Raw genomic sequence first — 72,089 nt, forward strand, 5'->3', positions numbered from 1 at the left:
TCATTAATAGGAGGAGAGGACCTCTGCCCTGTGAAGGTTCTGTGCTCCAGTGTAGGGGAATGCCAGGGCCAATGAGTGGGAGAGGGTGGGGTGGCAGGTATGGGGACAGGGGAGGCAACAGGGGTTTGTTCTTGTTGTTTTTGTTTGTTTGTTTTTTGGAGGGGAAACTGGGAAAGAAGATATTTACATGTAAATAAAGAAAATATCTAATAAAAAAAAAAAAGAAAAGAAAAAAATAACATTTGTAATCTAGTGAACTAGTGCTCATCTGTTGTCCCAGAGCTTGGGAGACAAAGGCAGATGGATCTCTGTGATTTCAAGGCTAGTTCAACTCTGTTTGTCTGCACAGGAGATACAGGGATACATAATAGAAAGACATTCTTTCAAATATAAATGAAGAAGAAATAGAGAAAGAGAAAGAGGAAGTTAAAGTGAGAAACTGGAGTGGCAGGATGAGAAGGAGAAAGAGAAGAAGGAAGCAGGAGTGAGGAGAGCTGTCATTTAGTAAGAACAAGATCTTGGATGCTTGTGCCTTAATCCTTAGTATTTTTAAAAGCTTTGCTTAAATAAACATATAGGAAGTAAATGAACAAGGTGAAAGATTCTACTACAAAGATGTTCAAATAAAAGTAAGATCACTTTCTGGTAAATTATCTATTTTTCAAAAGCATGCCAACTTTTGCCAACAAAATATTTTTATTGTTTTTATCTCAAATTTCACTTTTTTTTTCTGAATCCAAAAGCCAAAATTCTGAATTCGTAATCCAAAAGCTTTCATCATTTTAAATTTATCCTGAATGGAGAGATAGTTGCGGTAAGAGGTTTGAGAGAAGATGGAAGCTTTAGAATGAGCTCTGTATTTATTTATTTTTTATTTTCACAAGTATATATTCCCATATTTTAGATAGAAATAGACAACAATTCATCAAGACTGTTAAGCCAGCTACAAGCAGATCTCAGACTTACAGTGTCTTGTTTTGCTTTTAATTTACATTTGGAGTGCATCTCATTGTAAGTGTTATATAGAACTCTCACATGAATACAAGAAATAGCAAACAGTTTATACCTCTGAAGCTACTGTATGCTGGTCTTACTTTATGTTTTGAATACCCTGAAGTAAGGAAATTTAATAAATATATTCATTTTTGAGTTTGTTTGAACTAATTGAATTATGTATTGTTTAGGATAATTCTTTTTTTTTTTTATTTTTTTTTTCCAAAACAGGGTTTCTCTGTGTAGCCTTGGATATCCTGGAACTCACTCTGTAGACCAGGCTGGCCTCGAACTCAGAAATCCTCCTGCCTCTGCCTCCCAAGTGCTGGGATTAAAGGCGTGTGCTAGCACCGCCTCTCTTAGGATAATTCTTGAGTTGGAAATATCTGGATTGTTTATTTACATTAGAATATTACAGTTACGATGACTATATAGGTAGTTATAGTAGTGGGAACACTCAGTGGCATTTTTACTCTAGATAAATATTGAATTTGGTCTTTAAGATAAGTGCTGGATCTTTTATGATAAGACATTAATTTACTACCTGATTTCTACCACACACTGTGACGTATTTGGTTGTTATGGAAGGTCTGTGACAATTACTTTCTGAAATATTTATTTATTTATTTATTTATTTTGGTTTTTCAAGACAGGGTTTCTCTGTGTAGTCCTGGCTGTCCTGGAACTCACTCTACAGACCAGGCTGGCCTCGAACTCAGAAATCCACCCACTTTTGCCTCCCAAGTGCTGGAATTAAAGGCTTGTGCCATCACTGACTGGCTACTTTCTGAAAATTAAGAACATGACAGAATAACAAATATAAGGACAATAATATACAAATTTATATAATTTATTAACTAATATAAACAGCAAAATAGAATTTTAAAAGATATTAGTAAAACAATATAAACCTTGAATTATGAAATATTTTATTATCATTTTCTTAATCTGAACTACTCTTAGTTGCTCAAATGCTCCTCATCTTAAGAGTTTCCTTAAGAAACATCATTCCTGGGGGCTCTAAAAGTGGCTAAATAATGTATTCTAAGGAATTTAATAGTAGCTCTCAGTCATCTTTGCCTAAACCAACTATAAACAGCCATTAGTGCAATTAAACGTGTCCTTCTCCAGGTCCATCACAAGGATCTTGTAGATGCATTATTCTTATTTATTTGTATTTACTTTTTTAAACTCCAGATTTTATTTCCTCCCCATGCCTCTCTCTCCACCTTCCAATTGTTCCACATCCCATACCTCCTCGCCAGCCCCCCCCATTAACCCCACCCGCACCCTACCTGGCCTCTAAACTCCCTGGGGCCTCCAGTCTCTTGAGGGTTAGGTGCATCTATGCACCCGTGGTTTCAACAACACATTTTCTCACAAAAAATCTTCCCTGAATATCTTACTAATGAGGTGAGACTGTAACAATAATGTATTGTGTGTATGTATGTGAATAATTTGGAACAAATCTTATGAGTGATCCTGGATAATTGCAGTTGGAAAACATATGTCTATTTATTTACCAGTGTGATGTTTTATAAAGATTTTCCATACATTCAGGCGCTGACCTTCGACTGCTCTGCCTTTTTTTTTTTCAAAATTCAATAACCAGCATCATATCCATGTCACTATTTAAAGTATCATTTAAGACTGAAGTTGAAATTCTAAGATATGCTCCTTTCCTTCTCTGAATGTATCTTTTACTTTCATTTTGCTTCTTTTTTTATTGGATTTTTCTTTATTTATATTTGAAATGATACCCAATTTCTCGATTACTCCCCTAGTCCATTCCCACTCTCCTTGCTTCTATGAGGATGCTCCCCCACCCACACACTCATTCCTGTCTTCCCGTCCTGGCATTCCCCTATACTGGGGAAATGAGCCTTCACAGAACCAAAGGCCTCTCCTGCACTGATACCCAACAAGGCCATCCGCTACTACATATGTGGCTGGAGCCATGGGTCCCTCCATGTGTATTCTTTGGTTGGTGGTTTAGTCCCTGGGAGCTCTGACGGTACTGGTTGGTTGATATTGTTGTTCATCCAATGGGGCTGCAAACCTCTTCAGCTCCTCAAGTCCTTTCTCTAACTCCTCCATTGGGGACCCCGTGCCCACGTCCAATGGTTGTCTATGAGCATCCACCTGTGTATTAGTGAGGCTCCAGGATAGCCTTTAAGGAGACAGCTATATCTATCAGCAAGCACTTCTTGGCACAATAGTGTTTGGATTTAGTGACTTTATGAGACGGATCCCTAGGTAGGGCAGTCTATGGATGGACTTTTCTTTCATTCTCTGATATTCTTTGTCTCCATATTTCCTCCCATGAGTATTTCCATTTTGCTTTTAAATACTAGTGACCACCCAGTCCATACTACAAGTTCCTGTCAATCTACTGCATTCTATTGTAGGATTGTATCAGTCCCTTCCTCAACACCAAACATATTATTATTTTATTTTTATGTCTACCTTTGGTGTTAGTATTTTTTTAACTATCAAAATCTAGGGGACATGATTTTTTTTCTCCATTATTTACTTAGTGCAAAACTCAGTCAATAGAAGCTGCCCTCATTTTTGTTTAAAAAATAAAGGCAGGTCCCACTAGAGATAAGAGAGACATGATAAGATAATCAGAATTATGTCTGAGGAATAATCAAAAACAGCCCATGATGTAAACTCCATGAGGTAAGGACAGTTTGTTCTTGATGACAGCTACACTCTGTTGTGCTAAGTGCCTCTTAACACCTTGAATAACTTCAATATGTTTTCATTGAATATAAGCTAACGTTTGAATGACATTTCTTACAGAACTCTGAGTAACAGTGTGAATACTAGAATCACTTTCAAATAATAAAAAAAAAGATAAATTTTCTCTTCCATTTATATTACACATGGATATCCTTTATTTTCTAAAGAAAGGACAAAAGGAAAATAAGAAGAAAAAGAAAAGAAAAGCTTCTAAATATATGCACTGCCTTATAAGTCAAATAATGAAAGGGATACACAAGTTTCCTTTGGGTCGCTGTATAAGATAATGCAATCAGGGTAATGAAGAAGCCTGAAATAACTGAAAAATCAGGGAACACTGCAATAAATTACCCAACATTGAGTGACTTTCACTGAGGAGAAACAAAGAAAAGTACTTCCATTTTGGACTAATGTCTAACAAAAACTTTGTAAATAAGCAAAATGGAAACAGAAGTTTAAAATATGAAACGTATCTGGCATTAAATTATGTCACTTTTTTTTTTTTTGGTTTGGTTTTGTTTTGTTTTTTTGAGACAGGGTTTCTCTGTATAGTCCTGGCTGTCCTGGAACTCACTTTGTAGACCAGGCTGGCCTTGAACTCAGAAATCCACCTGCCTCTGCCTCCCAATTGCTGGGATCAAAGGCCTGCACCACCACTGCCCGGCTTCATGTTACTATATTAATGTACAGATACTATATTCTTTTGTGTTTCCACAAAGCAAATTTAGTTGAAAGTTTAGATATAACAAAAATAAAAGAATACTAAAATGTCTTTAAAGCACAATTGGTGATTCTGCTACTACATGATTGTAAAACATAATATTTTTTGTAAAACTGTACCTTTATGATTTTTAATAATGTGTGTGTGTGCAGATGGGTGTAATGTTCGTGAATAATAGAGGAGTCAATTCCTACAGACATGTGGTTACATGCAAGTGTAAACTGGTGGATTTGGGGTCTGGAAACTATACTCAGGTCCCCTGTAAGAGCAGTTCTCACTCCTAACAACCCAGTCTTCATATGATTCTTGAAACAGGGATTAATATGACAATGTTTGCATTTGTTTCCTTACAAAACCTGCTACTAGCTTTCCATAAACGTTTATATGTCTTTCTACTCTCTCCATGAAATTATGGAAGATGCCATTGACTATTGGATAATTTACTGTGAAAGAAAAAAAAAGTCACTAGCAATAAAAGTTAATTTAGCTGAACCTGAGTGATAATTCTCATTCTAATTCTGATTTAAAATAAAACAGGGTGGGCAGTGGTGGCGTACACCTTTAATCCCAGCACTTGGGAGGCAGAAGCAGTCAGACTTCTGAGGACAGCCTGGTCTAACAGGTGAGTTCCAGGACAGCCAGGGCTACACAAAGAAACCCTGTCTTGAAAAACACAAAATAAATAAATAAATAAATAAAATAAAAAATAAAAATAAAAATCCAAAGAAATAGAACTTATAATTTTTGAATAATCAAATATCATTCCATCTTTTCTTTTACAAATGTAAAATAAATAGCTTTAAAGGCATGAATATACCATTATGATTTAAGTCAAATATTTGAAAAAGATCAAATGTAAGTTACTTTAGCTCTACATAGTTGTACATAACACAGTGAGGAATACAGAAAATAGATTACTTTAAGCTGTCTTAAAGTGTAGAGCACTTTTATTTTTATAGTACTTTTATCTAAGATCCTATGAATTACACATAAAATTCTTTCTCTCTCCAAAGCATTTGTCAATTACCACTTTATGTTAAGTTTTTTTCTTTTTTCACTCGTACCCTAGGCTTTTTGCAGGTTACATTATCATATGACCAATGGTTATACCTCAACTACATAAAATAAAATTGTTCCATATGAAATTAAAATTAATGAAGTCTGGAGAAATGTCCCCAGGACAGTTGCTGATCTTTTGGGGATCCAAGTTCAGTTCCAAGCACCCATGTCAAGTTGGATGAGACATACCACTTGTTTGTGCAGCCCTACAAGCGATCTATCCCCTGAGATATTCTAGAATATGCATTTTCTAACTTTCAGTGTTCCATAAATCTCCTGAATTAATTCCCTTATCTGAAATGCATTATCACTTAATTTTTTTCCAAACTTTTTCTTTCCCAGTACATGGTAACTTTGACTCTGCTCTCTAAATTAGCTTTTCCGAATTCTAAATATACAGTCATTTCTGTTCCTGATGAATACCTTCAGCACTGTGGTGGAAATAAGGTAAATTTAAAGGCAGCCTGAGATATATCATGAAACTTTCTCAAAAATTAATACACTCCCCACAACACACGTAGCATTACTAAATTAACTTAATTTGGCCTAAAAAGAAAAAAAAATGAACACTTTCAACAATGTCAATTATAATTTTAATAAGTAATTTAAGACAACTCAGAACATCAACTGTTTAATGGCACTTGCCCTTTTTAACTTTCTTTTACTCAGCACTGAATACAAATGATGATTTGGGTTACTAGGCAATTAGTAAAGTACTTTGTATTATTTTTGAAATAATAAAGAAAACCTTCCTTGTAAAATTTCAAAGAAAAGAATATACAAAGAGAAGGAAAATGATTGTTGAAAAGAAAGAAATGTTGCAATAGAAGTATTTTAAGACAACCAACAAAAATATTTGTACAAGCATAATAAAGAATTCTCACCATTTTTAATGGTAGTCATATTATCACTTAGGCCACATTACTAAGGTTAAAAATATTAAATTTATCTTAAATACAGTATATATGCTGTATGATGTACCGTCTGTTTTTTTTTTTTTTTTTTTTTTTTTTTTTTTTTTTTTTGCATGTAGAATTCCTTAGAGTATTAGAGCTATTTAATTGAATTAAAAGTTTCAGGTAGCATTGGAATACAAGTTGCTATAACAGTTAAGTGTTTCAAATATTCTCAAGGACTAAAAACAATTTTTCAAATATAGTTTTAACATACTGATTTATAAAACAGCAGGAGTTATTAACCCATATTAAATTAATGTGTCATGAAATATGGAATTATTAATACAGCTCAACTTAAGCATCTGTGGTTCACAGAAATTATGTGGAATTATTTATTGGGGCTCTTTCCCCTTTCCAACTTCCCTAACTGCCTTTGATGAATGAGGCTGCCATATCTTTGTCTTGACTAAGGAATAGAGTCTGTGCCAACACATATGGCTCTATGTTTAAAAGTTAAATTATGTGCATTTTTATGACAATGTCTAATATATAAATATTCTAAAAGTTCTGACCAGTGGAGATTTAGTGTGCAGTTTCACATAGTGTGGAAAGGTGGCTTTAAATTTGAAATGTAATTATTTATTATTTCTTTTATCTTTGGAATTATAATACAACTGTATCATTGCTCTCTTCCATATGGTCTCTCCAAGCCTTCCCATATATCCATCCTTGGCCTCTTTCAAATTCATGCCATCTACTTTTACTAATTGTTGTTATATGCATATATATGTATATATATGCATATAACAACAATGTAACATTTGGAAATACATACATAAAAAACCTGCTCAGTCTGTATAATGCTACTTCAGTGTTTGCTTTGGTGAGTGATCATTTGATATTGGATAACCAATTGTACTCTTCTCTGGGAATGACTTTCTTCCACTCCCATTCTTTTGTTGTCTAGAGTCCTTCATGTAGGGTTGAAGCCTCCTGGGGTTTCTCCTGTCAACTTTAACACCTCTATTGTTCTCTTTCTTGGGTAGTTCAAATGTAGCTCTGGGTTTAAAAATTAAAGTATGTGCACTTTTATGACAATGTTTAATATATAAATATTCTAAAAGTTCTGACCAGTGGAGACTTAGTGTCCGATTTCAAGTAGTGTGGAAAGGTGGCTTTAAATTTGAAATGTAATTATTATTTCTTTTATCTTACCAGCAGTAAGATCTCATGAATGTAGCTTCTAACATAGTCCAAGATATGCTCTCACAGTAAACTCCCTAACCCTCTGTCACTTATATCTTTCTACCTCATCTTCTACAATGTTCTTTGGGCTTGAATTATGAGATCTATTTACCCTTCCTTGATTAATAATCATTATGTCACTATGTGCTGTGCTAATACAACTGACTCCTACATTCGATTGAACTGTTTATTCCATGTAAGACTGCCAAGTACCACCTAAGTTTATATTGTTAGACTATGTGTTAATGCTAACATATAGGGAACTAAGTGAGGGACACTCATGACTCAGGAGAAAGTAAACTGAATTAATTTTTATGGTGAAAAATCAGGATATTTGTTCATCTGTATATACAACATTTCTTGGCTTCTTGGGAATGTATCAGAATGAGATAATTTGTTCCCAATTATAGGAACTATGATAGACAGATGTAAAAAATATGGGACCTTTATGTCTAGCAATGAGAATAAGCTGTATACTCTGCAGTGGTCAGATTTTCAATCACCCCTACCCTAGTGTTATGCTAACAACATGCACACAATCTCATTTTGTAGACTAGATATTTTTGTGGAAATTGACATGGAACAAGACTGCTAATATAGGCAAATTAGAGAAAGTAGTAAAACTGGCCATGTTTGACTGTTGGGATGAGATTGACTAAGCTGTACTTGACTATTTGTTTTGATTTCAGTCTCTTTGTAGCACTCTTTAACATAATATTAAAACCATTTATGCCCTTCTCATCTTTTCTAGCTGTGTAGCCTCTTCATGGCAAATTTTATTATTTTCTCTTATTTTTCTATATTAGCAATTGAGTCCCATATCAATTTCTGCAAAAATATCTAGTATATAAAATGAGTATGCATGTGTGGTTATTGTTGTTGTTGTTGCTAAATAGGGATGTGAAATAACAGAGTTAGAACTGTAGATCATTAGTTTTATCCTTAAAAATGAAAATGATTCTCTACATAAATATCAATAAAAATCAAAACTAGAGAGAGGAAATGTTCACTTACAAATTGCTAATACACAAAAAATTATTTCTATTATCTAGAATTCTTTATGGTTTTATTAAACTTTCATACCATGCATAGTTTTATTTTAAAGTCATAATAGATATTGTTATAGCTCAACTTGATCCCATACATTTTTATTGTTGTGGGCCTATATGTTTTGTGGTCTGCTTTGAAAAAGTATATAATAATTATATTAAATAACAGATTTTAGCATGCCTTTTTCCTACAAATATATAATGGAATTCTAGTGTATTCAAACCAATTGCCCCCATCTGAGTTACTGTGATTTATTTCTCTTATTTTTTCCAACTATTCTTCATTCTACATGGTTTTGTATTTTAATTAATTTCATAGGGTTTTTCACAAGAACATGAGTTAAGTGTTGTTCACACAAACTGGGCATCTCACCAAATTCTGTAACACTTAAGAAATTCCCTACCTTTCTTCATTCAACCATTCAACTGTAAAAACCTCCAACCATTAATGTAAATCATGAGAAGGCTAGAACTTCATGATCCTCTCCCCCTTACATGGATGTTGTTTGAATGCTCAATCTCATACCAATTTTGTGCAGGTGATCATAGCCCTATAAGTCCATGAGGAAAAGAGTACAGTGACAGGGGATAAGGGAGAAATGTATAGAATCCAGACTTTTGGGATGACTTGGATGTTGTATTCTAAGACCAAATTGTAAGGGCCAGTGTTTATACCCAATTGTCCCACACATGGCTCTCAAGCCTAATATTCAACAGCTTGTCTTTCCTGAGAGAAAATGGCAAAATAAACTTTACATCAATTTCTCCAGTTTTCAGAGTCAAAGGAATGTGATGATTGACATTTTTTTCTCCATCATGCTTTTCCTTTAAATGAGGAACTTGTTCTAAAACCTGTTGAAATCCAAACTTAGACCTAAACCTTTTCCTATGCTTCTAAGTTATTTCATTACTTTCTTCAGTTCAGAGGAAGGCCCCAAGTCCTTACACTATGACTGATACTATGGTTTGCTTACAAACAGGGGGACAATCATGACTGCCCCCAAGCAGCGGCTGAAAGAGTCAGATGTAGATATTTACATCCAACCAATATACAGAAGCCAATGACCCCTGTGATTGAATTAGGAAAAATCTGGAGTAAGCTGAGGAGGATAGTGACCCTATAGAAAAACCAGCAGTCTCAACTAACCTGGAACCCTGGGATTCTTCAGATACAGAACCAGCAACCAGACAACATACATCCGCTAATAAGAGGCTCCCAACACATATACAGCAGACAACTGCCAGGTCTAGACTCAGAGAAGATGCACCTAACCCTCCAGAGACTTGAGACCACAGAAAATGAGGACGTCTGGTGGGGGAGGCATCCTCTTGGAGACTAGGGGAAGGGATGTGGGATGTGGAACAGTCAGAGGGTGGACTGGGAATGGGATAAAGTCTGGACTGTAAAAAAAAGATTAATTGATAAATTAAAAAATTAAAATATTTGACACTCTTAATTTTTCATGTGTTTGGTGAAATCATGTGTTTCCCATTCCTTTCAATATTTGCTTACTAATATTCCCATAATTTTACAGAGTTAACACTATGTAATGTTTCAATCTAGATAATAGATGCTTATTTCCTCTCACAGCTTTCTACAAATGTACTGAAATGTCATGTCTCTTCTACTTCTTGTAGGCATTCATAGCTAGTTTAACGTGAATCTTTGATATAAATAGCATTTATACTTCATACATTTGAACCAATACCCCATTCTTATTTTCTGATTTTTCTTCCATGAATTAGTCCTGTTATTTCTGCTTTTCTATCTCCTGTGGCAATCATATCCCTCATAAGAATTATTCCAGTGGTCCATGTGGGGCTTTCTGTTTTCTTTGTATGACACATACATATAAAACCCATATTTTTATGTTTGGATTAGCTAGCTTATTTGATACTAACTGATACCAACTGTAATCTCATCCTACAGATGCCAACAATTGAATTTTAATGAGGTTTTCCAGTGAATAAGCCGGAAGAAATTATTACTTCTTAGGTTACTGCTTCATAATTCACCAAACTATCAAAAATCAAAGATAAAAGACCTTTAGATCACCTGATGATAAGGTGTATTTGAGCAATTTAAAACAGCATTCTTCTTTCTAAATATATCACTGATCCTCATGTCATCCTAACAATTTTGCCAGTTGTCAAGTCTCTTATATTAGTATTCTTATTTTAAAGGGCACCATATGATAAAATAACTGCATATTTATATTATATTGCTCTTGTTTTCATCCAAATAAATTTGCTTTCATTTAACATTTTCTGTCTATCCTTAATATGCCTGCTGTGTGACTGTGGCTATTGTACATGAAACCACAGTGATAACAGACTTTGTTTATGTAATTTGCAAAACCCCTGGCTAATTACTTGGCAATCAGCATCATACAATACATAAGTTATTAATACTTCTTTGATTATAATTATGATGACAAAGCAATTACCTGAAGAGTTTGCTACCATGCAGAGTATATTTAGTAATGAGAATGAGACCTGTGCTTGTGTGTGTGGTCAGTCAGAGGAGAGTAGAGTGTATGCATACCAGATACCAGGCAACATCTCTCTACAGCACAAAAGGTGAAGCTAAACAAATAATTAAAGCTCTTCTTTAGAAACTTTGTATTTGGAAATACTGTATTTGAAAATACTGTATCTGAAAACACTGTGTTAATAGCTTCTGAAAAATATTTCTATGTACTCTGCATATATTCTACATCATTTATGTGTGTGTGTGTGTGTGTGTGTGTGTATTTGTCTGTGTGTGCCAAAATAATCCTGAAACATTACTAATAGAGGTTTATATGTTGTATGTTTATATGTTTCTATATATTTTTATGTTATATCTTTATACCTATACAGGAAGTAACAAAAACCAATATCTACAATATGTATAAATGTGAACTGAAATAAAATTGTTCATGTTTTTGTTTTTGGAAAATATCCTAGCTGAATACTATTTTTGTAACTAGTTATATGCATCTAAGACAGATTGCACCATATATGCATATTTCCGAACCTAAAAATTTATTGGTCATTTTTTAATGTGCTTATCACTCTGTGATCTGATAAATTTAGCTATGTCAGTTTTATTGACCTTTCCCCAGACCTTAGAATCTAAAGGGAGAAGTGCAGAAGTGAATTACAGATACTAGTATACCAGAAACTAAATTTTGAGTTTGTTCCTAAGAAAAAAGAAATACATTTTAACCAAACACACCAAGGGCAGAACATACAGGCTGAGATTCTAAAAGCCTGTGCATTTCAGTTAAAGGATATGTCATAAGTGCACTTTTCTGTCTGGTACATTTTGAAAATTCTTATGCTGAATAGGATTTTTCTCTACCATAGAATGCAGCTTCCAAATGCACATTCTCAGGATATTCTTAATGGTACTGCACATAAGCGAGAGTTCTCTGCTGAAACTCAAGGGAAGTTTGACTTATATTGAATCCTACTCAGTAGCAAATAGTGCAGAGCCATTTCATACTTACAGATTGACCAGTGCTCAACAAATAACATTTTAGGGAAGTATGTGTACAGATGTTGACTTTTAGTCCTTTTATCCCTTGGTGTCTTATTATTGTTGTTGTTTGTTTTATTTGTATTTTGATGTTTTTGTTTTCATAACATTAGGCCATACAGATACCTACAGCCAAATTTTCTGCATATGTTTTTCTGAGAGTTGATAACCAACCATTCAAGTCTAATATAAAAGTGTATCTTAAACCAACTGTCATGCCTCTGTCATGAACTAGCTAATAGCTAAGACAGTTTTCAATGTAAAAGTAGGGAATTTTATGCCTTCTCTTGTTCCTGAATATTAACCTAGAGACTGTATACTAATTAATAAGCTTCAGGTTCTATAGCTGGGCAGATAATCAACTATTCTAACCCTATTCTGCTGGCCTAGCCTACTTTGTAACCATGTGGAACTTTACCTGCCATCTTGCTCTTGCTCTGGCCTCCTCCTTCATCCTTGTCTTGATGGTGACTTTCTGGGTCCCACCTGAGAACCTTTCCCTTTCTCTGTGCATAGTAGTCCCACCTTTTCCTGTCATCTACAGCTATAGGCTGTTCAGCTCTTTATTAATCAATCATAAGGTGGTAGAGAACAACATTTTACAAAACTCTGAGTCAGGAGACGTTTCATAATAATGACAATACCAAAATTTGTGCATTCAAATCACATTTGAATGTACAGTGCACAAAAACATCCACCACAATTTCAATAACTAAGAGAAGTTAAGGAAACACCTGATGTAGGTATTTCAGATAGATATTTAACAAGGTCATAGCCACATTTTTCTATTGAAATTTGGCTATATATCATCTTGTTGTGATATCTCTTTATTTATTATAAAAAGAACCTGCTCAAAATATCATCTTTTGTATGTTTTCATACACTGTTCATTTACATACATATAATATATAAACATATTGTTTTATAACATTTAATGGATAAACTATAATCATGGAAGTGACAAGATGGCACTTACTGCCAAGACATATAACCTGAATTTGGTCTCTAGACCCACATAGTGGAAAGAAGGATATTTTATTTACAGGTGCACATACAAAATAAAAAATACAAATATAATCAAAACAAAAATACTTAAAAATTTATGATACTATAAGCTATCATAAAAACTACATTGTGTTTATTAGCCATATGAGTTGACTTCAGAACTCAATTGTATTTAGGATTTGTTTCCTTGGGCAACAAGGGATTCTTCAGTAACAAGGACATAATGCACAGGAAAATAAACAAAAACACTTGATTTACAGAAAGATGGTTTACTTTAAAAGAGCTTACTCTCTCTTAAAGCTAACAAACACATTAAGAACAAAGTGAGAAAGATGGTAAGATCTTAGAACTTAGCACTGATCCAATGTTTCACAAAGGCAGGATGAGAACTGCAGCATGTGAAACATGAATTGAGGACAGCATAAGTTGTGGTGCTGGAGTCAAAAGGAAGACAGCCACAGAACAGCATTGACAGTACCCAGAGCCAGTTGCTCTTAACTCCGATGTTTTCTTTGCCATTTATAAGTAGCATGTCCTTAACCTGGTAAGTCAATGACCTAGATTACTTTCTTAATTACAAAAATAGATACAACCAAATAGCACATCACCTTTAGAATTCATAGTTTAAATTACCATGCTATTAAAACTAGAAGTTTAAATGATAATTTCCTTGAAGCATATCCAAATAACTTTTAATCTTAGATCATCCACAATCACCAAAGGGTTTGTTAAGTTCATGTCTTCAATCACAATGATTGTAAATTTACCTTTAGCTTAAGAAGGGAACAAAATTTTTCTCATCATGAGATGAGTTCCCTCACCTAACACCAACTCCATTTACATCAAAGTCGATCCAATAGTTTCATCCAAGTTACTGGTGTGCTTGTAATATATAGCTCATTATAGACTTTTTGATAAATCGAAAATTGTGCTTTCAGATTTTTTTCACTGATTACAAATTAGCACGGATGCATGGGTTGTTTAATCTAGAGATCAAGAAAAATACCTGTGAATATGAGTTTTTATTTTTGTTTGAAGATCTAACAAAATTCCATCTTTAAGAAATTTAAAATCTATAAATTTATCGGAGGAAATTTCAGTAACAGTTCAACATTAGACTACAGAACTAATGCATTACCAACTACCAATTACTCTTATAGAAACAGCTTACAAATTTTTTGAGAATAGAACCAAGGACAGGTTGGTTATGAAAAAGTGTTTTAAATGAGTTTCAGGAGCTTGTGTTTTTTATAAATTCCAAAAATGAACCACAGCCATCACCTCAATTGGAGTCTTTGTTTCCTCTGTCGTTTCATTGTAAATGAGAAGCGTGGGTACTAAATGATAATAAAATTCAGTTCACTCAGAAATGAAATGTATTCAGTCACAGTATTACAGACAAGTCGTTCAAGAAACCTATCATGTACCAAATGGCTGACACATTCTTTTCATTAATTTTTTTAAATTTTAATTAATTAATTTTTTCACTCCATATTTTTAATTAAGATTGATTGATTGATTGATTGATTAATTGATTGATGTGAGTACATGGTAGCTGTGCAGATGGTTATGAGCCTTCATGTGGTTCTTGGGAATTGAATTTTAGGACCTCTACTAGCTCTGGTTCACTCTACTTGTTCCTGTTGGCCCCACTTGGCCCTGCTTGCTCCAGCCCGGAGAGGGCCTCAGATCTCGTTACAGATCTCATTATGGGAGGTTGTGAGCCACCATGTAGTTGCTGGGATTTGAACTTTTGGGAGAGTACCTGCTGAGCCATCCCACCAGCCCCACTCCGTATTTTATTCCCTGCCCCCATCCGCCCTCCGACTGTTACACATCCCATACCTCCTCTCCATTCCCCTCTCACCACGTGGATGACCCCACCCCCTAACCCACCTGACCTCTAAACTCCCTGGAGCCTCCAGTCTCTTGAGGGTTAAAGGTTGCATATCTCTGAATGAACATAATGATGGTAAGTTCTGCCCTTTGTTACCTACCCGCAAGACCTCTAAAGACAAACATATATATTTGGAGGCACTCAAAAGCATGAGGTTTTGGTTGTAGGTAATTCAATGATACAAGCATAATGCAGCAATTTTCAACACACCTGTCAGGGGAAAAAATGACCTTATGAGAGAAAAATAAGCAAAACCTGGATTGTCTAGTATTTATTTGGCTGTTAGCACCTTATATTTAGAAAATGTCTACATTATACTGTTTCTCAAATAAGTGAAATTCAGACACAAGATCCTGAGAAAGAAGGATTCTATCATGAATATTTTACATCAAAGTCGATCCAATAGTTTCATCCAAGTTACTGGTGTGCTTGTAATATGAAACGACCCATTAAGACTCATGTGTTTAAGGCTTCTTACAGTGCTGGTGAGATTAGGAGCAAATGTCTAGAGGCAGACCCTAGCTAGAGTAAGTGAATTTTTAATAGTATGTATTCTATTGCTCTACCTTGCTTTAATTCCTTCCTCTCACACTGCTTCCTGTCTACTGTGGGTGATTAGCTTCCCTGCACTAGCTCCCGTCACCATGATGATCATTCAACCCAAGTGAGCCCAACTCAAGTGTGGACCAAGGCCTCTGTAGCTGTGAAAAAAATAAATCATCTTCCCTTAAGATGTTTATGGTAAATATTTTCTCAATGTGACAAGAATGATAATACTTTCATTACTGGACCATTGAAAACCATCAAAAGCCCAAAATATAACTAACGATATTAAGTATCTCCATATATTTTTCTATTGATTGTCTTTTTAAACAAAATTGAATCATCATAAACTATAACCGGAAATGTTGCAGGCCCTGGTTTAATATTATTGTTGTTTACCTACATGGTCATGTTGTCAAACTATCTTGAAAACTATGTTTATATCTGTAGACCTGGACTGTCAAAAATCCTATTTAGAGAAAGTGCTTTTTGCATTGGGACAGCAATCAATCCATAAACTCATAAATCATCAAAGTCAAAAAAAAAAAAACTGACTATGAGGAGACAGGCCTAAATGGGACAACTGTATCAAGCTTCCTACTAAGGATTAGCAAGGATCATAAAGGATAGAAAATGTAACAGAGGTCATAGATGACTATGGTAAATATAATATGGCTATTTTGTCCAGGAAATTATAGTAAATATGGATACCTGCATCAAGTAAATCCAGTGAAGATTCCAGTACAGATGAGGGTGGATATGACAAGGCCACAATTCTACTGAGAAGGTATTGGAAAATGATGGCTATTTGGAGGAGGAGATTTATTAATTTTGGGGGTGGTAATTTGTAGAGTCCAAGCTCCAGTAGATGTCCTAAGTAAATATAGGGTGCACTAATTTAATTTCATCAATTACATTAAAAAATGAAAAAGAAAAGCACACAGAGCTGAGAAGGGGCTGGTAGAGAGGAGAAATTAGATCAGATAGAAATTCTCAAAGAATACATTTAATACTTAACAGTAAGAATTGGCTTGAAACCTATTATTTTATGCTTAACTACTAGAAATGTTAGTTTAGGTGAAACTTACTGTTAAATTAAAATATTCTATCAAGATATGGCTTAGGCTATATGCGATCATTGTATTGTTTGTTAATAATTACCAGGAAGAAAATAAATGGCCATATTTTTTATGATAGTAACTGATTTATATTTACTTAGTATATAATTTGCTTTAAGATGCTTAAAAGCTTTACTAAAAATACAGTAATATTAATATTGAATACAAAATAAATACATGCTAAATGTTATATGAAATAAATGCCTGTATGATAAGCTAAGCTAGTAAGAACATATATCTACTTTATAGAAAATCAGGTACAAGATCTGTATGTAAGTTTGGATATTTACACCTGGTGTTTAATCTTTTATTAATTAAAATAAAATGTAAATTGAAGAATAATACACTAAGGATGGAGAATAATCTAGTGTTTAAGACAGCCTGCCTCTCTTCTGCAGGGTCTAAGTGTAGTTTCCAGCACCCACATATGTGCCTCCAACCAGCTGTAACTCTAGCTCAAGGGCACATGATTTCCTCTTCTAACCTCTTAGGTACTTATCCTCATATGATGCACAAAATGTCATGTAGCTCACATACATATACAGAAGTAGAAATTATATTATTTTAAAAGTAAAGCATTGACATGATACTGAAGTGAAATGTAATAATAAGAAATTCTAATTCAAAGTTCTTGTAGAATATTCTCTATCTTTTCAATTTCATTTTTTAAAATTGTAGAATAAGTTTTTATTAGTCATACATGTTAATACATGTTATTTATTTACTTACTTACTTATTTACTTACTTACTTACTTATTTTGTTTTTCAAGACAGGGTTTCTCTGTGTAGCCCTGGCTGTCCTGGAACTCACTCTGTAGACCAGGCTGGCCTCAAACTCAGAAATCCACCTGCCTCTGCCTCCCAAGTGCTGGGATTAAAGGCATGTGCCACAACTACTGCCAGGCATAGATGTTATTCTTAAGGAGAATAAGATTTGACATTTTATTTGAATTCATAAGAGGATAGTACATGAAAACAAAATACCAACGTTTACATACAAAATATGTGCATAATCTTTTGTAAAGCAGCTCATTATCCTTAATAGTTTAGGTTATCATGAAGACAAGTAATTGATATACCACCTTATGTTTTTATAGTATCTCTATTTGTACATTCAGTATTGATATTATTATATTTTTAGTAAAACTTTTGAGTTTCTAAAATAAATGCTATAGATATTACTGTAAACCCATTTACTCTCATAAGAAATACAGTTCTGTAATTAGTTTCACAAAGAAACTTTGTTGAAAATCATTACTTTTATGACAGGATTGGTTTTTACTAGAAGAAATAAATAATTGAAGAAATTGACAATCACTTATACTCAATAGGTTAATTCATATGTTCCTATGCAAGGAATTGAATGCACACATATAGATATCTGATGCCATCCTGTTGTCCTTTTTCAAAATAAAATATGTCCAGAAAATGGCCTTTTTATGGATGACATTATCGTACTTCCCAATTGATGTAAGATATTAGGAGAATAAATCAATACCATCATATTAACACTGTTAATTCAAGTGGAAACTGTGCCAGTCTTTCAAAACCTTATGGGGAAAAATTTGGAAGGATAGTTTGTTTGTTTGTCTTGTCTAAATATCAACAATCAGAAAAACTAAGCTTTTTTAAAACATAAGTGACGTTAAACTGTTAAAGTTAATAACTAAGAAATTATTAGCAAGAGATTCCCACCTGTAAAACTGTATACAAGTTTTAATTTAGGTGTTATTAAAGCTATTATTTATGTTTCTATCATTAAGGAAGAACCAAGAGGACAGACATCTTTCATATCTATGGATTATTCTTCATATCAACTCCAAAAAATTTTTATGATATTCAGGATTTAAATAATTATTTTAAATAACTTGTCTTAAATCTATATATAAGATACTTCAAAAGAATATAATATAGATTTTTCATTCTGAAAAGAATGTATTTATTATAAGAACATTGTGTTGTGTTTAATAAAAAAGAAATAACCAGAATATGTTTGGTAGAAGTGTAATATGCTGAGGTGGACAGGGGTGCCTCTGCAGGCCCTTGATGAGTATCCCTTCCCCTGAAGTACCAGCCATAAGAAGGATATAGTATGGAAGAGAGATTATTTAGGGCATGGGAGGAGACTTGACGGAGTAATGGAAGAGAAAGGCACACACACACATAAACACACACACACGCAGACAGAGAGAGAAAGACAGAGAGAGAGAGAGAGAGAGAGAGAGAGAGAGACATGGTATAGGAACACCTGGAGAAAGAGAGGGGAGAGGAAGAGAGAGAAGGGGCCAGGAGTAAGAGTTTAAGAGTTTAAGAGGATAAGAGAGTGAGGAAGGTGCAAAACAGCCTCTTTTATAGTTATTCAGGTATATCTGGCTGTTGCTAGGTAACTGTATGGCAGAGCCTACAAAGAATGCTATCACACTGTAATGTTGTTAATGATGTTAAATATTATTCACACCCTCATACAAAATGATACAGGTTAAGCTGTTCCTTATGTATTCAAAATCAAATTATTGTTTGTTATTTTGTTTTTACTTTGACTGATCAATACTCATATTTTCTTCAAAGAATGTAATCATGTGTCAAGAAGCTATGTGAGCATGTTCATTGCACTGATATGTACAAAGGATTAAATTTATTCTGTGAATATTTATATTGATAATTTTTAAGTTCAATAGAAAGCATCTTCCATGCTTTGATTAAGAATAGTTGAATGCTTAGTAATCAGGGAGTGGAAGTTTTGGATAGGATTGAAAGATTACATGTACTACAGGTGAGCTTTGAGGTTTCCGAAGCCCAGGCCAGGCACAGAGTCTCTTTCTGCTTGCCGGCTGCAGACCCAGAGAAAATATTCTAACTACTACTCCACTACAATGTCTACCAGAATGCCACCATGCACCCTACCATGATGATAATAAACTAGCCTCTAAAACTGTAAAACTATGCCAAACTTAAATGCTTTCTCATATAAGCATTTGTCATGCCTTTGCCATGGTGCCCCTTTACAGCAATAGAACACTAAGACAGCATCTCTATTCATTATCCTCTGTCATTTTGAACAAGTATTTATTTAGGCCTAACATTTCAGTGGATTTCAGTTTATTATTGTAAGGAAGGTCTTCTAGTTTAGCTCAACTCATGGCAGTTGGAGAACATACCAGTGTTTACCCATATGCTAGCATATGTGTAAGCAGAGAGAGCAGAGTAGAAAATATGCTATGCTTAGTGACATTTCCTATATCTAAGCCCTTATCTGTCAAATAAGCCAAAGTGTCCAATAATAGCAATACCATGTAGAAAAAAATGAGACTATGGATAACATTCACATTCAAACATTAACATTGTAAGTTGTCCAATTCCAATACGACTCAAAAGTCTAAATTTCTGTGAAGTTAAAAAAAAGAAGTTTCATACTTCTCATGCTTTAATACAATGATTTTTGTATAAACATTTGCATTCAGCTCAAATTAGGAAGCTTGGGGGTACATTTATCAAACCATGATACTATAAATGTTTAGCCCAAGCTGGTCTCAAACTTGTAATTCTAATTTCTCTGCCTCCTTTAGCAAATCCTACTGACATGTGTCATCATAATGTCTCCATCACATTCCTTCAATCAGGTCTCAGGGTACAGTGAAAAATCGAAGGTAGAAAGAGTGTAAGATCCAAGGACAAGGCAATCAAGAAACAAGACCTTGCAAACAACACCAATGATGTGCATATGAAGTCATTTGACTATAGCACCATGCACAGGGTTTGCTTGTGCCTGCACCAAATGGTGTCCTAGTGCTGAGAGGGGAAATGAACACCACTTCTAACCAAGAGGCCACACGCAAATGAAAAATTAAGTTTCTACAAGATAGTCTTACCTAGAAAAGAAACAATCATTAAGTCTGGTACCCATGCCCAAAAGTAGATAGGCAATACAAAACAAACTCAACAGGATCGTTGAAGGTTCATTTTCCTAGAATGTTGTGTCAGGATTAGTTTGGGGAGTGTTGATTTGTCTTGTTTTATTTTGTTCATTTTACAGGTCCTTTGCATATACATTATTATATAAAGTTTTCTCTGTTTATAGGATTCTGGGATGTGCAAATGTATATGTCTTTGAGTCTGTGTGTGGTTTTTGCGCCTTTGTTTGTCTTTTTTTCCTTCTGTTTGTTTTGTCCTTTTGCAACTTGATTTACTTTATTTTATTTGTTTTTATTTTAGATTTTATTTTATTTCACTACACTCCTAAAACAGTTATCCTTCACCTCCCAAGGAATGGCAGAAAGGATGTGGATTTTGATGTGATCACAGGTGGAGAGAGGATCTGGAAGGGGTTAGGGAAGGGGAAATTGAAATCAAAATTTATCAAAAGGCTATTTTCATTAAGAAAAATCTAGGTCAACTGTTGGGCGCCATGCTGGGTGGGGAAATAAATGGGTGGGAGAGGGATGTGCACCCTGCCAGAGCTCAGGAGACTGATTGGGATCCTATGGAACGGATGCAAGAAGCATTAGGCTGCAGAACCCAGCTCCAGGGATAGGGAAGGCTCAGGCTTGGCTCTAGCTCTCAAGGTCCACAGACCACTGGGTACCTAAGAAGACACTGGCCAGTGGACAAAGGAGACTGCCCACTCTCCACACCACATTCCACACCGCTGTACGCGTGTCTGGCTGTCTGGTTGTGGGAAGCCATAGGATCCCAGTCTGCAGGGGTGGGGAGGGAGCAGTCACCTGGCTTCTCAGTCTGGGACATCCCAGACTCTTCTGGATATCACGGAAGAACTGAGAATGAAGTGGGGGCCCCTGGGAGCAGCTCAGTCAACCCTCCCGAGGCCAAAGGGAAAAAGGAGCGGGGGGCCAAAGGGAAAAAGGAGCAGAGAAGAAAGAGTGAGTCCAGTGGTTCCTGCTTAACATGGGGCGAGTCTCAAGGCTGGACACACTGGGAGGCTTTCCTGTGAGAGAGGCTCTTTAGGGGAAGGCCTAAGTCATTGTTGTATCACTATGGTCTTAAAGACTTTATTGTAGAAAACAGACAGATGGTGGAAATGTAGAGGCTGGCCATGGCCACATGGAGAGAGGGGGAAAGGAATGGGAGGAGAGGAAGCAAGAGGTGAGTGTAAAGACAAGAAAAGAGCAAGGAGTTAAGATAGAGGGGAGTGGCTAAGCAGCCCCTTTTATAGTGGGCTGGGCTACCTTTCTGTTCCCAGGTAACTGTGGGGCAGGACATACCTGGCTGTGATCAGGTGACTGTGAGGGTGGAGCACAGCCCTAATACTGGGAGCTTGGGGCATTTTCTATCCACAAGGTAAAGGAGTGAGGGTGCTTGGTGTCAGCAGCCTAATGTTTGGGGGCATCTTACTACTCTGTCTCTGATACAATTTTCTGCTGGGCTTCTGGAGTAAGCCTCACTCAACCAGAACACAGGCTGCCTTTCATGTCCAACAGTCAACATAAAGTGTTTTTAGAGAGTAACAGATCATACATGTTTTCTTAATTAGTTTTCAAATAGTGTACTTACTAAATTTTCTATATATCTATAAATTTATAAACTGACAAAAATGTCTATAATATCTAAAAACGTTTAGTCATTTTAGCTGTACTGCTAGAAATAATAATAATAATAATGTCAGCTCTCAAATATACGAACAACTGTTAATTAATTAATAGCAGCATTGTGAGAGATCATCAGTATAAAAATCATTGTAATTTTACAATGAAAAAATGTAAAAACAAGTCCATATTGATAAACCATCCTAATGGTAATTTAGCTGATAATTATTTTAAGACACACTATAAAGAAAAAGGCTGATTTGTTATTTTGTTTCAATCATGTTATTAGCTGTTGATATCTTTGAAGCAAGTTGAATGCATTGACATATATTAATGTAAACATTGAGGCTTACACATTTGGGGGAAGTATCACAATCTCACAGAGCAAGTATCATTTAGCTGGAGTTAAACTCTAAGTCTTAACTAATCTTTAATAAAAAGTAAACATTTATCTATGGTTTTGGTGCCTGTAAATCTAATAGCCAGAATCTTAGTCTCATTAGTCTGACTGTTCGTCAAAAATATGGTCAAAGTTGCCTAAGAACCAAGACTTTCTTCTCAAATATTTTACAAGTGATTTCTATAGATTCATTTATTACCTTGTAATGAGAAGTGAAATCATGTTATGAAAATTAGTTATGATAGCATGATAATCACTAAATATATCACATTTTAAAATTTATTTATGTTTTGGGTTTTTTTTGTTTGTTTTTTTTTTTGTTTTTTTCAAGACAGGGTTTCTCTGTGTAGCCCTGGCTGTCCTGGAACTCACTTTGTAGACCAGGCTGACCTCAAACTCAGAAATTCGCCTGCCTCTGCCTCCCGAGCGCTGGGATTAAAGGTGTGTACTACCACATCCCAGCAAGTTCAATGATTTTTATGAGTAGCTAATAGACAAACCCAACACTTTAAAAAATCTATAAAAATTAACTGGATTATTTTCCAGATGCATTATAGTCTAGAACTGGAATATTTCCCAAAGATCTGTAAGTAGAACACTTGGCCCAGGGAGAGGCATAAACTAGGTTTTGTGGTCTAGTAAGAAGCTGTCAGTCATGGGTCCAAACTTTCAGGCTCCTTTCTTTTCTCTAGCTTTCTCTACTTCATGGTTATGATGTAACTGGTCTTGCTTATCCTGTACTACAGCTAGAATGTGCTCACATAACAAGATCCCAAAAGCAACAGAGAAATTGATTTTAAACTGGAGCTTTTAAGTTCGGGAGTCAAATAAGGCCTTTTCTTCATAAATTGATTATCTCAGGTATTGTCCACAGTGTCAGAAAGCTTTACCATTATCTTCGATATTTTGTTTAGAAAATACATTTAAGAAGTAAAAGGAAATTAACACTTGATAATAGCTCATTTATGAGATGAATGAAGTTTTTAAATCAATAATGTCTTCAAATAAAACTGCTGTCATCACTAGTTTTGCTTTTTGATAAGCCAATGCAGATTGGATTTATCTAAGTAAATAACTAATAGTGGAAATAGGGGTGGAGAGATGGCTCAGCCACTGAGGTGGATGCTCACAACCAGAAAGGCTAGAGTGACAATAGATGAATCAGCTTTGTACAAAATCAGAAACACAGGAGGATGAAATTTTTAACATTTGCAGATAAGTTTCATTCTTTAGACCTACCTTTCCCCAGTTCCTCATATTTCTCCAAGATTTTCCTTTAATTGTTGTTACTAATAATTCAATTAACAGGAAAAACGTGATATTTTTCAGTGAAGTGGCCAGAATTTTTTGCATAAAACAGACAATATGCTGCTAAAAAGAAAATATATTATCAATGTTAGAATAGAGACATATATAATTTCCATATCTGCTGGAAAACTCAGAGACTTAATGTGGTTCTAATAACATTAATGTGACTTAATGTGACTGTTTCTGTTACTCTATTTCCAAAACCTTATGTCCAATTTGCTTTCCTTAGCCTCATACATGTTTAACACTTAATGAGAAGGCAGGCACAACAGTTTACCTTCACTTTCCAGATTGTCCAAATTGGACCCTGTAATAGCTAAGAATAAAGCAGACTACCAAGCTAAAATATTGACAGATTCCAAACTATGAATGTGAATGATAGATGTAGTCAAGTCCATTATAAGAATCACTTGAACTGTCTCTGCTCCAGAACTAAGATTTTCCATGTATAAGAGTAAGCTGACTAGAGCAACCACCTTACCTCACTGGGCTATGATTAGCATCTTATGTATGTGTTATATTTCTAAGACGATGTTTGCAACAATACATATCAAATGCTTTTAAAAACATAAAACGTAGCCATTTAAGCATGTCCACAAGTTTCTTATTACATCCAATTATTTCCTAATTTATTCCTATATCTATGTATGAATATTAACCTGCTTCTATTAATTTATTAATTTGGCAAATATAAAAGCCAAGTGTTTTTCAATTTCATGGAAAAAGTCATAAATAAAATGAACAATTGATTCCTTCCCATATATCTGTAACTCTGTGAAGGAAACAAAAATAACAAATAAATATATTTACATATATGGGTTTATATTACAAATAATATATTATTTTTTATAATGGTATTATACTGAATTATACAATTATTACCTAATGGTAGCTATTTCCTGTGCACTACACATAGTCCAGAGGGTAATATTATTAAATCGTCACAATAAACCTAGCACAGGTTATTATGCTATTCTTCATTTTTATGGTCAAGAAAAGTAAGGAATAAAATGGACCGGTAAAAGTGTGCACAGTTACATTTTGAGTAAAGGCCTAAACCCAAGAATATGGGATAAAAACTCTGCTTTTTAACACTATGGAAAGTAGAAATGATGAACGTACATATTGGAAAGAAATGCTGAGGCTACTTGATATCCCTTGGGAAGCCTGCCATTTTCTGAAGAGAAATGGAGGAGGAATGAGTGGAGAGTTGCCATTTTGGGGAGAGGAAGACTGTGAAGAGAGAAGAAAAGGAAATTGCAGTTGAGATGCAAAATGAGTAGATAGATGATTGATAAGTAGGTGGATAGGTAATAGATAGGTAGATAGATAGATAGATAGATAGATAGATAGATAGATAGATAGATAGATGATAGATAGATAGACAGAAAGGTGGATAAAATTAAACAGAGCGATGTCGGATCAGACTCTATTTTCCTTTCCTTCACATGTTGAAGGACAGCCTCCCAAAGGAGAGAGGACATAGAGTCATAGAAGTACATAAGTTGCAACATGGAGGGACCCTCCGAGAGAAAGCCCTTGAGAATGTTCCTGTCATTCAGAGATCAAAATGACCAATCTTTAGCAAGATTTAGAAGATAGTAGACTCAACAAATTTGTGGGGACCAGACAATGCTACACTTTCAGTCTGGATATTTAATATGTGAGGAATATATCCTTAAGGTACTTTAAGCCAAGATGTGACATATATATATATGAAAATATTATGTGTTACACTTCAAAATATGTTAACAATAGTCAAAGTGCAAAAAAAAAAAAAAAAAAAAAAAAAAAAAAAAAAAAAAAAAAAAAAAAAAAAAAAAAAAAAAAAAAAAAAAACTCACTGAGATTTGAGACAAGTAACCTGACATTTATTCAGGCTTATTTATAATAGCAAGAAGCTGGAAAGGTTCCAGATGTCCCTCAAAAGAGGAATGGATACAGAAAATGTGGTACATCTACACAATGGAGTAGTACTCAGCTATTAAAAACAATGAATTTATGAAATTCTTAGGCAAATGGGTGGATCTAGAGAATATCATCCTGAGTGAGGTAACCCAATCACAAAAGAACACACATGCTATGCACTCTCTGATAAGTGTATATTAGCCCAGAAGCTCAGAATACCCAAGACACAATTCACAAACCACAAGAAACTGAAGAAGGAAGACCAAAGTGTGGATACTTCAATCCTTCTTAGAAGGGGGAACAAAATAGCCATGGAAGGAGTTGCAGAGGCAAACTATGGAGCCGAGACTGAAGGAAGGACAATCCAGAGACTGCTCCACCTGAGAATCCTTCCCATATTCAGTCATCAAACCCAGACACTCTTGTGGATGCCAGCAAGTGCTTGCTGACAGAAGCCTGATATAGCTGTCTCCTGAGAGGCTTTGACGGTGCCGACTAATACAAAAGTAGAGGCTCACAGCCATCCATTGGACTGAGCACAGGGTCCCCAAAGAAGGACCCAAGGAGCTGAAGGGTTTGCAGCCCATAAGAGGAACAAGAATATGAACTAACCAGTAGCTTCAGAGCTCCCAGGGACTAAACCACCAACCAAAGAGTACACATGGTGGGACTCATGGCTCCAGCTGCATATTTAGCAGAGGGTGGCCTAGTCAGTCATCAATGGGAGGAGAGACCCTTGGTCCTGTGAAGGCTCTATAACTCAGTGTAGGGGAATGCCAGGGCCAGGAATTCAGAGAAGGTGAGTTGGTGAGCAGGTGGATGGGAGAGGGAAAAGGGTTTTTTTGTTTTTGGGTTTTTTTTTTTTTGTTTTTTTTTTAGATGGGAAACCAGGAAAGTGGAGAATATTTTTGAAATGTAAATAAAGAAAATATCTAATAAAAAATTTTAAAAGAGTTGTAAAAAAAGAAAAAAGGAAAATGATATGTTCAGAAAAAGTTTTTTATGTATACTGTTTATATTAATATTGGCAAAGTAACACAGGTTAGCATAGAGGCAAACATAGGGAAACAGGGCCAGTATTCAACCTAGACTTGTACAATTGCAACATCCTTATCAAAAACTATTCTAATGCTTTCTTCTAGCAAAAGAAATGAAGCCAAGCAAATAAAATTATTAAAATTAGACCAGCAATAGACTTCAATTTAACTTTAAAAATTGTCATTAAGTTTTAGTTATTGATAAAGTTGTAGAAATATTTCAAATAGTTTGATTTGTGGATCTAACATTTCAATAAATATGTGGCATCCTGTAATTTGTCTTATTATTGTACAATTTAAGTTAGTCTAAAATGTAATTTGTTATATCCTTCCCTCAACCATTTATTCCAACTTTGCTAATATATGCTTATTGGTGACATACATTTAAAGTGTCTAATTTGTATTATACCTTTTTATCATTGTTTCATTTACACAACAATAAAAAGAAAAATAATTCTACAAAGGAACAAACCTGGGATACTTCAGTTGGCAAATGGTAGTTATTGACTCACTGTTCTCACTGCAATGATCAAAGAGAGGCAAGAAGCAACTTAAACAGTTGATTTTGTCTCATCATTTGAGTAGATGCAGTGGCAAGTAAGCTGAGAAGGTACTGCCAGAATGTGAGTGGTTTCATTGCATCCAGAGTCAGAGAACGTGGAGACACGAGGGCTGGTATTCAGCTCACTTTCTTTATTTTGTACAGTGGAATGGTGCCAGTCATTTTTAGGGAGTCTTTAGACCTTAGTTATCCCACTCTATAAACTCCCTCATAACAAATATAGAAATTGTCTCCCAGGTGATCATAGATCCTGAGAAGCTGACACTCAGCATGTTCCATCGAGGTTGTTTTCTCTGATTTTGGTAGATAAAGACATTTACTGTATCTAAAAATAGAGTCTGTAATGGAACAGGTGATTTTTTTTTCACTTTGTAAATACTGAGTATGCCAATGTTAAATGAATAGCATAGTCTTTGCACATCGTACTATTGGTTATTCTTCATTGCTCTTAATGATGCAGCTACTGCTCTCACTTCATCTATCCCCTTTCCTTAGCTTGATGAGAGGGCAGCGCAGCTCAAACACTGCAGCTGAGCATTTGAAGAGAAGACAAGCACTTAATGTGTACAGGCAGACTTAAAAACTTTAAATGGTGTCTCAGAATAAAAGTGAAATGATTTCCATGACTATATGTGACTGGCAAGCTCTATACCCATTAATTTCCTGCTTTTTGTGTAATTTTGAAAAATTGTATGTTGTTTGCCTTTCTTACTTCAATTTTCTGTTGCTGTAAAAAAAAATTACTTCACTGTTTCTTGAGAAATAAATAAGAAATCCGCTCATCTTATGAAGCATTGTAAGAGACAACTTTTATGCTCTTCTGTGTGATTAAAAGTTATTGAGAGTAAGATTCTGGTTATTCCATGAGCAAATGGGCCAATCCTCCAAAAACCTATAGGCTTCTCACCCACTAACCCAATCTTTTCTATCTGTTCTCATCCCCCCTTTCCTTATTCTTTATTCTTTCTTATTCTACTCTACTTGAACTCTAAAAATCATAACAGATATGGTGAGGACCTAAAGCAGACCTCTGCATGATCGACAACTGTTGTTTAAGTTTCTGTTGTCCCAGATGAATCCTGCTTAGAGTCTATAGGACTTGTTATCCTGGTCTCCTTGACTCCTCTCGTTCCTAGATTTCTTCCTCCCCTGCCTCTTATGGCCTAGATCCAAGGGGAGGAACCAAATGGAGTTCTCCAATTTGGGCTCACTCTACACCTAAAGTTAGGCTGTGAGTTTCTGCATCTGCTCCTATCAGATGCCAGAGGAAGCCTTTCTCATAATGATTGGGCTAGAGATCAATCTATGAGGAGAGCAGAATATCATTAGGAATCATTTTATTGATTTTTTCTGTTATTTTTTCTTTTATTTTAATGATAAGGTGTAATAGAATTATAATGTTTTAGTTATAAATTGATTTTCTTAAATGTTTTAGTTTTTCTCACTATAAAACTTATACATGTATATATATTATATATATATATATAACCTTTTATATAAACATATTTATGTCTCATCATATACAATATCTGGACTATTGATTGTTGTATTGGCTGTGATTTTTTAATTTTCTACATATTGCATATTTAAAAGAACATTGGCATATGCACATATTTACAGATATATGCATACATATAGCCATCAACATATATTTCTTTAAAGAAATCTCTGTGGTCGAATTAGACAAAAGCTGGAAGAAGCTGAGGAAGAGGACGACCCTATAGCAAGACCAACCATCTCATCTATCCTGTACCCCTGGAATCACTCAGACACTGATCCATCAACCAGCCAGCATAATCCAGCTTTTAGTTCTGGTGTCCCTCACCCCTAGCACACATCCTTAATCTAAGAGCTTTCTGTTTATTGTAAGCAGGATTAAATAAAGTCATCTTAGATTAAGAGATAGATCAAAATCCAGTTGACAGGTAAAGATCATAGTGGGGAAAGGTACAGAAATAAAGAGGTAAAGAGGGAGACAGAATAACAAATAGAAAATCACACGGGAAGTAGAAGGGAATGAAATTAAGTTAGAAGGGTATTTTTTGTTGTTGTTGTTGTTGTTTTTATTTATTTATTTTAATTTTTTTTGACTGAAGAACTTATCTTCCTTTGGGGACATCTGCTAAGGAGAAAGGCCAACTGTGTGCTTTGTCTCTCTAAGCTAGCAGACTTTCACCCTAGCATGTGGCTCTTGAGTCTTTATTAGTAAAACAGAAGGTTTGAGATTTTGGTTAAAAAGACAGAAACAAAAACAAAAAACCCAAATACTTAAATAAACAGATAATAGAGGTCTTTAATGAGAAATTGAAGAAATTCTTTAAAATTTTCTATGAATGTGCACACATACCCAACAGAATAAAACAAAACAAAGCAATAACAAACCCAGTGGAAGAAAATGAAACAGTTTAAGACAAAATTAGAAATAGATGCTATGAACTAAACTCAAACTGAACCAGATCTATTCATGAAATAATGTAGGAACTAGAAGAACCCCATAGAGAAGCCTCACCCACAGAATGCAACAGAAGGAAGAGAGAATCTCAGACATTGAAGACACAGTAGTAAAAATCAATACCTGAATGAGTGAAATAAATTGTTAAATATAAAAGACATTACTGCTTCAGAACACACAGGAAATATGTCACATTTAGAAAAATTAAAGTAATGCAGAAAGGAAAAGAAACACAGGTCAAAGGTACACAAAAAACAATTTTAACATATTCATAGAAAACAATTCCCTAAAGAAAGTGATACATATCAAAATACAAGAAGCATTCTGAATATCATGTAAACTGGAAGAGAAAAGAAGTTCTTCTCAGCACATAATAATCAAAACACTTATCATAAAGGACAAAGAAACATGGGAAAGGATGCAGGAGGGAAAAAGGAAAACCTCTTTGAATCATATCTGATTTCTCTGTAGAGACTCCACAAGCCAGAAAGGCTTGAACAGATTGTCCAGAGATACTAGTTCAGATTTTATAACCAGAAAAGTTTTCAGTCGTGATAGATGAAGAAAATAAGATATTTTATGATTAAAAACAAATTCAAGCATTTTATTCTGTAAATGCTGCCCTATAGAAGGTATCAAAGAAAAATTACAATCAAAGAAGTAAGCTACACCAAAGAAAACACAAGAAATAAATAATACCAAACAAGAAAATCACAAGCTGGAAACCAGATAGAAACCACACAGTTATTCACATATGCACACATACATATAGACACGCACATACACATACACATACACACACACCACCACCACAACCACCACCACTACCACCACCACCACCACAACCACCACCACCCCTATAAATAACAAAATTACATGAATTAATGAACACTACTCATTGATATTTCTCAACATAAATGGTTTCAATGCTGCAATAAAAATATACAGACTGGCATAATAAATTCCAAAAGAGGATCTATCTTTAAGCTACAACCAAGAATAGCAGGTGTCCTGAGCAGACCTTGGGCACAAGCTCCTCAGTCAGTCCCTCAGAACCCAGAGGAAGCTCCACTGCCAGGCGCTCTGACAAGCCCAGGGTCAGAGGTAAGGAGGAACCAATATCTGTCCCAACACCGGGAGTAACCAGGACCAGCTGGTCAAGACACACAAGAACTCTGCCAGCCCAGTGACTCGGGTTCCTTCCAGTCTGTCTGGGCTGATGTCCTGAGCAGATCTGGGGCGCAAGCTTCACAGCCAGTCCCATAACACACAGAGAAAACCCCACTCACAGGTACTCTAACAAGCCCAGGATCACAGGATCCCAGAATCACAGGATCACAGAGACAGCTTGACTCTGAGGAGTTCTGACACAACCAGGATCACAGGAAGGACAGGCTCCCGTCAGATTTAGCAAGGGCAGGTAGCACTAAAGATAACCAGATGGTGGGAGGCAAGCATAAGAAAATAAACAACACAAACCAAGGTCACTTGACATCATCAGAACCCAATTCACCCACTATAGCAAGTCCTGGATACACCATTATACTGGAAAAGCAAGATTCAGATATAAAATCACTTCTCATGGTGATGATACAGGACTTTAAGAAAGACATAAACAGCACCCTCAAAGAAATACAGGAGAACACATGTAAATAGCTAGAAGCCCTTCAATAGGAAACACAAAAATCCCTTAAATAACTACAGGAAAACACCATCAAACAGGTGAAGGAAATGAACAAAACCATCCAGAATCTAAAATTGGAAATAGAAACAATAAAGAAATCAGAAAGAGAGACAACCCTGGCAATACAAAACCTAGGAAAGAAATCAGGAGTCATAGATGCAAACATCACCAACAGAATACAAGAGATAGAAGAGAGAATCTCAGGGGCAGAAGACACCATAGAAAACATTGACCCATCAGTCAAAGAAAATGCAAAAAGCAAAATGCTCCTAACCCAAAACATCCAGGAAATCCAGGACACAATGAGAAGACCAAGCCTAAGGATAATAGGTATAGAAGAGAGTGAAGACCTCCAACTTAAAGGGCCAGTAAATATCTTCAACAAAATTATAGAAGAAAACTTCCCTAACCTAAAGAAAAAGATGCCCATGAACATACAAGAAGCCTACAGAACTCCAAATAGACTGGACCAGAAAAGAAATTTCTCCTGACACATAATAATAAAAACACCAAATGCACTAAACAAAGAAAGAATTTTAAAAGCAGTAAGGGAAAAATGTCAAGTAACATATAAAAGCAGGTCTATCAGAATTACACCAGACTTCTCACCAGAGACTATGAAAGCTAGAAGATCCTGGGCAGATGTCATACAGACCCTACAAGAACACAAATGGCAGCCCAGGCTACTATACCCAGCAAAACTCTGTTACCGTAGATGGAGAAAACAAGATATTCCATGACAAAACAAAAATACAGTATCTTTCCACAAACCCAGCCCTACAAAGCATAATACATGGAAAACATCAACATAAGAAGCAAAATTACACCCTAGAAGAAGCAAGAAAGTAATCATTCAACAAATCCACATAAAACTAATCCTACCTCTTACAGCAAAAACAACAGGAAGTGACAATTACTTTTTCTTAATATCTTAATATGAAAATTAATATTGCCTACATATCCTAATCAATTGAAATCCAATAATATGAGGAATCAGAAATTTGTTGAGTGTCATCCAATGGTCTCTCTAATTTGGTAACTGGAGAAATAGGTCCAATATTGTACAATCTATATACACTTTCAGCTTGTTTGTTTGTGAAAGTGTTTGGCTGTGTACAACATAAGGTCTTGAAATCTTGCTTCTCCTATCTTAGCCTCTCTATTAGTAGTATTGTTTATTTCATGTTTTTACACTATACTATGGTTTTCAGAACAGCTTATCTATTTCAAAAGTATTCATATACCCAAAAGAAACATAAACAATTAACTAGGGAGGTTGCTTGTAAGAGAACAACAAAGAATGAGACTGAATGCTTTGCTTGATGTTTGTAACTCTTGTTTCAAGTTTGAAGAAGAGGAACTTTACAAGCTACTCTTTCTCTGAGATGAATGCTTTTCCAAGTTATCACAGCTAATGAACCAAATTCTTACCCTCACCTAATGTCTGTGCCACCCTCCAAGCAGAACCATTGTTCATTGAAACAGTTGGTGAATGACTTTATGGATAGACCATCTTAATACATACACCATTCCTTAAATGAATGTAACCTGTTTTCTGTGTGTTGAGAATAAAGTCGCTCACTCAAGTTAAATAGTTTTGACCATAGCAGGAAGTCTGTATCCAAAAATCAAGCCTACAATTCATTTCTTGGTGCACTAGAACTATCAACTCTCAGCTTAGCTACAATGGGGGTAAATTCCTTTGGCGATGTGAGGGTCATTGAAGTACAGCCTTATTACAATGAAATCCAATGTCTAAAAATTGTTCTTATTTTGGGCATGTACCACAGTAAGAGCCAAGATTTTAAACTCTACTAATTACAAACAAACAAAAAGACTTTATATATTTATGTTCATTTAATAAAGTACCAGTAGTGATATATTATTTTGAAGAATACAGCTAATATGTTTGGAGTTATTTAAAATTTATATTGAGAAAAATATATTTTCACTATTGTTGTAGATGAGCATCTACATAAAACTATTAAATTGATTGTTGTTTTATATCAAACAACTTAATTTTAAGGAATATGACAAAAAAGATATTGTAGGAATTGAAGGGGTCTCTGGGAGGAGTGGGGTACAAAAGGGAAACAAGAATGTGATTTAATTCTATTTACTTAAAATATGTTTTTAAATGTTAACAGATTCAGATAAATTGAAATCATGTAAGTTTTCTCATCATAATGCAATAAAAGTTAAAAAAAAAAAAAAAAGAGCTTAGATCCACGTCTTTAATCAGCACTACACCTTCTGTTGGAGGCCTACATAAGGACATTGGAAGAAAGAAGGCTGCCTTTGCCTGTTTACACTTATTTACTAGCACATCTTTTGGAGCTTACTTCTTCAGGATTCCAGCTTACATAGAAGACCAATTGAAACAACTAGCCTTGTGGATTTAAAAAACTACTTGATTATTGGACTTCCCATTCACAGCTGGCCATTGTTGGGTTAGTTGGACTGCAGACTTTAAGTCATTCCAAGAACTTCCTTCAATATATAGAGATATTCCATAAGTTCTGTGACTCTTGTGAACCCTGAATGGGCTAACGAGATGGCTCAGCGATTAAGAGCACTGACTGCTCTTCCAAAGGTCCTAAGTTCAAATCCCAGCAACCATATGGTGGCTCACAACCATCTGTAATGAGATCTGATACTCTCTTCTGGGGTGTCTGAAGACAGCTATAGTGTACTTACATGTAATAATAAATAAATATTTAAAAAGAAAAAAAAAGAATAACACCTTGGTTTCAATATTACATATCAACTCACATTAAAAATATAGATAAAGGTATTTCAAGGAGATTATCAACACGAGTGAGGTAACCCAATCACAAAAGATCACACATGGTATGCATTCTCTGATAAGTGGATATTAGGCCAGAAGATTGGAATACACAAAGTACAATCCACAAACCTCAAGAAACTCAAGTAGAAGGAAGATCAAAGTGTGGATACTTCGTTCCTTCTTGAAAGGAGGAGCAAAATACCCATCAAAGGAGTTGCAGAGACAAACTATGGAGCAGAGACTGAAGGAAGGACAATCCAGAGACTGTTCCACTGGGAAATACTTCCCATATTCAATCATTAATGCCAGACACTATTGTGGATACCTACAAGTGCTGGCTGAGAGGAGCCTTATATAGCTATCTCGGAAGAGACTCTGACAGTACCTGACTAATACAGAAGTAGAGGCTCACAGCCATCCTTTGGACTGAGTACAGGGTTCCCAATGAAGGAGCTAGAGAAAGGACTCAAGGAGCTGAAGGTTTTGCAGCCTGTTAGGACAAACATTATATGAACTAACTAGTGCCCTCAGAACCCCCAAGGAACTAAACCACCAACCAAAGAGTACTCATGGTGGGACTCATGGCTCCAGCTGCATGTGTAGCAGAGGATGTCCTAGTCAGTTATCAATGGGAGGAGAGGCCCTTGGTCCTATGAAGGTTCTATGCCCCAGTGTAGGGGAATGCCAGGGCCAGGATGTGGGAGAGGGTAGGTTGGTGAACAGGTGGTGGGAGAGGGAATAGGATTTTTGTTTGTTTGTTTGTTTGTTTGTTTTTGCATTACACTGCCTGATTCTTTATCAATGGTTAAACACCCACCTATTCTTTTTTTTTTAATTTTTATTAGAAATTTTCTTTATTTACATGTAAATTTCTCCCTTCCCAGTTTTCCCTCTAAAAAACAAAGAAGCAAACAAAAACAACAAAAACAAACCCCAGCTTCCTCCCCACTCCCCATGCCTGCCACCCCACCCTCTTCTGCTTATTGGCCCTGGCATTCCCCAACACTGGGGCACAGAACCTTCACAGGGCCGAGGTCTTCTCCCCTTGATGATCGAATTTGCAATCCTCCACTATACACGTGCTGCCAGAACAATCAGTCCCACCATGTACAGACCTTGGTTAGTGGTTGAGACTCTGGGAACTCTGAGGGTACTAGTTAGTTCATATTGTTGTTTGTTTGTTTGTTTGTTTGTTTGTTTTGTTGTTGTTGTTATTGTTGGTGGTGGTGATGGTGGTGGTGGTGGTAGTAGTGGTTATGTTTCAGAGGGGAAACCAGGAAAGGAGATTCAAATTATTTTGAAATGTAAATAAAGAAAATATCTAATAAAAATATAAATAAAAATAAAAGTCATTAAAAAAATCAACAATTAATGAATGGCACCTCATGAAACTGAAAAACTTCTTTAAGACAAAAACACCATCAACAGGACCAAATAGCAGCCTACAGAGTGGAATTTCTGATCAGAACACTGTTAGCACACTCAGTAAGATCAATAACTAATAAATTGTGTCTCATATGACTGGGAAGCTTCTACATGACAAAGTATGTTATAATTCAGACAAGTAACAGGTAGCAATGGAAAAAGCTTTACTAGCTACATATTCAATGGAACGCTAATATCCAAACTATAAACAGTACAAAAATAATCAATAACTAGATATTAATAAAAAATAACCAAATTAAAAATGGGATAAAGATCTAAACAGAGAATTCCAAAAAAAGATATCACAAATGACTGAGAAATATCTAAACACAGATTCAACATCCTCAATTTTCAAAGGAAAATGCACATTAAAAATATTTTGAGATTTTTATCTTACGCCAATCAGTATGGCTAATGTAAATAAAATAAGTGATAGCTCATGTTGTCCATAATGCACAGTATGGGGAATGCTTATCCATTGCTGGTGGTAGTACAAATTTTCCCAACATAAAATAGAGACTAGTGTGGTTGGTTCCTTAAGACATTGGGAATTATCTACCTCAATAGCCAGCTATATCTGCCATGGGCATATATCCAAAGGATATTTCATTCTATCACAGAGACAGTTGCTCAACCATGTTCTTTGCTGCTCTATCCATAATAACAGGAACTGGAAACAAACTTGATTCCTTTAAACAGAACAATGGATGAAGAGAATATAACATATGTACATAATAGACTATTACTCAGCTATTTAAAAATTGAAATCATGAAATTCACAGTTAAAATGTGGAGAAGTAGGAAAGAAAAAAAAATCATCTCAAATGAGGTATCCCAGATCTAAAAAGACAAATATGCTATATCCTTCCTTATATGTGATATTAGCTGTAAGACAATAATAGACATGCTATAATCCAAAGATCAAGAGAGGGTAGGAATAGAATAAAGGTCTAAGGAGTAAAGAGAGATTGTCTTAGGAAAGGGAAATAAAATATTTAAGGATAGGGAGTGGGGAGATCATTTTGTGAGGAGGAGGGGAAAGAAAACTGAAGGAGAGAATATGGAAAAAGAAAGCTAAAAATTAAGGGTCATTTAAGGTACAATGTGGGAACCGATATGTGTATGTTTCAAAAAGTAGAAAGAAGTGGGTGCATTCCTACATCTATAACCTAGAATATATCTCCAGTAAATAACTACATACAAAAAAAATTAGTTTTCTCCAAGGGAGTTTCAATGAGGAAAGGAACCTACTCTTTATGGTAGGCTCATGCCCAAAAGAATGTGCTCAAAAGAAGACAAGCTCAAGAGCATATTTGTAGGTTCCTGGTAGCATAATAACATGTCAGGTTAGGGACACTTCTTAGATATTTACTTATATTTATATTTATATTTATTTTACTATATTTTCTTACTTATTTATTTTTAGTATGATAAATAGCATTTGCCATACTATATTTTTTCTCACTATTTATCCTACTGGTACTCTGCATATATATTTTGATTTCCAGTTTATTATTTTTATGAGATTTTTGAGTTAGTGAAAGAGCAAGCCTCGACATCTACATCTTTTTTCATGTTTTATTTTGAGATCTTTTAATTCTTTTATTTCCTTTGATCCTATTCCAATATATTACGTATTATTATTGTGTTTAGGTTATTTCATTTTATTTTATTAGTATCACTTATAAGCCTACTTTCTTTAATTCTTCTCTTATACATTACATCCCAGAACATTTTTCCCTCCATCCACTCCTTCCAGTCCTCTCCTTTCTCAACCTTCCTTTCCACCAGATTCACTCCTCCTGTTTCCCTTCAAATAGAAGAGCATGTCTCTAGTTTCTGGCTATTATAAATAAGGCTGCTATGAACAAAGTGGAGCATGTGTCCTTATTACATGTTGGAGCATCTTCTGGATATATGCCTAGGAGTGGTATAGCTTGGCCCTCTGGTAGTACTACGTCCAATTTCCTGAGGAACCACCAAACTGATTTCCAGAGTGGTTGTACCAGCTTGCAATCCCAGCAGCAATGAAGGAGTGTTCCTCTTTTCCACATCCTTGCCAGCATCTGCTGTCAGCTGAGTTTTATATCTTAGCCATTCTGACTGATGTGAGGTGGAATCTTGTCCCTCAACAGAGGAATGGATACAGAAAATGTGGTATATCTATGCAATGGAGTATATACTCAGTTATTAAAAACAATGAATTTATGAAATTCTTAGGGAAATGGATGGATCTGGAGAATATTGTCCTTAGTGAGTTAACCCAATCACAAAAGAACACACATGCTATGCACTCTCTGATAAGTGGATATTAGCCCAAAAGCTCAGAATTCCCAAAATACTATCCATAAACCACAAGAAACTCAAGAAGAAGGAAGACCAAAGTGTTGATACTTCTATCCTTCTTATAAGGGATGAAGAAAATACCCATTGAAGGAGTTGCAGAGACAAACTATGGAGCAGAGACTGAAAGAAGAACAATCCAGAGACTGCTCCACCTAGGAATACTTTCCATATTCACTCATCAAACCCAGACACTATTGTGGATGTCAGCAAGTGCTGGCTGACAGAAGCCTGATATAGCTGTCTCCTGAGAGGCCTGACAGTGCCCGACTAATACAGAAGTAGAGGCTCACAGCCATCCTTTGGACTGAGCACAGGGTCCCCAATGAAGGAGGTAGAAAAAGGACCCAAGGAGCTGAAGGTCTTGCAGCCCTTTAGGATGAACAACAATATGAACTAACTAGTACCCTCAGAGCTCCCAGGGACTAAACCACCAACAAAAGAGTACATACACATGGTGGAACAATTGGTGCCAGTAGCATATGTATAGCAGAGGATGTCCTAATCAGTTATCAGTAGGAGGAGAGGGCCTTGGCCCTGTGAAGTTTCTATGCCCTAGTGTAGGGGAGTGCCAGGGCCAGGAAGTAGGAGAAGGTAGGTTGTTGAGCAGGGGGAGAGGGGAGGGAACAGGTTTTATTTTTCTTTATTTTGGAGGGAAAACTGAGAAAGTAGATATAATATGACATATAAGTAAAGAAAATTTCTAATAAAAAAAGAAATCGTGAATTTGAGGGTGAGTGATGGTGGTATATCACAAGGATTAAAGAGAGGAGACATGAGCATTGTGAAAAAGAGAAGAGGAGAGAAACAATGCAATTATATTTTAATTAAAATTTTTAATGAATGAGATTCTATGTTGTTCCACATCCTCAGAAGTATTTTGTTTTATCAATGCCCTAGTTTTTGTTCACTTTAATAAATGTGAAGTAATGTTTACATGTTAAAACATACTAAAAAATAGTGTTCTGAAGATACTTTAGATCAATCCTTACAATGTGCCTAACTTTAATAATTTTATTCTAGGATTTTATAAGCTAGAAAACATATGTAAAGGGGATCACCTTTTCTTAATATATTTTTAATGTAATATTTTATTAACATAATGTTATATCATTTTCCAAATTTTTATTTCTTGGCATATATGGTATGAAGTGCTGATATTTAATCTTTATCTAGTTCTAGAGAGTGATTCTGTGTATATGATTGATCCTTTATAAATCCAGCGAGTGACTTTGATTTTTTTTTGTTTGTCTTGTTCTTTGTTTTTTCCCACAACTTTGCAATGCTGTCAATGTCCTTGATATTTAACTCTCAGTTGCAAGTACAAAACAATATAAAGCATTGTCAAATATTGTATTTGTAAAGACTATAGACTGTAGCCGAGAATGGTGAGAATTATTTCTCTGCAGGTGTCTTAACAAGTACAGATGGCACAATCTATTCCCTGTTACTTACCACTTTATTTCAAGAGAAACATGCAATAGTAAAGTTTGCACCTTAAAAAGCACCCCCAGGAATTTGGATAGACTACAACAGCTTGGGGGGATAGATTATTGAATGTCTTTTCACACAATATTAAAACAGGAGCGAGCACTTCAATAAGCCAGCAGTAAATAGTCTTGGTATCATAATGGAACACCTATTTGAAGCTGTTTCTCCTTGTTTGCTTCTAAAAACCACAAGGAAGTGGGAAGAGAAGAACACGAGGCGAGTGTGTGGGTGACATAGGGCGATTACTGTGAGCAGCCTAGAAAGCAGCATAGCTGCTCCATTGCTAAGCTGTAAGTGGAGGCAAAGCGGACCTTGGATTTGGGAATTTCTCCTGTGCCCTGATTGTTTCCTTGATACTGTCCTTTACACCTTCTCTTTACTCACTGCACCCACCTACAATGTAATTCCATTATTTCCTGTCCTGAAGATGGATCTGAGTGAGTCTCAGTGACATTTGCTGAATTGTACAAACTTGTTGAGGGCAAATTCAGGGACAGGTCAATCAGTCATCTTTGACTCCCAGTCTGACTCAAGTCTGGGGAGACAAGAACAGACAAAGATGAAATTTATTAGGAGAAAAACAAAAACAAAAACAAAAACAAAAACTAAGGAAGCAAACCACTACAATAAAGTAGCTCAAGCCCTCTTCTCGTTTAGGTGAACCATACAATTATCTCAACTAACATTTTAGAACATAAAATTACTTCTTTTTCTTTTCCAGTTCTTGAAAAAGTACTTGTTTTGTCTTCAGTATAAGCCTAGCCTCTTTGTTTACAACACTAGCTGCTATAAATGCAGCATAGAAAGTACTTCTCAAGCCTCCAGTCTCATTTCCTCAAGAAAAGTTTGAACAAAACTAACATTAGTATGAAATTATAAGTACAGTACTCTGCACAATGCCAAATAATTAGATTATTCTCCATAAAATATGGATATATTACAGAATACTTAACTGAAGCTTGCTAAACCTACAGCAAAGAATAGAAAATTCCAACAAATTCAGTTTAGAAATATAAGATATTTAATTTTCTTTTCTTTATAAGACCTAGGACCTACCTCTATTAAATGACCTTAATTATTTTATTCAACAGACCCTCGCTGGCTTCTAATTTTTACGACACATTTGGAAACACACGTAAAATGATAAATCCTTACATAAATGGAAGTCACATGTTGTTAGTGATTGTGGTTTGTTATTAATGACTGCTAATCTTGATGAAAGAGATTTGTCCTATCACTCCGTGGAAAGAATTCTGTAGTTTCCACAAATGAATTATACTAAAAGCTAAACTTACAATGTAATAAGATACATCATTCTTCTTTCAGAAGATGTTGAATAAATTTAAAATGACTTTAATTGGGAAGGGAGACATAAATGACTCTACTCTGGTCTTCTATGATTACAGTTACCTTTTGTGATTCCTTCTCCCACCCACTGAGGTCACTTAGCCATCAAAATCAGCCTGGATCACCTGGACAGCTTGAGCAATGGCCATCCCATCGCATTTTCAAAATTGCTTAAAACATAGCAATCATTTAAATGGACACTTTGCCCAAAGAATAATTTAATGCATTACAAAAACAGAATAGGCATTAAGAAGGAAGTTTTGAGTGGTGGTAAGTGGAATGAACATTTTTCCTTCTTGCATTTATGTCCCAAACAAATGCACACTAAACTATCTGACATTTCAGCTTTCAAACTTCAAAATGTATTTCTATTTTTTACTCAAATGTTATTTCAGTGCAAAACGGCAGTGAAGATTTCTAAGTTTTGAAAGTATTCTTTAATGTGGACATCTTGTGATTGATGGGTAGTTAATCATAGTACTTTTACACAGTACTATTTATCAGAAGTGCCTAGAGTGCTTTGAAGTCCTTCATTTTTAACATTATGGGGCAACTGTTGCATTATAATTTTTTTAACCTTTGGGGAAAGAAGTGAAGTAGAAAGAAATTTGATCTTTTTAGCTTCTCAGAATAAAAGGCAACATATAAATACAAATTACTAGTTACTGATTTGTTTATAATTCCCAAGGGGAGTCAGTCTAGAATATCTGTCAATAGAAATGTAAGAATTGGCTTTCAAATATTTTACAAAATGAGTTGTTGAGCATTATTTCTTTGGTGACAGCGGGGTGTGACCCTTTTGGTTTTGTTTAAGAAGCATTCATAATCCAACATATGACCTTTCCTTTCATTCTGTCAAAACATTTTAAAAGGCTAAATAGGAAAGATTATAAAAATTTAAATTAAGTTTGGTATTTGAAATGTATAATCTTTATCTTATTGCTCTAAAATTTTGCATAATTTAACAAAAACTTTGCCAAATTCTAAATTTAACTATTTTGTGCTCATAGAATGGATGAATTTTAACTGCCTGTAATAAAAGTGTCTATACCTACATTTTCTAGAAATTATATAAAGCTTTAAATTCTTTAATGGAGTTTTAGAGTTTATTATTATAAATTTTCTTCTTTTACAATTATAGCAAAAATTAATTTAAGAAATAAAATTAAATCTATAGCAAACTCAGAAGTTGGGCAAATTTTTGTCACTAAAGCAGAGTAAAGCTGATTAAAGCCAAGGAGTTCAAAGGAAGGAAATCCCTGGAACAAAATTATCTTTAATATTTGCAGTCAGTACTTGTACCAAATTGTACAATATGTGGCCATCAGATTGGAATGGATGTGCATAACTGTATGACTGTAGTCTTAGCACCTGGGAAGCTCAGACAGCAGCAACTCTAACATTTTGAGGACATGTGGAAATAGGTAAGAAAATTGCCTCAAAAATGCCCAATATGTGAAGAAAAATATAAAGTTATGATAGTAAATATTTATTTAAAATATGGCACCAAATAAATATTAGTTAAATAATTCATACATATAATATTACTTTAGGAAAGCATTGGTATGCCTCTCTGAAAGTTTGTTAACAATTATTACATGGGCAATAGAGAGATGAGTCAGCAGGCTCTTCTTCGTGAAGTCCATGGTTCAACTTCTTGCTCTCAGGTGATGGTTCAAAACCATTTGTAGTTCAAGTTTCATACTTTGTTCTAAAATACTCTGGCAGATTCCATAGACACCTATGATACAAAGGCAGACCAAAAATGAGATAAATATATACTCATAAACTGTTTAAAACAATTTTAAATCAGTACCAAAGAGGAGTATATAGAAATTGAAGCCACTGTATAAATTCTTAAAGAATACATCTTTTTGTTAATCTATTTATGTTTTTAAGGATTTTAGATAAAGACTAAAGTATTTATAAAATTAGGAAATGTCAGAGATGCTGCTGTCTGAGCTTCCCAGGTGGAGATTACAGTCATACAGTTATGTACATCTATTCCAATCTGATGGGATTAAACTGTGTGTTTATTCAGAAAGTTTCATTCTTAGGTTTTAACTTTACTTTGCATAATAATATATAAGCAACACATGAATTTTCATTTAATGATTAAGACTTAGAAGAAATGCAGGATGTAATGAATTTACTATCTCCAGAAAGTGCTACAGAGAACAGTTGCCATGACTGTTCTCCATAGACTATCTCAAAGTAGTCTAAATAATTTAGGATATTAACATGGCTTAGTAGTAGAAGATTTACAAGGACTCCAGTAAGAGGGATTGTATGTCCATCCATTTAGCTGTATACTAATTCCTGAAGTCATCCACATCGGTAACTGCTTATTGTGAATGATTAAGTCATCTATTGGCGATTCTGGATCAAATCTAGGTATAAACATTATAGCTCTAAATAATAATGTAAGAAGAGATTTTTTTCATTGTATCTGGTGAAATAAGACTGTTTAATATATTTATTATTTAATAGAGATAGGAATAATTGAATTGACACTTATAGTCTGCTTTATGCTTTTCTTACTTAAGTACTTACCAAATGTTATGTCAATAATACTCCTTGCAATAGCAGCCTTGTTTTTGACTTAATAAATGAAGAAAATGAATCTTGAGGAATTAATTTATTCCCAGTCTCCAAGGGTTATTTGGAATATAATTTACATGCTATAGTGGATTTTAAAACTATCCAGTTAAGAGCCCTATAGTAATTCCAATTTTTAAAAGTTTCTTGAATCCCTTCCTTCCCACTCAATTTGCTACTTCTAATCAGCTCTGAAATGGAGGAGTCAGAGAGACTAACTTTCTTAGACTTGAGTATGAAAATAGAGTAGTAATGAGGACGTGAAGGTCAATGTAAGAATGAGACTCATGACATCAGTGAATGAACTTTTTACATTCATATTCATGTCACAAGGTCTATGCCCATGGTGATCGCTGTGGCAATGTCACTAATGCACTTCAGCTGTCACATACATATCTCAGGACAAGCTAGTGTTGTCAAGCTCAATAGAAGACACACACTAATACAATTTGTACATTCCCTTAGTTGTGTGCACAGACTCAAACTCTTTTAAGCTATGGCTAAAACATTATACAAGTAAGGTGAATATGTGTATGTGTGTGGTAGGAAGGATATTCTCTATTCAGGTTGTTGTCAGTGCTGTTATTCCTTGGAAAATTCTTAGAGTGGATATATTTTGTCTCTTGATGTGTCTGTTGGTCCAGACTTTCCTTGTTTGGGCTACTCTTAAGTTGAGTAGGCATCAAATGCATCAATTTCACAATAAAGAGACACAAAATATAAGAGACATTTTCTTGAAGCACATTAAGCCAAATTTGAGTTATCTGTTTTGTCCCTGTGTTTTCCATCTGTCTATAGTCTGTGGCCTGTGGCCTGTACGGTGCCTGTTGGTTAATATGCATTTAATTTGTCCCTGTTGCTTGTCAGTACCACCTGTTCCTAGCAAAGGGGTTTTCTCTGTATTAAAAGAACAGCATATAAAACACAGTATGGAAACTTTTTCCAAAACCACTTAACAGTGTTTTTGTAAAAGAAGATGATCCAAACAGATGTAGAAGAGTACTTAAAAGGACACATATGCAATCAACATATATCCACATGTTGCTTCCAACATATGTGGAATATATGTTTTAAGGTACATTTTGACTTGTTTGCTGTTTTCAGTGAATGATTAAAACAATCACACACACACAACACACACACACACACACACATACACAAAGACACACATACACACATACTTTATTCTGGACCAGAGGTGTGAAAAGGTATAGTGTTAAATTTATGAATTTATGTGAGGCTACAAAAACTAAGAGCATGATAAATCCAAAGTAAAATGAAGATGGCTGAATTTTAAAGGGAGGGAGTCATGTAATTCAGACTTGTGTCATGTTTGGATGAGGTAAGACCTGTGGGAGAACAAGTGATGTTTGTAGAGAGTATAAGTAGGATTCAACAGAGCATGACAGGGTGCTTGAATAGCTAGCCTTGCAACACTTTGTTGGTCTAATTGAGTCTTAGATGGACTTTACTTTGTTGAGAGAGGCATACCAGAGAAGGCATGCCAGAGAACTTTCCCTGGCTTCCTGGCTGGTCCTAGTCACTCTACCAATCCCTGCCCGTTAGGCAAAGGCCTGGCAGTTTCTGTTGGATTGCATGACTGCTGCTGATTCCTGTTTGGTATTCTGACACTACTGCGTTGGACTGCTCATATACTGACAAACAGAGATTGGAACCATTTCTGAACAGGGTCTACGTTTATCATTTTATATGTGTATTTATGTATGTATGACTGTGTGTGTGTATGTGCATGCATGCCTTTGTGAGTTTATGTGTACCATATATATGCAGTGCTTTCAGAGTCCTGAAGAATGAACCATATTTTATGAAGCAGAATGAATTTTGGTTGTGAGCCTCTGGATCTGAGTGCTCAGAATCAAATCCCAAACCTCCATAAGAGTAAAGAATACTCTCAACTATTGAGCTCAATGCACACTTTGTGATCTTAATTAGACCCTAAATCTTCTTCAGTATAGTATTAACAAGACAGTTGCTTTCCAAGAAACTATTCTTAATAAGTTTTAGACAGGTAAAAATTCTAAATTAGCACAGAATTTGTCAGGATTGGTTAAATATGATATTGTATATGTATATATATATATTCACATGTGTTCAATAGAGATAGATCTTTAAGAATATTCTGGGACCCACATGTAGACTAAGCTACACATCTGCTACATACGTCCAGGGAGGCCTAGGTCCAAGTATGCTCTTTCATTTTGTTTCCAAAGTATCCCTCTTCTTTGAATTAATACAAATGTGAATTATATGTCAAATACATATCTAAATAATATAAGGAGTTGAACATGTTGAGAGAGGAGATCTAAAAATCTAACAAATATCATCATTTTATAACATTTTACTTGGTTGCTTAGTATGATGTATTCTTTTTATTTGTTTTAAATAGGGAAGGGATTATTTTCATTATCAAATTAGTGATTTTAGGATGTGGCATAATACTACATGTTCTTTGTAGTCTTTCATACTGATTCAATATTTTGAAAATAATTCAATTATTAAATGGCTCCTCTTTTAAATTAACTCATTTAATAAGAATATTTCTTTGAATAATTTATCTAGACTTTCATGGTGATTGAATATAGTGCACAAATATTAGCTGAGTTGAACCAGCCAGCCAGAGTTCAGAAAGAGCTAGAAAGTGTGAGTTTATTCAGCCATTAGCATCCAAATGCAAATTATATCAATGAATAAAAGTTACTTTTACAATTTTTATCTTTCAAAAAATTATAATGTATCACTCTTATAAGAAGAAATAAAAGTAAACATACACTATAATAAATAAGCATAAGAATTATTTTTAGCATTCTCCATGAATTGTACAATTTCTAATATATCACCTAGCTTGGAAGGAGAATAAGTTGATATAGTTTGTAAAGTGCTTTAGATATATTTTTTTCAAAGTTATAAATTGGATTTTAAAAATCTACAGTGTTGTTTTACCCATTATTATTGAAATATCCTATTGTGATCTACAGAAAGAAAGTAATTATACACTATTAGGTATATGTTCTATGCATAATTTCAGGGAGGGGCAAATTACATGGTTTAATGGTTTACTGACACCTATTCATAGTAGGTGATTGACTTTTTGTGGAAAAGATAGGCAAATAGCAGAAAACTCCATATCATAAAATTTTAAACTACTTACTGATTATCACAATCAATGATAGAAACATACTGGAAGAATTCAATTATTTGGAAAACAGAAAATTTATCAGAAGAGAGGAAAATCATTTTTGGTTTCTCAATTGAATGATTTTGAAAGATGAAAACTAGGAGACCAGTCCTTTCAAACTGAAACTTCTGAACCAAAACATAGAAGGGGGAAATGGCTCTAGGAAGAACTTTATAATACAAGAAAACCTGCATAAGGTAAATGATTGTGAGTCTCTTAAAGAGACAGGTCTGCATTTTTGAGATGGATATAGTCATTTCTGACAGCTCTAAATCATAGTACATACATTTGTGAACAGCATAAGATACTGCACAATCCACACCTTTATATCCCATTGAAAATCAATAAAATTCATAAACTTTGTTCATGTGTTGAAATTTAGCTCATTATTAACACACATCAAAATCAGGGTATTAGAAATACTACATACAACTTTATAATACATAAATTTGTTCTCTTGTTACCCATATCTACTTAAATACTTACTATGCAGATCAGAACATGCTAGCACACATCAGTCCCACTTTCTGCTGATTTATGTTGATTTTGATAGTATTTTCACAATGCAAATCTAAATTTTCATGGCTCCATCATCAAATATATATACTCCTTCTTATCATTTCTTATCTATATTACAACATTGTTCTACTTTTATCTCGAAATGCTTTCTAATATTCTCTTTAATTCTAAGAAGTTGCCTTGATTCTTCTCTCTCTCCATTTCACTTGACTCATAACACATCACTGGAGTTCTTTCTTTTCACAGTATGTCCATGTGTATGGCTCAACCTGTGTGTGTAAATGCATATGATCTGGTGTAGAAGCCAAAGGTAAATATCAGGTGGTATTGCTTAGATTTAAGCTGCTTGATTTGAGATACTATCTCTCATAGGCTTATTAGTCTATGTTGTCTGCTCAATGAACCACAATAATCCACCTATTTTTATTCCCCAGTGTTGGTGTTAAAAGTAAACACCGCCAGACTAGACATTTAAATATGAGTCTCAGGATCAAACTGGGGTTCACAGAATTGAATCCCTAAAGAATTATCAGTTGAATCCTTCATTTTTCTTTTTATAAAGTGTAAGTCGTAAAATTTTAGTCCAAACAAATTAAAATTTGGGGAAGAATCATGAACGTGGTGGCACACGTCTTTATTCTCAGCACTTGAGAGGCAGAGGTAGGCAGATTTCTGAGTTCGAGTCTAGCCTGGTCTACAGAGTGAATTGAGTTCCAGAAGCCAGGGCTACATAGAGAAACCCTGTCTTGAAAAACTAAGAGGGGCGGGGGAAGAGAAAAAGCTAACATAATATTAAAATCAACTTGTTATTACTACAAGTATATTAGCATTATGCTATATGTCAACTCCCTCTCATTAAGACACAGAACACTGAAAAATACATTAGATAATTGAAGGAAAATATTTTAAAATCCAAACATCATGATTTAATTTTCTGTCTCATATAAAAGTCTGGATTACCATTTTAAAAGCTCTTAAAGTTACCTTGTCATAACATGTACCAAAAAAAATACAAAGAAATGAATATATACATATATATAGAGAGAACATTTACAAAGATATAATTGACTATCAATATATTTAGAAGAATGTATACATACCATGAAATGAAACATGTATGTATAATATATAAATGAATTATTTAATTCAATACAAAATTCATCATAAAGTATTCATACCAGGATTATTTGTAATATCAAAAAAATTAAAATAAGTCCAAATATCTCAAAATGGAATATTTGCTTAAAAGAATCCTGTACATGTTCATTACAATTAATTATATATATGCATATATATTAATGATCTCTAATCATAAATTCAAAATGCATAAATCTTATAAGACATATATATATGCATATATATCAATGATCTCTAATCATAAATTCAAAATGTATAAATCTTATAAGACTTGAAGATATATCCATTATAGTCCAAGTGTCAAAAGATCAAAAGGCTATATAGCCAGGTAATGAATATTTACTTAGCAGAGAATCATCAAAGTTGAAGAGATCTATAAAAATTTGCCTTTTGCTAAAATTTATGCAGTCACATAACAATACTCTTTGGGCATTGAATATATAATGTTCTTCCACCTGAAATAAAATAACAGGGGTACTTCTTCATAAACTTCTATATAGAAGTTTCTAGAAGATGGAAAACAGTAAAACAAAACTGTGAGAGAAACTTCTCTTTTGGAGTCATTGCACAGCATTTGAATGTCTATTCTGACACCTGTTACTGGCACAGACGTACTTGAAGCCTTATAACAACTATGAACACTTTTGAAAGAAAACAGAATCCATCACAGTAATCAGGTTTTACAATTTAAGGTCATATAACTCATATTAAACCACCCATCTTCTGGTTTGTGTGTGTGTGTGTGTGTGTGTGTGTGTGTGTGTGTGTGTAAATACTTCTGCCAAATGCAAGGGTCAAGATTTGTTGATTCAGTGTACAGTTTAGAATAATGGACATAAATATTCTTAATTTTATAGGAAGTAAGTGAAAGATTGTGTATGGGTATCTGTAAAAATGAATACACTCATTTTCTATTTAAATTTGAAAGAACCAATCTATGAATCATAGCCAAAATATACTGAATATTTGATTTTCATAAATTTGTATTAAAATTTTGGCAGCTTCCTATCTGTTCGACAATAGTTTCAATTGGAATGACACCCAAAGGCTTAAATATTTGAATACTTGTTCTATAGTTGGTGGAACTATTTGGGAAGGATTAGTAGGTGTAGTTTTGTTGCAGGAAACTCAGCTTTTGGTGTGGTATTTGAGGATTCAAAATCTCATGCAATTCACAAAACATTCACTCTGTCTTGTTGTGTCTCAAGGTGTGAACTTTCAGCTACTATGTAACCACCATGCTGAACTAAGGGCCTACTGGGGGACATGCTGCACAACAGGGTGGTCATATACTCAAACCCTCTGAACCTTTATGCTCCATACAATGTTTTCTTTTCAAAGTCACCTTAATCATGGTGTCTTATAGCAATGAAAAATATATAAGACACATGAAATTATGTGTTTTCTGTGAGAGCTTTCATATTACAGTAAAAATTAGTTGTTTTTTAAATGCACTTATATGTGTGTTTGGATATAGATATATATCACAATCTATTAAGTTAAATACGAATTTCCCAATTTTTTCACACACACATATATAGGTATGTATGTATGTATGTATGCATGTGTGTGTGTGTGTGTGTGTGTGTGTGTGTGTGTGTGTGTGTGTTGCAGTGTTGCAAATATGTTTGCAACTGTTCATGCAACAGTTGTATGTTTGGAGAAGAAAGACTTCTGCCTCCATCCCTATCTACTCTATTTATGGCTAGACTTGGCTGGCCAGCTAGGCCCTGTGGTCTGCTTAGTTCTGTTCCCCAGGTTTACAAGCACACACTGCCACATAAGTCTATTTTCATGCTAGGAAGGGTATTCGTGTCCTTATGATTTCCTGAGTACTTTCTCTCCAGCCCAGACATATGTAGTTTAATGAAAGTATTCTGATCTAAAGAGGTTAAAATATAAACTCCCCCATTTTTCAAATTTCTGTCCCCTCCTGCTTTAGTGTAGTTCCTAGACACTATTCCTAACTGTAAAGGCAATCCAGAAGGCATGATGGTAATAGTTAATGAGAAAAAGAAGAATAACTTTTTTAGATTATAAAATCACCCATATGTATCTGACAGCAAGGATTTTGAGCTGGAACAATGAACCAGCAAAAAGTACAGAAAAGCATTTGTTGGGAGAAATTGCAAAATACATTGATTCATCAGTAGAACTGTACTGATGCTGTCTGACTTACAAGGAGTTTATGTTATAATAAACCCATCATAAACTGAATAATTTGTAAGAAGAAAATACATTGTTTTTTACCTACCTTAGTGAGCATGATAGTTTCCTATCCAAGTATACTGTGGAAGAGTAATTGTTTAGAAGTTATAAAGCTAGGAAGAATTGCCAGAAAGTATCAGACAGTATATGATGAATCAAGAGAGAGATTAAATGCCAGAATGTGAAATAAAATGTTTGTTAAATATCCATAGTATTTACAATGCTAACATTAAAAGTGTAAATTTAAGTGTATTTTATAGCCAGTTTTGTCTTGTGGCTACATTTATATTATGGTTCACAAAAAAAAAAAAAAAAAAAAAAAAAAAAAAGAAGAAGAAGAAAAAATACGTATTAAATTAAACTAAAAGCAATGTACTAAGCAATATGATACTTTCCTGTTAAGTTGATTAAAATAATTAGACATAAAAAGAACAAAAGGTTTTATTGAAAAATACAGTTTGAAATTAGGATGTTCAAATGTTTTGTGAAAGGTGACATTTCATGGAGCAAACATGATTTTCCAAGGATTGCCCATGCATGAACTTTAAAGTTTTTTTTTTTATTTTTATTTGCATGTTATTTGAATAAATAAGCAATAAGAGGATAATTCATCGAAAATATATTTTATTTCATTTTTTAAGACTTTGTAAATCTAAAAATGAAAATTCCTTTGAGAGGCTGGGGAATCAGGTTAGTGCTCTCTCTTTTCTTAAATAGAAATGATGATGCAGAAAATAATTTTTAAAAATTGAAATTTGTTCTTTTAGCTCTAAAATTTTTATATTTATTTCATTATGAGAGTATTTTCAAATGTTCTCTTAATTCTACTCTTCCTTGAATAGATGAATTTATTCTGAAAGTGAAATTCTTTGATTAATGGCTTAGTTGATTTTCATCAAAATGCTTTCATTTAGAGTGACATGCTTACACCAGCCTGAAGAATTTCTATTTAGACTGAAAAAAGATACACATGCATTTCGCCAACTTTATGTTATCTAGAATTTGAAAACAAGAAGCAATTGTTAAAAGTCTTATAATTTGAAAATATTATATTATCTTTATGACATCATTTAATGGTTTGTGTTTATAGTAAACTGTGATGATACACTATATGATTTCTAGAAGGATATGTCACGGAATTTACATAATTTGCATTTTATCTTGTTTCTTACAAAGAGGAAGCCTTATTTTTATAGATTTAATTCCTATTTCTCTTACAATCATTTAAGATTTCTTGCTGGACAAATACCCTTTGATTATACTCATATTTTCATCATAACCTTTCCAGAACACCCTACCACCTAAGTTTGTAGAAGTTTATCATTTCCCCTGGGCTAGGAAAAACAAGAAACAACCAGGAAGTTTCATTTGCCTGGAAACTTACTCACCTGCAGTGCACAAATTCTAAGTGCATTATAATTTCATTTTATTAATGGTACTGGGAACACTGGAATGTATCCTTAATGAAATAGCAGTGGGATAAGTGCATGACATATTTTTGTTGCCTTTTTTGTTTAGTTTTTTGTTTTTGTTTGTTTTTTGAGACAGGGTTTCTCTGTATAGCCCTGGCTGTCCTGGAACTAGACCAGGCTGGCCTTGAACTCAGAAATCTGCCTGCCTGTGCCTCCCAATTGCTGGGATTAAAGGTGTGTGCCAACCCCACCCGGGTTTTCTTTCTTTCTTTTTTTTTTTTTTTTTTTTTTTTTTGTTGCATTTTAACTATGTGATATTTGGGCCCTCTTCTCAGTGTTTCCAACAACAAAAAGGGAACTGGCAATAAGAGATCAAAACTATACAACCTGAGAGCCACACTATATATAGAAACTGACCATGAAATAAGTAATAGTGGTCTCACTTTAAGATGACACTTTCTACATCAGCAACCTCAGACTCTTTATATTCATTCTTTTTACATGTGTTTTTCAGGAAATATCATTATTTAGAAATGCACAGGTTTTTCTTTTTTTAGTTTGTTTTGTTTGTATACTCATCTTGAAAAAGTCCTCAGATTATAGACAATATTTCCTATTTCATCAAAATATTTTGGGTAATAATTTATGTTCACTTTATTTCAAGATATAATTTCAAAACACCACACCATTTGTTGTTAATTATGGAAGTAAAGACCATGTGGAAGCATTGCAAATCTTTAGTAAACCAAGAATAAATGGTGACTGAATGAACAAAAGATAAATGAGTGTTACTGCCTATAGCAAATGAGTAGAATACAATTTTCCTGTTTTTAATTTTTAATCTAAATATTAGTTATTCAGGAAAGGAGAAACAGTCTCATGTGTGTTCTTGAATGAGAAATACGACAAGAGTTACTGAAAAACTGGAACTTGAATTCTATTTAATTTTCCTGGATGTAAATTGTATTTTGAATAGTAAATGTTTGCTAACATATCAGGTCATTTAATAGGATAGAATTCATAGACATGCTCATGCAATATAGGACAAGCTGGGTAAAAGCATAATTTTCACCTTGGACATCATTTATGGAAGAGAAAAATCTGTAAAATTTTATGACTAAAGTGGAGAAGAACACAGAATACAAAACACAAATTAGTTTTAAATAAAACCCTATTTCAAATATTTATTGTTTTGAAAGAAAAATAACATCTGTGTCTTAGTCAGGTTTTTTATTCCTGCACAAATATCATGACCAAGAAGCAAGTTGGGGAGGAAAGGGTTTATTTAGCTTACACTTCCACATTGCTGTTGATCACCAGTGGAAGTCAGGACTGGAACTCAAGCAGGTCAGGAAGCAGGAGCTGACACAGAGGCCATGGAGAAATGTTTCTTTTTTTTTTTTGCACTAAACAAAGAATTTTTTTTTTTTTACACAAACTGCACAGAACAAATTTAATAAATTAGGAAAAGGCTCTGTTTAAATGATAGCTTGATTGCTGATCAGCTTTCGCTTTCAAAAAATCAACAGGGCTGGAGAGATGGCTCAGCCGTTAAAGGCTAGACTCACAACCAAAAATATAGGAGAAATGTTTCTTACTGGCTTGCTTTCGCTGGCTTGCTCAGCCTGCTCTCTTATAGAACCCAAGACTTCCAGCCCATGGATGGCACCACCCACAAGGGGCCCTACCCCCTTGATCACTAATTGAGAAAATGCCCCACAGCTGGATCTCATGGAGGCACTTCCTCAACTGAAGCTCTCTTCTCTGTGATAACTCCAGCCTGTGTCAAGTTGGCACACAAAACCAGCCAATACAATTGACTCCTTGTCAACTTGACACACAAAGACATCACTAATAAGCTTCAATCCTTACTTTCTTATTCATGCCCAAGATCTAAAGTCCCACAGTCTTTACATATTAAAAGTTCAATCCATTTAAAATGTCCAATATTTTTTAAAATTCATGGTCTCTTAACTGTGTGCTCCACTAAAATACTTTCTTCATTCAAGAGGGAAAAATATCAGGGCACAGTCACAATCAAAAGCAAAAATCAAACTCCAACCGTCTAATGTCTAGAATCCACTCACAATCTTCTGGGCTCCTCTAAGCTTAAGTCACTTCTCCAACTCTGCCCTTTGTTCTAGACTCCAGATGCCTCCACTGCTGTTGCTGTCTTTGGTGGTCATTGCATGGTACTGACATTTTCAAAACACTGCTGTCTTCCGCTGTAACTAGGCTTTACCAATATCCCTTCATAGTCTGTCTTCATGGTGCGAAGCCTCAACTCCTTTGCATGACCCCTTCAGTCCTGGGCCATCAATTGCAAACTGAGGCTGCCCCTTCACCAATGGCCTTCCATGGCCACTCACTGTGCCAAGCCTCAGCTGCTCTTCATGACCCCTTCATGCCTTCAAAACCAGTAATCACCTGGGTGATTCTTACACATTACCAAGTCCTGCTGTAGCACAAGGTACAACCTTGACTATCTCTGGAGCACAGCCTCTTTGTGCTCTCAGAAAACACTTCCCAGAAGATGTCACCTCAGTGATGCTGGCCTCTTCTTAATCACTGCTAATTTCTTAGCTCCAGCTAACCAGCATCAATAGTCCCAGTAATCTGGGATCCACTCACAATCTTCCTATCTTAATCTTCTGGGATTCATAGCCACTACGCCTCAAGATCTCCATGCCAAGATTCAGGTCAGAAACTTGTATCTCTCAGCCTCCAGATTAGGGCCACAGGTGAGCCTTCTAATTCTGGATTGTAGTTCATTCCAGATAGAGTCAAGTTGACAACCAGGAATAGCCACTACAATCTGCAAAATTTGAATGTCAGTCATCTCTTTTAATACTGAATTTTCTCAGAAAGACATGAAAATACTTGAGCACTGAACAGAAATTTATATTTAAGCATTTGCTATTGGTTGCATTGAAAATTAAATAGTTATTGATTATAATAAGAGTACCTGGCCATATTGTAGCTTACATGTTTAAAATTTCAGTGGCATCTTGAATCCTTTACATATGTTATATAAACTGTGTGTTTTAGTGACCTTTGTCATAACTGATTCATGATAAATTTATTGCATTTATTTAACAAATTTTATTTTTGTCATGCACTTATACCAATTTGAAAACATTTTGTCTGTAACTCTCAATTATATATGCACCACATAGGGATGACAGAGTAGTAAATGTTAACAATGTAAAAGTTATATATAATCAATGCATACCTGTATTTCTGAGTATAATAAAAGTAACTTTAGTATATTAATATAATAAATTAATTTATGTAAATTTGTGATGGCCTGTGTCTCTCTGCTGCCAATGCTTGAGGCTGCAGCTGCACATTAGTTAAAAGGAGGCAATGCATATTTGTAAGATATTTTATTATAGGAAAGAGAAAATTGTGAGGTGGGGCTATCTGTCTGTGGGGTAGGGCATTCTTGGCTGTGGTCAGATGATTTGGGGAAAAGGTCCAGCTAGAAAGCTGGGAGCTTGGGGCATTGTCTAAGTGACAGAACACACATCGCCTGAGGGGAGCTGCTGGGGGTTGGGACAGAAACAGGAACCAGGGTCCCAGGAGGTATGGCTGAACTACTTCCATCCCTAACAGGAAGAAATTATTGCCCACTGCAGTTTCTGGGTTCCAGACCTGTTCTTGACTGGGCCCAGGTTGCCTGAACAGACCACTGCCCCACAAATTTGGAAATATTCTACATTTTATCAGTACCACAGTTCTTAAAATATATATTTGTGGAATTTTGAATAGGTATGGTACCCACATATTCATGTGTTTAGATGTTTTGCCATATAGAGCAGTGCTACTACAAGGTATGTCCTTATTGGAGGAGGTGTGACCTTAATAGAGAAAGTCCCCCAAAGACAACTCTTTTACCATTCAGACTATAATACAGTTTTTTTTTTTTCTTGTGGAAGAATAGAGGAAAAGAAGAGAATTAGATATAAGATGATCCAAAGAATGAAGACTAGTTCTATTGTGAAACCTGGCCAATGCTGGCTATTTGCTTTTATCTTTTGAGAATACATGTGTTCCATATTGGACCATAATCCTCTTTCTTAACCTCTTGAGTACTAGTGTTATGAATATGTCTCACAGGAACCACCATGAAATGACAATTTATTAAAAAATGAGCAACAGTAACTTTTGGAGAAAACTACCCCTGTGAGTTTATCTTCAACAACCACGATATTGTAATTGCCATTTGACATCATAATTGAGGTAAAGCAATTTTGGGGTTTTAACTTCCATATTGGTATACACAGTGATTTTAACCCCATTGAGTTATAGGTGTAATACCTTTATTTCAGTCAATTACTCAAGGCATTCAACCAATTTCCTCTTATAAATGATGGCCTTTGCTTCTGCATGATCCTTATGTCTCCAAATTATAATTATCCACATTTATATACATAGTAGCTACATTTTTTTCTCAATCCCAGTTGGAAGTTCTGTCTTAAACACACAATGCATTCTTTTTTTAGTTGCTCTATTTTTAGAGACTATAAAATAATTACATAATTTCCTCTTTCACTTTCCTCCTTCGAAATCCTCCCATATGTTTCTCATTGTTCTTTTTTCAAATTCATCTCTTTTTTTCAACAATTGTTCTTACATATATATATCTAAGAATTTATATATATATATATATATATATATATATATATGTACATGTGGAATATATATATGTATTTAGGAATATATAGGTATATATTCCTAAATCCATAAATACAACCTGCTTCATCTATATAATGTTAATTTATATGAATGTTTATATGTATTGGGTAACAAATTGCTGTTCTCTTTCCAGAAGACAGTTTGTATCACTCCTAGCATGTCTTAGTTGTTTGTAGTTTGATGTATAGAGTCAAGGTTTTATAGGTTTTCCTGGTGTACTTTTACAAGTCTCCTGTTATTCTTGTTTAGCTAATGTTTAAGACATCATTTTGCAGAGACAAAATAATTTAAATTCTAATATCACTAGTCAACTTCTCTATGAAATAAACAAAGACAAAAATATAGAACTGTGGGGTCCATTCTCAAAGGATAAATTTTCAAAGCAATTCCTACATCCATGTCTCAGGGAACATTGGGGAAGAAGGGTAGGAAGATTGTAAGAGCCAGAAGATCAATGAGTTTGGTATAAGCTGTATCTACTATATATTTCTTACTAAATTGACCTCAAACACATCAAAGATTCCACATTTCACCTTTGTGCAGGTAAACTTCAAATTTACTTAACTACATTGTCTATGTCCTCTGACCTTTTTTCTTCTATATCTCTAAATTCCTTGCATCTCTTGATATTAGATCATACTTTAAAGGAAGAAAGGTGATACCAAATAGAAATTTCAATACTCCAATACTAGTAGTTACACTTTGTATAACAACAGTAATGGCAAATAATATCACTATCCTTCCAAGAGCCAAATCAATGAAGCCTATGTTATTCATGTCACAAATCATCTGTCTCACATGTATCTATCTATTCATCACTCTTACTAGATTAATGTCCAGATCTGCCACTGTTACAGAAGTCCTTACCCTTTGAAAAGGCTTCTATAAAAACCCTGTGTATCTGACGATTATCTCCATGTTCAGCTATCTAGTCTTATGATATATATCACTATTAAGAATCATAAAACTATACTACAAATACTGTGGTGGTTGAAGAAAAATGGCCTCTCTACAGTCAGAAATTTGAAAAGATTAGGAGGTGTGGCCTTGTTGAAGGAAGTTAAGTCACAGGTGGTGAGCTTAAAGGTTTTTCAAAACCCACGTCAGGCCCAGTGACTCTTTCTTCCTGCTATCCATGCATCCATATAAACAACTCTTAGATACTTCACCAGTACATTTCTGCCTATATGACCCCATGATTCCCATCATGAAAATAATAAACTAAACTTCTGAAATGCTAAGCAAGCTCCAATTAAATGTTTTCTTTCATAAAAGTTGTTATGATCATGGTATCTCTTCATGGCAATAAAACATTAACCAAGACAAATAGTATGAACTTTTAACTGAGCCAATTAATCTGTTCATAATATCTTACAACAATTCAAATCTTTACAGGTTTTAAAATTTTTTGCTGCTTCCTTCTTATAAGTGATAATTATGAAACAATCAACTCTATACAAAAAATAAAAAACTTACATTATTCAGTCTAGGACAATATAAAGTATTAATTAATTTGTGTGTGTATGCATATTCATGCACAAGAAGATATCTATTTGATATTTTGACTGGATTCAATGAATTTGTTTATAGAGTATAAATACTTTATCTTATTTTTAATAACAAAATACTTAGAGATGTAAGCTGATTATAAGTTGACTAGGATTAGAATCTTCACAGTCACACTGTGACATAGTTTTATTGAATGCTAAGCTAGCACTATTCTTAGATGAAACACTTTTACTTAGCGATCTTCTTCACTAGGTCATTACCCACAACACGGTATGGCCTCAGCTTAGCATCTGGGTCACTCCATTTTGTGTTCCTTGTCTTTACATTGTGGATGAAATAAACGTCTGATCTGTTATTTGGAGATGGGGAAAAATTCTCAAGCTATTTGAACCTACAAATGGGTCAATGTTTTCTTTAAACCTACAAAAGCAATATGCTGCAGAAATGTGATGAGGAAGAGTCCCAAAATAGTGTTCCCCATTTCTTTCCCAAAGCTTCAGCTTAGCTCTTTGTAATTGAGATGGGAAACTCATAAGCAAAACCAAAAAGGACTTAACCTTGTTTTTTGTATTACCTTGTTTCCAGGTGGGCAAATGGAAAATTAATTTTCATATGGTACTGAGTCTTTGACAATATATATCTTCTAGCTTATTTAAAGGTTTCAATGCTACTATATTCTTGAGATAGAAACTTTGTAATCACCATATGACACCATTATAACTTGATGAAAAATATCATGTTCGTTCTAAAGATGTAGTTGGCATCATTTTGACAATAACAAGTTGTTTGCCTGAATTCAACTTTATTTTACTGATGTAAGCATGACAGGTTCTTGTGTGTTCAGATGGCCTGTGATACATAATTAGAGTGAAGATTTTATGACAACCAGAAACGTAAATGTGTTTCTATTTTATATCAAGTTTTGAAAATTGCTTCAGCACAAGATCTTTATACAGATCACCCTAGTTCACCCCTTCTTAGCAAACCTTATTTGGTCATGTCAGTTGTTATCTCTTTGGTAGTCTTTAAGTGAACAGAACTCAGTCCTTACTTATCTGGCTATTCTATATTACCTGATAAGCTTGGGTTGTGATCTTATAATTAAGACTCAGAAATATTGGTGGTATTTTGTTTTTGTTTTGTTTTTGTTTTGTTTTGGTTTGGTTTGGTTTGGTTTGGTTTGGAGAGGGTTTTTTTTTTGAGATGGGGTTTCTCTATGTAACATCCCAATCTGTCACAGAACATGTTTTATAGACTAGGCTTACCAGGAATTCAGTGTTATGCCTGCCTCTACACCCTGACTGGGTTTACTCATAGTAAAAGTTGTACCACCAAACCTATGAAAACCTTGATTTTTATAACAATTATATTCTTGTGCCTTTTGTGATAATGTCTGACTAAATATAAATTTGCGATTTTTTTTTTTTTTTTGCTACTTTTGACATTGTTTTTTCGACAGGTCTCAGCCATATTTGGTCTTCTCCAACATCCTTGTATCCCTGTTTTCTGAACAATAAATCAAAATAGATTTATGATATAACATTGAAAGTGATGGGTATAAAGACAGACTTACTGGGAATCAAAATGACAAGACTATCATTGATAGTAGGGAGCAAAGTGGCTGAAAATCAAGCTAATTTTTATATGACAGTCAGGAGGTGGGGATCCATTCAGGCTATCTTGAATTGATGAGGTATTAGATACCCTTGCCAGCAGTAAATGACCTTAGCAAGATTTAAAAAGATTCCTGGAGGATTAAAGGCAGTTCCCGATGAACGTAAACTGCTTTAAGGGATCTGCTTCTCTAGTAAACTGAAATGTTAGGCATCTTTACCCAATGTCAGCCATTCTATTTACTCAGCCAATGTCCTTCTGTTTAGGATATTGTCACCTTCACTGTCATGGGGGTGAGGAGAATTGGACCTGACAACTACCAACTATGTTTATCCTGTTTTCTTTTAAATCTATACAGGTATATTTGAAATAATACATACACCCACAAACACACAAAAGTGTACACAATTATCAAGGAATGTGCAGCATATGCATTAAAAACTATTTAGATTATTTTTTTTAAGTTTGAATCAAATATAAATCACTTCAAGGTTAAGAAATACATATCTACATTCTTGATGAGAGGTTTTATGCCTGGCCTTACTGTATCTTGTTGGGCAATGTTCAGTTGACGACCCTGGAAGGCCTGCCTTTTTAGGGGAGGAGATGGGGATGTAGGAGATGTGAATGGAGTGGAGGTGTGGGGACACTAGGAAGAGTGGAAGAGAGAAAGCTGCAGTCCCAATCCTGGTATACTATATGGGAGAATAATAAATACAAAAAATAAATAAGTCCTCTTTGGTCTCCTTGTACTGACAAATAGTCCACAAAGAGCTAATAATATCTTTGTTCCAGGTAATAAGACTTTACTTAATAATTTTAAAAACAATAAGAATCCTCCAAACCATACTCCTCTGGGGATGGCTTGTTTTTCATCAGTGTATCTATGAGGGATACATACTGCCTTATCTACTGGTGCTTTATTTTATCTGGATGGCTGAGGAAAATATTTTTGCATGAATATTTACAACAGAACTCTCCCATTGGTCCCATTTGCAGGATAAGTAGCAATCGCTGTGCAATCTATTAATTATTGCAATGCATAACATTTCTTCAGGTGCTTTTGTTCTCTCACAGCTTTGGACCAGTAATATGGGAGTAGTTTATGGATTCCGATATCATTCCAGGTTTCTCATTTTGAGTCAAAAGTCCTTCTAAGATGGAATGGAGACTTATAGTTCTTTGTTCAATCTCCAATCCATGGCTGTTGACAGGCCTAATTCACTTATTAGAGATTCTGTTTGCATATCAAGTGGTTTTGCTATATGATTATCAACATATGTCAATTTTCTTTTCCTAGATATAATAATAGGAGAAAAGGCAGACTATTCTGATATGGACTTTAATTTTAATTTATTGATTTTTAAGCTTGAACATGGTTTTGACTTACTAACGTATACCTCATTTTATCCATTATTTACTTAGAAAGGAGGGGTGTTATGTATGTTACCATTATTTTAATTTTAGAACAAATGTTAAAATTGATGTACTTGATTCCATGACAACTTCTCTTCTACTTTCTATCTTTGATGTTGTTGATTTATGGCCTTTAAATATATTTGGCTTTCACAAATTTGTAGTGTGAAGTCATAGTTAATCAATGATCCTTGATCCAAGTAACTTTGCTCAACAGTAAATTTTAATGTTGAATAATATGTGTGTCAACAGAAAATCCAGAAGACCTGTAGAAAAATACCTCAAGGGTAGCCATACATTTATGGTAGGGCTGGGAAGTTAGAACTGGATTTAAAAGACAAAAGATTTAATATTAAACAATAGGCTTAGATTTATAAACCTACTTTTAATAATGGTTTTCAAATTCTTTGGCCTCCCTTCTACCCCACTGTCCAATGATAGGGGAGAAAAAGTCATAAATAGGACAAGACTATGTGGACCTATTTACATGTAGTCCTTTGAGGTGATTCCAATCTTTGTTTGTCCAATACCAGCAGTCCAGTTCAAAAGTGTCAGGAGACCAAACAGAAATCAGCAGCAGGAGGTATGATCCAGCAGAAAGTGCAGGTCTCTGCTGAATCAGCATGAGTCAGCAGGAGGGACCAGGATCATCCAGGACTCCAAGAGAAGTTCTCTGCATGCCTCTCTCAATGAAGTGAAGATCAGGGAAGACTGGAAAACAAGAAAGCTTTGCAGAGCTAGCTGTGCAAGTGTGATCCCATTGTTCATTGAGTCCTATTTATGCTCTCTCCAAATATCACCTTTCCTCCCACACGTCTTGATTCAGTGAAGAGAACACATGGATCTTTCTCACTAAAACACCGCATGAGGTTGCATCAAATGATAAACAGACATAAACACACACATACACAAACACACACACATGTACATCAGAAATTTCCACTTTATTAAACTTTTTGTTCTGTTCAAACTTAGCTATGATTATGTGAATATCTTGTTACTATTTTGACAAAATTGAGTTGAGTAGTATTCTTAAATAGATTCAAAGATCCATTCATTTTACTGTTCTCATGGTTCATATGGTTTGTTTTAGATGAATATTTCATTAAATGAAATTGAATTTCGTATCCTTACATTAAATTTAAAGTTCTAAAAAGCCCATTCTCTATATTTTCTTAATATTATCACCATATCATAGTTTTATATATGTCGGTATAGTATTTCAAATACAGAAAATGCATATATATTCACTTTGAATAATAGTAAATGGTTTTAAAATGTTGATATTGTCAATTATTTCTGACAATTGCCTTGTAACATGTATATCCACACCTTCCTGTGTTTGCATATATTTATTATGATTTCCCTTTTTTTTGCTTGTTTGTTTCTTTTGAGACAGGATTTTTCTGTATAGCCCTGGCTGTCCTGGAACTCATTCTGTAGACCAGGCTGGCCTCGAACTCAGAAGTCCGCTTGTCTCTCCCTCCCAAGTGCTGGGATTAAAGGCATGTGCTACCATTGCCCAGCTTTAGTATGATTTTCTTACTGCCACTGGATAACATCTGTAACAAAAATTTGTTATTTTCACATATTACCATAATTGAATATACTTTCAGGCAGCAAAGTCAGCTAAAGATGTATAATTTTAGTGAACATTATCATAATTTTGTACAGCTTTAATTCATTTACAGTAAAGAAATACTAGTGACAACCTTATTGTATAGACAAAAACAGTACTATTATATATTTGAATAATACAAAATATAAAATTATCAAACACTTTAAAATTTCTAAAGACTTTCCATTGTATTCAGTTCATGCTAAGAGGATACTTGATAATGTAATTATTACTTGAACAGACATTTTAAAATTTGGAAAATCTTGTGTATGCTGAAAGAATGACTACCTAAAGACAACTTTAGAACTTATTTTGTTTATCACTGAGTGCTACAAACACAATCTGTTAAATACTTTAACAGAAATTATGTTCCTAAATATTTATATTATACATAAACAAAGTAAATAATGGCTCTGTATTCTTCCTCTCTCCTTTCCTCTCCTCTCCTCTCCTCTTCTCTCCTCTCCTCTCCTTTCCTTTCCTTTCCTTCCTTTTGCCAACAATGTCAAGTTTAAGCTACTTCTTCCCTCTTGGCTATGTAGTCTTCCCTGAAGTGTGTCATGTGCCTCCCAATGGTCCTACCTTTAAAACTGACTTTCCATATTCAGTCATCAAACCCAGACCCTATTGTAAAGGCAAGTGAGTTCTGGCTGACAGGAGCCTGATATAGCTGTCTCCTGAGAGGCTCTGCCAGTGCCTGACTAATACAGAAGTAGAGACTCACAGCCATCTATTGGACTGAGTACAGGGTCCCCAGTGAAGGAGTTAGAGAAAGGACCCAAGGATCTGAAGGGTTTGTAGCCCCTTAGCACGAACAACAATATGGACTAACTAGTACCCTCAGAGCTCCCAGGGACTAAACCACTAACCAAAGAGTACACATGGGGGGACACATGGCTCCAGTAGCATATGTATAGCAGAGGATGGCCAAGTCGGTCATCAATGGGAGGAGAAGCCCTTGGTCCTGTGAAGGTTCTATGCCACAGTGTAGGGGAATACTAGGGCCAATAAGCAGGAGAGGGTGGGTTGGTGAGCAGGGGGAGTGGGGGAGGGAACAGGTGTTTTTTGTTTTTGTTTTTTTTTCCCAGAAGGGAAACCAGGAGAGAAGATATCATTTGAAATGTAAACAAAGAAAATATCTAATTAAAAAAAAGGTAACAATTCCCTGTTTAAAAAAAAAAAAACAACCACCTGACTTTCCATCAGTAGTAGCCATCAGTTACCGAAGTTTTTTCATCTATGAGTGGGACTTTGTGCCTAGTCTTCATGCTATGATTCGATCTTCAATTCATGTTTATAGAAACTATTCAAATTAAACACATTAGTTTGCCATAAGAAATAAAAATGAAAGATATGAAAGTAGTAAAGAAACTAGTTAGAAAGAGAGGAATCATTGAACTTGTCAAAAACGTTGGTATTAGAGCAGTGAAAAATGATCAAAATTTATTATTCATTTGTATTCAATTGTACATTGAAAACTTTTGTTATGTGTAATTAATGTATTGTGACAAAATAAAAAATGTTAATATGCATTAAAAACAAGTACTGCCATGGGCCGGCCAGTCTGGGCCTCCCCGTGGGGGGAACAGGGTCCTAGTCAGGTAGACAAGGCGTTGGCGAAGAAATGACAAACAGAAACAGACACAAGGGAGTGCTGTAACTGAATGCAATTTGTACAAAGTAGAAATCAGGCTTATATAGTATACAGAACACAGGGCAAACTACAAAATTCACATAGGCAGGAGATGGCTACATCAAGGTCAGTAAAATTAAACAGCCAAGTGCAAGGCAGAGGAGCAGTAGTGTTTTCTTCTTGGGCTGGGTTGTTCTGGAAGCCCCAAGATAAATTCTCAGGGTCTGTCTGAGGCAAGTAGCTGAAGGTCGTATTCTAGCACTCCTTGGCTGTAACATAAATAATTAGTGATGGGAACCCTACAACTTCTAGCTTCTCACTGGCAGTAAAATAGTTTTTCTGTCTGTGTGAGACTTCTCTGATAATAAGTGCCTAACTATTATTTCTGACTCTTGAGATGCCCTGTCTGGTAAGACATCTTCTAGTAAAAATTCCCAGCTAATTACAACTAGGAAATCTAATAGGATTATTGAAGCACTGTGAAGGCCAGGAAATAATGTTCAATCTCAGTGTTAGCTATAACAAAATATTTCTTAGGGTACCTTTATGCCTGAATAAAGAAAGCATGCAGATCTCTCCACAGACTTAGCAAAGAACTCGCCTGAGTTAGGAGATGTCAGCGACTGGGCTACCTCAGGAGACAGACTTCCTTTGGAGTCATAATGCCTCTTGTCCATGATCAGGTTTTAACCCTGATACTGTAGACCTACTGGGGTATACCAGTGCATGCATTAAGTACTCTATTACTTTTTATTAATATTATTTTAAGTTTTGTCAATGTAAGTGAACTAAAGTTGACTGAATAATTTCTTTTTAACCTTGGTTATTATTGAACACATTTTCAATTTATTGATATGATTCTGTAAATCTTACATAACACCATGGGAAAGCATAATTTAGAGTCTGTAAGTTGACTCTATGTATAAAGGCAAAATTAATGCCCTAGATCTGTATAACTTTAGGAAAGATATGACTATCAAAGGTTGTATTAGTAGCCAAGCCCTATATACAATTAAATTAATATTAAAAAATTAAATAAATATAACAGTATACACATTTAAATTTACATAAAGGCCACTTTAAACACATTTATTCTATTTTGTATGAAAATATAATTTTATATACTTAATCTATTTTCTGTTCTGTATTTAAAAATTTCATAGAATACAACAAATTCCTCTACTTGTATTTGGTTATATGAGTCCTTATATAACCTTAAAGACTGGAAAATCTGGGAATATTACTGACTGATGGTAGACTGATAAGTTAGGTAGGTTAATGATGCATTTTTAACTTCCAATTGGGTGATTTTGTACATCTTATCTCATCTTAATGATGTACATCTTATGAATACCCTATCTCATTTGAATGATATCCCAGGATGGTCAATAAGACAAGGGAAATAAAATGAGGTTATTTGGTTATAGCCCAATTTGTCTCAAGAAAGAAAATAAAAACAAACAAACAAACAAAATAAACCCCAAAATATGTAATTGCATCGCTTAGCATTTGAAAGTCTCATTGTAGTTCCACAATTAATCATTCTTCATAAAGGAGTATAGAAATAACAAATAGTACAAAAATTTTGACAAATTGTCATGCTGTTACAGATGATTTCATTATATTGCAATAACTGATTCTTTAAATGAAGTCAGGAAACATTTTTATTAAGGATCTATTCCTTTAAATTTAAATATGAAATTAAATAGACCATGGGACAATTAACTTTATTACTTAGTATATTTCAATAGTTTGAAGTTACCTAGTAGGACTGGTCAAGTATCTGCTTTCTGTATTCTGCAATCTGTCTGCTTGCCTAAATTAACCTAAATTATCATTTGTATATGCTTAGAAGCAGAATTTGTGGGCATCACAGATTTTGCTTTGATTTGTTTTTATTTTTGTTTTGTTTTTTTGTTTGTTTGTTTGTTTGTTTGAAACAGGGTCTCTCTTTATAGCCTTGACTGTCCTGGAACTCACTTGTTAGACCAGGCTGGCCTTGAACTCAGAAATCCACCTGTTTCTGCCTCCCAAGTGCTGCGATTAAAGGCGTGCACCAACACTGCCTGGCAACATCACAGATTTTGATGGCACATTTTTGCAACAGCTTCATGTTTATCCTCACAATGAAAAATCAGAGAATTGGCAGAAATTTAGGGATATTTTATGGAATTTTCATTGAAATGGAAATATATGTAAGTACCCAAACAATTTTTCTATATTTTTAAGATTTTATAAGTCCCAGTTAGATTAATTCTAGCTGTAAAAGTTCATAGGCAATTAACTTTATTACTTAGTATATTGTAATAGTTTGAAATTACCTAGTAGGGATTGGTCAAGTTCTGCTTTATGATAAGTAGTTTATTATTGATTATAAAATGTGCATTAATGAGATAAAAGATGATAAGAGCTCTTTTCCCCAATCAAAAAGCTTTGAACATTTAGACAGTTAGTTTTGCATTATTAGGTTTTCTTTGGATTAAAAACCATCATTTCTGATCCTTGCCATAAATAAAGTATAGTCTATGAATCAAGAGTGATTTTAAAGAGACTTAGAAGCTTTATTAAATTTTAGAAATACACTACTCCATAACAAGAATTATAATAAGAATAAATGAGATTTTCTGGTTACTCATATATATGTTGTGAGAAACAGTACTAACATTTTTTGTATTATGCATTTCAGAGTCTTGAAACTTCCGGACATTAGTTATATACCAATTTTCTGCTTATATGTAATTTATAAATACTTAAGGGTTTGCATCTTAAAGTAAACAACACAATCACTTTAAGTAAGTCTATAATCACCTATATTACCAACATTTTCATGAAAGCTGTTAATGTTCATATCACCTGACACAAATACTCGGAACTTCAGGCAAATTTTTCATTGCTTTTTATCATTAAAAGTTCATTTTTCAATATGCTATATCATTTTAATGTTGAGATAATTTGATGCATGTTAACTATTGTTAAGTATTTTCTTTCCTCCAACATAAACACTCTGTGATTCTTCCATGTGATTGGATATATGAATAGTTTGCTACCTTCCATTGCTGTGGAGCATACTGTAATATAAATATGACACCACTTTTTTAGCCATTCTGTCTGTTGTGCGGTATTAGGGCTTTTCACAGCTACTGGTTGCCATAAATATTCTTGACTAGTGAACTCTGCTAACATATGTTTTAATTTCTCTTAAATACTCACCTAGAAATAGAATTACTTTGTGAGTACAGATGTAGGATTAGTATTTCCAGGGTGCTCGCTCAAATATTCAAACACACAGAAAATTAAAATAAATTTCTCAGTGACCAGTCCTACCTACCACCACCACCCAGCATTTGTCACTAATATTTGATTTCACTTCACTTGTTATATATCTCTCAATTTAGGTATTTTTGGTCTATGCATCATTCCAAGTGGTTTTTTTAATAGCTGAGAATTATAATTTCCCTTCAATACTACAACCAGCATATAACTAGTGTCTTAGTTCATATTCTATTGCTGTGAAGAGACACCATAACCAGAGCAAGTCTTATAAAAAAAAAATCTCACTGGGGCTAGCTTACAGTTCAGACTTTTAGCCGATTGTCATCATGGCAGGAAGTATGGCCAAACACAAGCAGACATGGTTATCGAAAGTTTTAGGCACTTCCTCCATAAAGGCCACACCTACTCCAAAAAGTCCAGGCCTCCTAAAAGTGTAACTCCTTGTGACCCAATCGGGCAATTTCCATCTAAACTACCACAACTACCAACAGTTATCTTTATTTATATACTTTAAAATAAAATAAATAAAATGTAAGCCAGGTGGTGGTGGCCCACACCTTTAATCCCAGCACTTGGGAGGCAGAGGTAGGTGGATTTCTGAGTTCGAGGCCAGTCTGGTCTACAGAGTGAGTTCCAGGACAGCCAGGGCTACACAGAGAAACCCTGTCTTGAAAAAAACCAAAAGTAAATAAATAAATAAATAAAATGTAGAGGAAATAAAATGTGTATACTGGTCATGTTAAATATAAGTGTATTTACCTACGTAACTGAAGCCTATGTTTCCTTACTGTGCATTCTTATTGTCTAGAAAATCTTTTTATACTTTTATTTCTCCCAAGTCCCTTTTGCAGCTTATATAAACAAAATATTCTAGGGATTTTTCTCCTTTAGACAGTGTATGTGGGCTTGAAAACCTATATAAAATAGAATGTAAATGTTATTTATATGACTTTTCTCAGTTAATATCTTTTCTATTATTACACCTACCTCGTGATTCCTCAGTACTGTCTTTTTTGTTAGCAACCCATCTCTTCTCATGACTGAAGAATATTCTGTTATGTAGCCACATTTTTCATTGGCTTAGTCTTTTAGCTACTGATGCAAACCTAGAATAGTTCCATTTCTGATTATTTTTAAAGGAAATAAACCAATATATAAGCTTGTTGAGACTTTCTGCCTGATGCTTTTTACATAAAGTGATTCTCATTTCTCTTTGTGGCCTATCTAGAACTGGAATTTTTGAGTCTAAAGTAAGTGTATGTTTTTTCTATGCCAGAATGTATTCTAAAATGATTCCCCCCTCACTAACATGTGGTGTTGTCAGTCTGCTTTCTTTTAGTCATGCACGTGGGAGGAGAGCTATATAACACTGTAATTTTCATTTTCATTCTCCTGATGACTCATGACATTGAGAATTTCTTATAAGTACATTGACCATTCATACATTCCATGGGAAGTAGTTAAACAAGCATATTGCCCATTTTAAAAGCCCGGTTTCATATTGAGGGAAGATTTCTTACCAATGTTGAAGACATTTCTTTGTGCAGCCCAGTACATATGCTTGACAAATAAGCTTTCTAGAAGTAATTTATATCCCATCTCCCAATTATTTTGTTATTTTGTTTAGGCTGTCTTTTATTAGGACTTTAAAATTTGATTTAACATAATTAAGGCTTTCTTTTACATACCTTCAAGTCAGAATATAATGTTTTCCCATTTAGTATATTGTTTTGGTTTGGTTTTTGAGATGGTATCTTACATAGCTTAGGTTGTCCTCAAACTATCTACATGATGGGAACAGATCCTTAACTCCTGACCCTCCTATCTCATCTTGCCCAGTTCTGTGGATTCCACCCCTAGAGAAATACCATGCCTAGCAACCTTAAACATTTTAGACTGTTTACTTGTCTTGTTCTCTAATCTGTGACAGAGTACATTTTGCATCTCATCTATATATAGTATGAAGAAAATTCATTTTCTTTCCAAGTCATTTTCAAGCTTTTTGGGAATGGTTTACAGAATAAAAATGCCTCTGCGTTTTGAACTGCTTTAATATTTGTCAGGCACAAAGGAAGAAGACACGATTAGGACAGATGAAAAAAAGTCATGGATTGAAGTCATGGCAAACAAACACAAGGCACTGAATTTAGAAACAAATTTCATAATAAAGTATTATTGTTTGCATTTGGGTGAGGAAACAGCAGTTTTCTCCTATGGAGTAAAAATGAATAGAATGACACTCAAGGGTAAGTCCCATGCTCTGGAGGAGTTGGTCAACAAAGTAGTCCCCATGGTTTTTGCCCAATTGGTTTGGTATGTTTTTTTGTTTGTTTGCTTGTTTTGACAGATAAAAACATAAGCAAACAGTAAGTTGGTCTGAAGGAATGTATCTGGAATAAAAAAATAATATGATCCGGATATAGTCTATTAGTAGTTCTAAAAGTTAAAAAAGAAAAAGAAAAAAGAGGAGTTGGAGAAATGGAGGGGAGAAGAAAAACATGGAGAGAAGGAAGGAAGAGGGAGGGAAAAAAAGAGGGAAGAGGATGGAAGGAGAGAAACTAGTTAAAAGAAGGACATCAGCAGGTGTGTAGGGAGCACGGCAGTGAGATACAATCAAAATGAATTGCAAAGATAAGAAAATGCCATGAAATTTAATTTATGGATGTGTGTCAATCATAAATTATCTAGGACAATATATGCTAAACAACACTTTAACATAAACATTTATAGTTTTGAACCTCATTTCTATTATATTATATCATTTTAAAGGTTTCTACTATTATATTTCATACCTTAAAAATTACTTTTAGTAATGTTACACTAAAATATATAGAATCATTTCTATCCAGTCACTAAGTAACTGAAATTGTTGCAGATATGACAACATGATCATCACTGTTTCTATTTTGGTTCTTGGATGAACATTTATTTCTTTTATTCTATATCAACATACTAGTCATATATAATTATTATTATAGGTTCATAAACAATCACACTTGGTCATTTAAGTTAATGTTTTATGTGATTTGTACATTTTCTTTATTGAAATATTTAATTTCTTCTATAGTAATATTTAAGAGATAATATTCTCTAAATTTTATATTTCCTACTTGTAATTTTGAAGATCAGAAACAAATTTAGACCTTTGAAATATGCCTGGGTATTATTTTAAATGATTATTGTATACTTTCATACTTTACAGATTTATTTACATTTGGCAAAGTAAGACAAAGCTATGAATTAGACATAATTTTTTTGTTTTATCAAATTTTAGAAGTGTATCTTGAACAAGATTTCTGTGGAAAGCTTTGATCTTTCTTTGCTGGGTTGCTGTGAATATTTTAATGAAAACAGAAGTTCTACAATGTTCTTATATTGTTTATTAATCAGAAAACTTGATCTTTCATGATAATTTTAAAATTCCCACAAGGATTCAAAGTTATTATCAAAATGATATGTCCCTAATCAAATGTGTTGGGGTAAAAGTAACAGATGAACTATTATTTACTTTTTCTACTGTAAATTTTACTCATTTATTTGTCTTTTATGCAGGACTATTGAATCAGTTTTCATTAAATGAGCTATCATATATTTTGGGGGGTTAAATCTTTGAATATAACCCAATTTTTATAATTTGATGTTTAATATATATTTATTTATTTTCTACTTCACTTATTTACTTTTGTATAAAAATGATTTTTTACTTTTGTTTATTGCTTTTATATCCTTTCTCTTTTTCTTCCTTTCTCTCTCTCCTTTCTTTCTTTCTCTCTTCCTTTCTTTCTCTCTCCCTTTCTTTCTTCCTTTCTTTCTTTCTCTCTCTCTTTATGTTAAACTCCAGATTTTATTCCCCTCCTTGTCCACCCTCTGACTGTTCCATATCCGACACCTCCTCCCCACACCCATATAGCCACAAGAATGTCCTCACCCTCCAACCCCAACCCCACCCAAACTCTAAACTCCCTGGGGCCTCCAGTCGCTTGAAGGTTAGATGGATCTTCTCTAACTAAACCCAAATCTGGCAGTTCTCTGCTGTAAATGTGTTAGAGGCCTCATATCAGCTGGTACGTGCTGCCTGTTTGGTGGTCTAGTGTTTGAGAGATCTTGGGGGTCCGGATTAATTGAGACTGCTGGTCCTCTTACAGGGTGGCCCTTCTCCTCAGTTTCTTCCAGCTTGAA

The sequence above is a fragment of the Mastomys coucha genome, unplaced genomic scaffold (genome assembly GCF_008632895.1).
Source record: "Mastomys coucha isolate ucsf_1 unplaced genomic scaffold, UCSF_Mcou_1 pScaffold22, whole genome shotgun sequence".
NCBI classification, from domain to species: Eukaryota; Metazoa; Chordata; class Mammalia; order Rodentia; family Muridae; genus Mastomys; species Mastomys coucha.